Genomic DNA, 72,089 nt, shown 5'->3' on the forward strand with positions numbered 1-72,089 from the left:
TTTGAAGGGGTCCATACTTCTACTTGTTTTTCCTCCATATTAGTGTTCAGTCTAAGTCCCAAGCAAAAAGTCTGTACTTTTTATTGCATTATTTTATTAAGTATATTAAGTATATTAGTATATTATTAAGTATATATACTTATCCTTTCCAGAATACACACTGTTGTGAGTCTTCCTCAGAATTGTTTGCTCTCTCACATCAAAAGTTTTTGTTGTTGTTGTTTTTTTTTCAAAAGGAGAGCAAACTGAAATGTGTTTATGTGCCAGATTTTGAATATAGTAGCATTATTCAATTAGTCCACTTTAGAGGCTATGATTTAACTATGGAATAATATTTCCCCTCTCTCTAGCAGTTTTTAGTTTGGATGAAGGACTTTGAAATTTGAAATCAATTCCCAATATTTTATTGAAACTTAGGGAAAAAACTCAACCAGTGTCCACTGAAAACAATGAAATAATGAAATTGCTTGGGGATGTTGCGTACCTGGGATTATCTGAGCACTGTACTCTTCCATCTTCTCCACTTGTTTCTCTGTTCCTTGGGGAGGGTGCAGGGAAGACAAATGTTTTTGGTAGCTCCTTTGTGTCTAAGCACCATGTACTAAGAGAGGTGGTTTATTATTGCAGGCTGAAGTTGGCACATCACATGACTGCTGTCCCTAAATTTATGTCAGTAGAGCAGCTTAAAACTAAGAGTCTGAAGAGATTAGAATAAAACTAGACATAATCTATACTTTGGAATTGCATGGAAGTGCACAAATAGAAAAACAAAGATTAACCCTATAGCATATAATCAAATTGTCAGGCTGTTCCCTTCTGGTTCACATTTTCAGGATATGATGTAAATGAGCTTTTAAAATCAATTTGAATTTGTCAGCACTGTTAATGAAAATGTTAATGCTTTGTTAGCTGTTGACTAACGATAGTGCAGGTTTTCATGCCTTACTTCATAGTAGTACTGAATGTAAGAAATCATGATTTATAGCCTCCAAATGGAATAACTGAGTAAGCTTTTCTGATCAGAGAACTCCCTGAGCTTACCTCATAACTGTGCTGTTCTACACAAGGAGTGATATTGATGAATAGTTTTATGACTCATTTGGTAAGATCTATGAAGGCAGTTACTTCATAAGGTGACATTTTATCACAGTTGCTTTCGACCTGCTGCAGTTGACTCATTGATTGGAGTTAGTCAGGGGAAGCAAATGCTAGAGACTTAATAGGGAAACTGCTGATATTTGTATCTTTTTATTTTTTTAAGTAGACTATTTCTGACAATGTGCCAATGATTGCCTTATGTATGTATAATTATTCTGTCATTAGAAGAGGTTTAAAAATTTTTTTGTAGTAGCGAAGTCTGAGTTTAATATTAGCAGATGCTGTTTTTCTACTTCTTTTCCTTTTTCCAGGCCTACTTTGGCAATGCCTTCTGGATTTTTTGATTGAAGAAATTGAACTTTGAATCTATATACGCTCATGCATCATTTAGTTAGCTTGCAGAACTGGGCTCAATTAAAATTCAGAGCTGAGAAGATCTTTGTGAGGACCCTTCCTGGAGAAATAATACAGGTTTTAAATGCTATTTTGTGGATGGGGTTTAGGACTACTGGTAAGATGGGAACTTTACTTTAAAAATAAATAAAATATGAATGCAATACTTGATCACTGGAGAATTCTTTCGATCTGTGCTGGCTTTGTTTTTAACACATAGTGTTTCCATTTAAAACTGAGCATGTGTGTATGTATACAAGTGTCTCTCTCTGCATAGTGCCTTTCTCATTTGGAAGTTTACTTGTTCTATTTTGAAATAAGGCATTATAATGAGAGTTTCTAATGTGCAGCTTGTTTGTTCTGAAAATGCAATACCACAAAGTTTTAGATTGTCTGAATTTTTGCAGTGATATACAAAAAACAATTTGTCATAATTTGAGTTGTCTAATTATTCTTATTTAATATTAGCAGTGGTCTTGGATATCTGCGGAAAGAGAAACTTTAAGAAACAAAGTCTCTGCAGTTGCATTAATTTCTCCTACAAAGTCTCTTAAACTTGCATTTTCAGAAGAGGCCGTATCATTTATAAAGGTGCATTTCTCACTTCACCATCTAAAGCAGTGTCAGTGTACTTTATTTTCTCTTACCAAAGTATTTTCCAAGTGAATATAACTCACTAGGTATTTCTACAGACCACAAATTAAGGATAGTTGTTTTACTTCTGTGCTTATCCAAGACAACAAAGTTGGCAGGAGTTTCTTCTCTGGGATTGGAAATGGATGGATGAAACATTAACGCACTGAATCTAGATCAGTATTGTTGGATACAGTCCTGAACTGTTTCACTCTTGTTGGTGTGGAGATGTTAACTGGGATATGTTAGAGACAATAATGCAGTTTCACAAATTCATGGTTTCTTTAGGAGAAATCCTTTTTTAAAAACAGTGCAATGCAAGGAATGAATTAAGATTTTTCTGCACATCTTACTTATTAATTCACAAATTAATGTACTTCCTATTCTGAATAAATGCTGGATGTCAGATCTAAATCTGAGGCTTGTTTCTCAGTTCTTAAAATTAAAAATCAGTCATAAGGAGGGTCTAACTCTAGAAGATACCTCTGTATCCAACAGGTTCCAACAGACCTGCATTCACTTAAAAAAAGCGTTCATTAGTACAAATAAATATCCATCTCCAATTTGTATATTCAGAACCTTTATCTGGAATCTTTATTCAGAAGCACAACTGTTCATATCTCTATTACTGAAGGAATAAATTTTTAAAGGTATTAATAAAATGGGGAATTCTGTTCTTCATTTGTTCATCTTCTAAGCTCGTGATGTACTGAAGCAATGAAAAACAAAGCGAGGAGCTAAGTTCACAGTAAATTTATACTGAAAGTATTTGATTAAAGAACTGATTTGTCCTTTTCCCTGCTGAGTTTAGATATCAGTTAACAAAAAGCTGTGCAGAAGTAGCTGGTCATATATCAAAGAGTTGAGATCTGATAAGCCTTTGAACAGATAGTGTAAGCATATGGGAATAGAGATTGAAAGTAAAGATGCTCTTCTGTAACTAAAGCTGCCTTTTAAATCTTTGGTCAATGTTGTAAAATGGCTGTGGATAAACAAAAACTGTAGCTGGTAGCTTCAGGCAGTGTGTTTGCTGCACATTTTATGTCAAATTATGTTAAATACTCCTGAAGTACACTCCTAAATGGACATTAGTTGCAGAAAAAGCTTTGAAATTTTTTACTATAACTTTTACTAGTAGCCCCATCTGGCATACATATTATTGGCTTTGTGTTTTTTTTCTGTTTAGCGACTTTCTTTCCCTCCTGTTTCCAGCTGGGCTGGTGGGAGTGGAAATGGTAAAAGTTCTACAGAAGCTAGCAGGAGAATGAAGCTCTTAAAACTCACAGAATTGTATGTTATAAAGTTCTTTCACATAATCATCGGTTTTCTTTTGTCATCTTGTTACTACAACTAGGGGGAAGATATTTCCCAATGAGACATTAAATTTATGGAAAACAAGATTTGCTTTTATTCTACTTAACTGATTAGATTCTGAGTATTTGCATTTTCTCTTTTGCCAATGGCATTATTCTAGGGTATCAACAAAATAATTACTTCCACGGGAGAAACACAAAACAGTTACTAGATGCTGGTTTTTGCCATTTGATAACATTGACTCTTACTACTTATGCTTAACAGTATGCTGACAGCCACTTGCAGGAGGGCACTGTTAAGTAGTAATAACTTCAGCAGTTAATATGACAGTTCTTGATTATCATACAAAATCAATTACTCATGTGGGTGAAGCAAAATCATTCTAGTTATGGTAGTGGCAAACTGTGAAAGGGATCTTATTTGACATTTAAAGCACTAATGCAGTTAGGGCTTCCCAGCACCCTTTGAAATCGCAGGATAAGCGGAAGCGAAAGACTTAGAGTAGTGGAACATGCTGGAGATATTGGTAGAATGTAGGTGTGCAATTACATGCACATGCAGCCGGATGTGGCAGAAGCAGTGGGCTTCTGCCATTTTGTGCTAGCTGAGCATCTGGCCCTCCACATGAGGCCATTGCATTGTCAGGCTTTGCAGCAAGGAAGTGAAAGTCCAGCAGTGTACAAAATAAACTTCTGCATGGGCACAACAGGGTGTTTCCCCAGGCTGGAAAATGTAGAGAGATCTGTTTGACTGTTGTGCAAAACCCACATGTACGCAGCTGATTTTTTTTAAAGTTGTTTTTATGGAATGAGAGACTGTTGACCCATATATTTCTGCTATATTCTGAGTTGCCTGTGTTGGATATTATCAGAGTTAAAAACTTATGGCAATTAAATAAGAACATAAAACTGATGATCCAGAGACTAAAATGGGTCACATGCTGTATTGTGATAGTCAGCACAGCAGTAAAATGGAAAACGATGTTGAGGAGATGTCTCCTGATATAAAGCTAAAAACTAATTAGTTGTGATGATATCACAAGCAGGCAGAGAGAATTTATTCCCATATACTGTATTTCACTGGTTTGTAGTAGAGTGGATTTACAGTAGAAATTTTTTTGACCTACTGTAATTTTTAATTGGCAATTTAGATTGGCCACCCATGGAAAAAAGCTTGTATTTTCCAGTTTTCAACCCTGCAATTCTATCTGCACAAAAGATTATTAAAGATTGATATAGGAAAGCAGCTCTTTATCCTACTCTTAGAAGGGAATTTAAGCCTGCAAGATTGTCCTACTAACCATTAAACACAGAGAAGTCACAGTGCCAACAAATTAAATGGGGTGCTGAATTCACAGAATTCTGCGACTCTGTCCTTGTACCCGAAGCTCAAGGCCAGTACAAGAAAAGCAGACAGCATCAGATGTCAAGGCAGCAACTTTCCAGTGTATGTGGGTAACAGGTGTACTCCTAGCATGTGTAAATATGTCTGCAGACAGAGAACTAAGTACAGACATGATTAGCAAGGAAAGTTTCCTTGCATGTAAAGTACAATTTTTAGGCAAAGAAATAATATTAGAATGTTTATAAGTGGGTGTTAGGAATACTTCTGGCCTTGAACACTGGCAAGTTCTGCTGTGTGCAAACATCCTTACTCGAGGCAATGCTTTTTTCAAAATAAAGCCTCCCACTCTATCTTGTCAGCAGTCCCAGGCTTATGCAGTAAAAATGGTGATCTGAGGAAAATATATAGCCACAGATTCCATGTGATATTTTAATTATTTGTATTGAAAAGGATGCTGACTGGAATTGTAATTCTTTCTTACTGAATTATATAGGTGAGTGGTGCTACCCTGATTCAGTGTTAACTTATAAGCAGAAGAAATCTTTCAGGTGTCCAGTAAGTACAACATTTTTGACAGTATTTGAGTGTATATTAAAATGGAAATTTCCTGATGTACTGGTGGGGTTTTTGCTTTTCTTTTTAACCCAGAAAATTTCTACTTTGTTAAATGAAGAACAGCAAGAGGAAAGTACAACTAGAAATGAAACTCAAGAATGAGACTTTTCCCTGAATCTCAAAACAATGCTGATGTTGAAGTAGAGGGGATGGAAATATTTTTAATGACCTTATTTATAAAACAGGACAATAAAAGGAAAGTTCTGCACTATCTTTTGCTAGGAGTAAAGGATATTTCATATTTGTTCAGAAATAGGACTGTAGGTTTGGGGAATATTTATGCGAAGAATATCAGAGTCTAGCCCAAAATTATATTAAAACCTTATTTCCTATTCATTCTATTAGTGACTTTCTAACAACTTCCAACCCGTTTAAAATGAGGCCAAGAATATTTCTATGTAAAGAAGTTAAAGCAGCAATGTATGGGGCAGCTGCTTGCTCAGCTGCTGCTTCACTTATTTCCCTTCTGCTATGTTTTGGTCTTTGCTGACTCCTAGACATATCCTTCTCCCTGATTTTCTTGATACATTTTTTTTTACTTTCTTCTACGCTTCTCATTCTGCTTGCATTGTCCCTTTCCAATTGTTTTACCTACATCATCTGTTCAGGAAATCACAGAAATGTGTATGTTGCTCATTCTTGGAGGCTTTCTTGTATTGGGTAAATATGGTCCTTCTTCACATCTCCTCAATTTCCTATTTCCAGTCACCTGCTTTCTGTGTCTTAAATGCCTTCTCTTGCCAAATTCCTCTCAAAGGATCATGAAAACTGTTTTTTCAATGAGGAAGTTAGTTTTCTTCAAGTGATATTTAACAGGAGTTTAATCATCAAGTGAATAAATGCAGAAATTATGGCAATTTGCCCAATTGCTGGAATCTGTTTAGATTTGTCCTCGAGTTTGTTCTGGAATAATTCCTAATTCATTTGCCAGCTGGTCAGCAATACTCTCAATTGCAGTTTCTGCAGGTGCTGCTGGCATCTTAATTTACCTATTAAAATGTTCAGCTGCTTTAAGCCTTCTTCCCTTAGGATGTGTTACTCATTTTGCTAGAACGGTTACTTACAGAGGGCAATAGAGCCTCCACAGAGTCCATGGGAAGAATTATTTTATTTTCATATAACAGTTGGTCAGTCCCAGAAAGACATCAGGTGAATATTTTGCTCTAAACATTATTCTGATCTGATCTAATTCGGACTAATGTAAATATCTTATAAAGGATGATAGGGCTTTTGTTTCTTTTATTAGCTTCTATTGCCTTTGTTAAAAGAAGGGGGAAAATATATTCAAATTACTTGATCAGATTTATTCAAACTTCCACAATTCTATACAGTGAAACTCCAGAGTATCTCAAGCTGCTCACAAGTTGAAATGAAAACTGCAATTTGTGAACTGTCAAATTTAATACAAGATCTTTGTGCTAATAAGATTTGATTGACTTATACCATCAGCAGAGGAAGATGTTGATGAAGAACCATGAAGGAAATGAAGTTACTGTACTTAGTTTATAAGGCTCTGGATATACAAGGAAATTCAATAGCTGAATTTATGATAATGCAGTTAAATGGCCTCTGCTCTTCTGAGTGAGGGAGGACAAGAGAGGATTTCTAGAAAGGAGACTTTGTAGAGCTGTAAAGCCAGACTTCGTGGAGATTTTGAGAAAATGGATTGGAGCAAAAGAGCACAGTATTTATTCCATGTTTTTTTCCTGATATTTCGCTATTTTTCTTCGCTCTAATATGCAGTTTAATTTGCACAGCTACTTTTGGGTGTTGTTGATATAATTAGTGCAGTATAATGAGCATGTGTGAAGAATAGTAATATTAAGTACCATCAGAACAATGGAGACAGGCAACTTTTTAAAACTTTAATTGCTGCAGTATTTTCAAACAGTGCTTACTATAAATCCATGACTATTTCTGATGAAGTAAAGATCTTGCTGAATATGCTACTGCTGAAATAGCTTGCTTTTTTAGTACTAACTTGTTGCTACATTTCATCATTCCTTGATATGATGTTTTGTAGTTACTGTCCCTAAAACTGAGGTAAGATAGAGCTAGTGGAACTTGACTAACAGTGGCTGGTATACTTCAACAATTTTTTTAAATTTTTTTTGCATTCAGTAGTTGCCTCAGTAAGTAGCATTCCACATAACGCCTGCAGTTGCCAGATACTGTCACAAATAAACTTGGAGTTGTCCTGGCTGTGCATTTTTAACTAGTTCCATCTCCTGAAGAGAGTGAGTTTGGTCTACTGTAGAACAAAACCAGAGACACATTCAAAATGACCCAAAAGGTTGTGTATTAAGGATTTATGGTTTAGATAGAAAAATCTAGAGAAATAGAGAATAATGTGACAGTAACCGTATAATCAATGGGTATTAAGATGTTCCAATCACAAAATAAACAAGAGAGTTAGGCGAAGTAGATTATGATAACAAAAGAGAATAAATGGAAGGCTTACCCTTAGTTGGGCTCACCACAAAACACCAGAAGGAGGGATGTCCAGACAAGATCCTTCCTCTCTGGTAGCCAGCTCTTAAATAGGTCTAGGAGGGGGGGAGCCAGGCTCCACCCCTTCCGACAGCACAGGTGAATTGCCTTCACCTGTGCTCCTCTGGCTGGCTCATGGCTCGCCTCAGGTGATCAGTCAGAGGTTCAGGCCGTGACTCAGCAGTTCCCATACAGTAACATTTAAGTATCTATGTTACTTAAAACACTAGCTTTCCATTTCTTATTTCCTGTAATTTTAAGAATGGTCTATGTCTCTAGATTTTAGTGAATCGAACACAGAACCATAAGGTTTCCTTTCAGCAAAGGGAACTTCCAGACTCAGCTTGTGAAGAAACTCTTCAAATTTTCTTGGAGATCGTTCCTGGGGACTGAAATGCTTTTTCAGTTTTCAAGATGAGCATCACTGATGTATTTAGCTTATTTTTCCAGACTTATTTTCACTTCACAGAGTGAAGATATTAAGATAAAACAGCAATACTTACCTTGCTGAGTTGTGTTACAGTTAAGGGATAGGTTTATTAAACAAGAATGAGGAACTTATAACCAAAAACAACTCAAAACCTGCAAAAGTAGAGCAGTTTCTTGCCAACCTGACTTCCCCTAGTCCTCATAATAATTCCCTATATTTATGAGATTTCCACAAGTGATCTCCAGCCCTAGTGAAGGAAAACATATGTTGCATAATTCATTATGCCTCAAAGGCTTTTTACATATATTAACATTTGAAAAAAAAGATTTGTTAGCACTTAAGGCAAACGATTCTCAGTATAATTAAGAAAATGAATTGTGGCAGCAAAACTGCAAGACTGGAATAACTAAACAACAACCTCTTTCTTTCATCTCCTTTCAATACAAATCGCAAATGGCCTGGGTGAAGGTCAGCAGATCCTGACTGTTGGTCCTCTTTCAGTATGTTGTGAATGCTTCTTAAGACAGAGTTTTACCAGCTGAACTTGGTAGAAATGTCAGTAACAGGGATGGTGATGGGGAAACCACTACCAAAGACACATTCTTCTACAGCAGTTGGAAATTTCTAAGAGGTACAGCGGCATGAATACTCTTAGATCTTTCTTATATGAAATGTCTTCAGGCTGCTGGAAGTATGGATGGAGCCTGGAATCTAACAAGCATGCATTTAGCTATTACTGGAGCTAATACTGAGAACTTTGAGGAACAAATTCATTCATCTGTTCTATCTGCTTAGATCACCACAGTGAGCTATTTAAGTATCCAGGAGAAATGTAACACCTTGCTGTTTTCTGGATGTTCTAGTGATATGAAACTATCTGGGTTTATAATGAATTTTGGTATCTTAGCTTTTAGACGACTTTGAAGAAATTTGCACAAAAATTTCCAACTAGTTTTTGGTTCCCATTGGGAGAATTTAAACAGAAATGAACTATGTTGTTGATAGAAGTAGTTTAAAGTGAAATGGTACCTTCTTAACAAAGATGAATTAGCAAAGCAGCTCCCTTCTGCTAAATATGTTCTCCAGGAACAAATTCACATTACAGGGACCGACTTAAATTATTTGTTTTTAACAGTGAGATGTTATCAGGTGGTGTTTTAATTCAAAGGAAGATGTAGTCAACAATTAATGGAATACTTTCTTCTTTACTGACCCTTTCTTGATGATTTCATCTTTCCCCCTAATGTTTATTGTTGGTGTAGTAAAAAATGGGATTATTTATGTAATGAGAGACTGGATTTAGTAATATCTAGGAACCTGTCATTACTCATCTCTTTACAAAGTTCTCCTTTACTTGCTGGAGTCTGACAAAGATGACCTTTTTGCAGCATCTATAGAAAAAATGGAAGTGTGAACATTTCAAACATAATAGGTGACAAACTGCATTAAGAACTTATCTCTTGAACAACAGTAGTACAAATAGCTTGCCTACATCTAATCAATAATTCACTTACTGTGTATGAACTTCATAAATTGGAATCTGAAACTAATCTTACCAAGCTTATTGTTTCAATGACCGGGCTAACAGTGTTTTTATTGCAATTGCCATGTTTTAAATATTGTGTTTGTATGTTGTGATCAAGGCAGGAAACTGAACAGATTGCATGGAGAAGCCCTTCTCCATTTTAGGAGAACTGGGGGAAGAAAACTCTGGTAACTTCAAATATTGGGATTAATAACAATAGATGCATTCTGCGACTTAAATCTAGAGGGAATTGCAGCTGCTAGATTAATTCAGAACAGTATTTAAATAGTTATGAGAACAATCCATAACCCTGAACTTGTCTTTGAGGTTTGTTTTAAGAAAGATGACAATACCTGCAGGAGATGAATTATCAGACCAAAAGAAAACATGGTAATATTACTTCTGGCATCTAGACAACATGAACAGTGTCTGTTCAATGGTTATTGTTGTTGAGAGCGCATGGTACAGTAGAGCTGCTGGATAATATCATATTCCTCAGTTTGTCTGTGAATGTTAAAATTCTTCCACTTTTGTTGCAGACACTTTTTTAAAAAAGCATTATGTTTTCAAAATTATGCAGTTATGAACAAAAATTAGTGGTAGTACCAACTGTAGAAGAATTGAAGGCAGCTAACTGAATTGCTGAAGTTTGTATTCAACATCTAGGAGTGGTTAAGACCTTGCATTTAAACTCATGTATCAGACCTTAAATTTGAGTTTTCCAAACAATGCAGTGTTCTTTGGAGTACATGGAGAGGTGAAATTCTAACACATCATTGGTTAAAGAAATATTTTCTTTCCATCCCTGTGAAGATTCAGTTCTGAAAACAGTTAAATTACTGAAGACATTAGAAATAGAGTTCTCAGATTTGAATTTCTCTTCATTAAATGTGGCTGCTCATTTGCAGCTAATCATTAAAGTGAAGTATTTGAACAAAAAGGACACAGAACAACATGGGGATTTTGCATGTTGACTTGTATCAATTTGGCTCTTCCAGTGGAGGGCTTGATTAGAAAACCAGTTTACTCAAAAATAAGAGCAAATTCTGAATAACCCACAGGAAAGACATCAATCTTCATGTCAAAACATGCAGTATCTTTACCACGTGCTATTTTTTTCCCTTCCTGACACCCACAACAAATTAGGACTTAAACTTTCCCAAAAGCTGGAAAGGGCTTCTAGGATTTGCAGAAATTTTCATAGAAAACATTCTGTCCTTAAAAGGGTATAGAAGTGCTTTATTAAGATGGAATCATAACATAATGCCTTATGTGTCCTCAGGCATCACAAACTGCACTGCGCACTGGGGAGGGCAAGGTTAATAATGGGGTCAGAAATCTGTTCTAACTATGCAGAAAACTTGTGGAAGTAGTTCAAGCGTATGTGTTTGGAGAATCTTTCTTGTTTTCTAATTAGCATGTAAAATTAAAAGTAGCACGCTTACTCCTTGCATGTGATTTCTTTATAATTCCCTGTGTTTTAACATAAGACTTTCTTATAGTTATTAATGATAAGCAGTCTAAGTTCTGTAGTCTCTTAGGAAAGTTCAGCAATAATGTTATAAAACTAGTTACAGCCCAATCCTGTTATTGGCTACATCTGTTTTATTTCTCATGTTTCAAGATGTCTTCTGTGGCTCATTTGTGATTTTTTTTCTCATATATCTCAAAAAAATCAGTCATGTTTAATGAGACAAAATATGCATATTTTTTCATGAAAAATAGGTTATTACCTAGCAGATGGGCTTTTATTCCTAGAACCAAAAGTTCTTAATGAGATGTGGCCTAGGAATTGCTAAGATGCTAGCTGCAATCTATTTTCATGTAGTTTGTCTACCTATTGTTAACTATAGGTACTTATTTTACCAGGGAATCTTTTTTCTGAGTGCCTTTGATTGATAGCCTTCTTTTTTGGAGCACGTAAGCACTGGAAAAAGCAAAACTAGTGGTGCATTTGTCACTGCACTGGCATAAAAATGCAAGGAATGAATGCAATTGAATGCGATGTAAGTGTGGTAAAGTTGACCATGTTTAAACTGGCATACTCAGATCACTCCTAGGGAATAAGCTGGAAGGTCTTGCAGCCAGTACCTCTTGTTGGTTAAACAAAAACAACAAAGCACCCATACATCTGGGCTTTGTGTTATCACATACAGAACCATAAAGAGACGGCAGTAGGATTTGAAGAGAAAAATAAAAATAAAAGCTAAGAGAACTTGCTATCTAAATGTGAAATGAAATAAATTTCTAGCCATCTTCTGGGAAGTCTGGGCTGTGTGAATGCTGTAAAACAATGACCTGTGCCAGGAGGGACCATTTTTGTCCTTGTTATTAGAGTTGTTTTGTTGAACTCTGTTGTCACAGACATTTGTCTCAATTTTAAAAAAATAAATAAAAATCTGAGAGAGGGCTGTGAGATTCCTGTGTCATACAGTTAGCCTAGAGTGCAAATCTGCCAACGTGCTCAACTGTACATATCCAGTGACTTCCACTTCTGTTACTTTTATGCAGAATAGACAAGAAATTTGGTATTGCTTATGCTACATTACATTAGTTAATTCTTCAGAGCAAAATTTTTTTAGACAAGGTGTATATACATACTCATACTGACTTATTGATCTAAAATAGAAAAAATAGAAGAAAGCAGTTCTTGGTATACAGGCTAATCTGAAATAATCTTGTGAGAGACTTGTGGGTTTTCTGTTTGCGTTTCTCAGTGTTTCCATCTGCAAAATATTGGTGGGAGAGAGAGCAATTGTGTATCTGTATAACCAGTACTGAGAAAAAAGCTTCTGAATACGATTATCAAATTGTCCGCTCCTGTCTCTGCCCCATTCATGTAGTTCTGTAGTCTGGTATCTATGCTATCATCTTAGGGCATCTTATGTAAATATTGCCTAAGTGGATATCGCTTACTGATTCATAACACTAAATTACCTTTTATTCGTAAGAACAAAATAGGGCAATTTATAGCTTGCACTTTTCACTATTGAAATTTTGAGTGCTGGCAACACTGGTAGACCTTATTTTTATTGTTTTCTGGCTATTGGATGCAAAGGTCATAGCAGTGAAATTTAAAATCTTATTATAAAATATTAGAAACAAACTTCATTATCTGGCCCCGGGTTCTCCCCCTGGAGACTTAAATTTTAACAAATTCATACCATGTGCTTCCGTTCCAGACACAAATCCACTCATGTATCTTGGAGGAAGTATAGTTCAAGGTGAACAAATAAGCATTTGAGGATTTGCTTCTTACACAGCACTGCTCCAAACAAATTAGTTGGGATGGGTCAAGGAAAGAGAAGTCTCATGTAGGGAAGGTGCTTTCTTGTACTTGGTGTTCAGTTTTTTTTCTCACTTAAAAAAATAATAAAACAACAAACAGCACTAGAATTAAGCAAACCCACTTCCTTGTCCCCTGTTTGTGCTTTAAATAACTGTTTTCCCATTGCACTCATTCTGGTCAAAGTTTAAAACTGAACTTTGTACTGAAATGGTAGTTTCACTGAATCAATAAGCTTCTATCTACTTTTCATTTCCAGTTCTAAAGAAAGCTTATTTGCACTATTTGGTTTACTTTGAATGTTAAATATCAAATCAGCTTGACATACAAAGTATAATTTGAGCAATACTTCTATGTTTCTCAAAATGAATTCTGAATTGTTTTCTTTGAGCAAAGACTCAAGATAAATTATTCCAGGTTCATTGTTCCTTATTCATATTTGCCCTTTTTCTTCCTCAATTCTTAAGAAATGGGTTACCAAAATTATATAAAATAATAGAAATATTACAAAGTGTAAAATTTTGCATCTTAGGGCTTATATCATGGGACTGATGGATTTCTATACATTAATGTACATATTTCCTTCTGATAAGAACAACATTCCTTAACATTTTTCATTGTCAACGAGTGATAACCCACCCTAAAATAGATCTGTTTTAACTACAGTCCATCAGCATGAATCTCAATACAACTCCAACCCTCCCACAGGGCAGTTCTCCAGGAATTTCATGTTCCAGGCCCAGCTTGCCTATCCTATATGTGTTAATGTTAATTTTATTATTTTTATAGCATCCAAACATTAAGCTTCCTATCAAATAGTATCTTACAAAACAGTTTATGGGCTCTTTTTTGTTGTTTGTCTTTGTGGTCTTCCTGTTTCTTCTGTAATATATATATTGATATACAAAAGTGATGGTATCTCTGCATTTGAATAATGTGATACATGTGGTCCTTTGTTTCTTTCCTTTTCTCTGCTCATCTGTTCATAAATTATACCTTTTTCCAGAGTTATAATTCTTTCTAATATCTTTGCCATGGGGTTTTAACCAGTTTAATTCACCATTCTCCCTTTGCCTGCTTCCTAAATTCAGACCACTTAATTTTTTTCTTAATCCTCTTCCTCAAGATGTTCCTAGGAATCTCTACTGGAACTTTTTATGCTTGCTAAAGTTATCGATCCTGTATATAGAGAGGAAAGCAGCAGTTAATGCAATAGACTAAATGTTTTGTGATGAAACACATTGCAGTGTTGAAAACTTCTATGACTGCCATATTCAGTAAGGAAAAGTATTGGTGTGTAATCAAAATATGTGAAGAATTCTATCTTCTAATTTGGCTCTGGTGTGCTAATGTACTTGGAGAAGTTTAACCATCTTATTAACAAATTGATGTCTTCAGTCAAAGAATGGCATTCATTTTCACTAGGAGAGAAAATTCTTTTTGTTCAAAACAGTATGTACATAAATATAGAATCTTCATGTAAGCTCCTTTTCTTTATTTGGAGGATACTTGTGGTTTAAGGGGACTTCCTGGCTGTAATTAACATCATTAATATCTTTCTGGATATAGTAAGTAAAATAAACCATTAAATATTCTAGACCTTGGATATCTTTTTTGGATCTGTTCTACCATCCCTGCTTGGATAGGCTTAGCATAGCCCGGAAGCCTATGTCACTGCTTAGTTAGACAACTTGGCTGTCAGCTTCTGTGTTGATAATTGGTTCTAATATATTGCTTAACTAAACACTGAAATTACATGAATTTATCTGATTGTACAAGTTCTTGAGTTGCACCAAAAAAAGCATTTACTCCTTCCATCAAATGTTGTAGTCCTTTTGACTGGACCAAATTTCTTCATAGAGATTACATATTCTGATATAATTTATTTGAAAAGACACCTTTGAAGCCATAAATGCTACAAAATTCCAATGAATTCCAATGGTAGCTTAAATTCTGCATCATCTTGTTTCTCTAAACAGAGTAATGATGGTGATGAAAAACGGTCTAGTTCAATAGAATTGGATCAAGCTCATCAAATGTAAATTAATTTGATATAAATAGACTTCATTCAACTGTACTTATTTTTTTACTTCATTACATAAATAAAATACTTCTGCTGACTCAGGAGGTTACTGCTGTTTGTCTTTAAGCTATTTACACACCAAGATTTATATTGTTGATGAGGTTTACTCTTTTCAATGCTTCTCAGATCTAATTTCTTTAATGTACGAGAAAAAAATTAAGAACTCCTGACAGCAAAACTCACATCTAATATTCTGAGCAACCTAACAGTTCTCTTGTCTCATGAAGCTCATTTTTTTTCTATATTTAGTGACAGAAATTGAATGTTCTATGCTAAAAAGATATTCCCGATGTATTTGCATTAATAATCCAGTGATTTTTTTTAATAAATTCTATAAAATTTGGCTAAATGCTTTGTATAAATGTTTTAATGTCAGAAAACACAGAAAAGACACAAAGCCCTGGAACAGTGTTGATTGTACATGTAAATACACTTAGAAGAACTTTTTAAAATCAAGCTGCTGTTATGTGTTTAGTGTTGTTAGGAGTTCACCAGAGGAAAACAAATTTGTCTTCCTCCATAAGCACAATACTTGCATGACAATAGGATTTATTTGGGACACATCTGAAAGTGTATAAGCACATATTGCTCCTCTTGTTGAGCATAATCCTGAATAAAATAGGGTTTATGTACCATTTAGACATGTGCCTTTTATATGCTTTCCTAACTAAGAAAGCAGGTAAAACTTGACAACAGAAATGTGCTTAGATAACAAGGAAAAATTTTGGTGTATATTCATTTAATTCTTAAAAAAAGTGTTGGTTTTTTTTTTTTTTTTTACAAATACTCTGTGATTTCAGTTAATGGTAATTATAGCAAGATATTTGAAAATAAGTGCATGAAGTTCACCATTCTCATTGTGGGTAAGAATTAATGAAGTAGAATGGAATAAAATAAATGAGTGTTTTTTCCACAAATAATGCTGAGAGAGAAGGGTTCTCCAAGTCAGATTTTTGAAGAAACTCTGTTCAACATATCAGAATTTTAATATATCAACACATAAAGTGGAGACAAGAATACTTGTGTAACTTCCAAACCTAGCAAAACTTTTGGATGTACTGCATCTATTTAAATAATACTGTGCAGTCTCAGTGGACTCCTATGAACAAATGAGTGTTTTGCGAGGTTGGAGATCTACCAGTCTCAAAATGAGCTATGGAAACTCAGAGCTTATCTCTGAGGCTTTTTGTAGTCTATCTATCTGTTTTGAATGAAAAAAGAAGCATTTTTCAAAAGTACTTGAAAAACCAAGGAATTTGGTCTGCTTCAGTGCTTTTTGAAAATATTACCCTAAGAAATAAAAAAGGAAACAGCATTTTTATCTTGAGGTTCAGAATTGAGCAGCTGGTGTTCTGAATGTATGATGCACAAGTTCCTCCTTGTAGTTAAAAATGATCAACTTTCAGGAAATAATATGGAATTTTAATGAGGAATCAATTATATCTATAAGAAAACTGTTTTGATGAATGACACATTGTTTGCATGTACAATATTCAAGGCCTGCAAAAAATTTGAACATTGAGCCATTCATCTAGGAAGAAGCTAATCAAGCTGATATCTTTTGACTTCTTTATACGGTATTAGTGAAATATAACTTAGTAGGCAGTCAGTTCAGTAATGTTTGCAAGGCTCTTCAAGCATCGTACAAGGGTCTTAACGATAATGAAATCATGTCAAACTGCAAACCTAAACAGTTTAATCAAAGCAGCCATTCCTGCATTGTTCATGCAGTTAATGTCCATTGGACAGTGTTTCTTCATGAAAGTAGGAACATGTTGCTATTGAAACAACTTTAGCATGGGTGGATTATTGCTCTCGAGTTTTTCGAACGAGTAGGAAAGTTGAGGGCTGTTTTGCTATTTTTTTTTCCCCCTCATCTTTCTGGAGAACCAGATTAAATTTCTAACAGTTCGTCCCTAGAGGTCTCATTTACTCCTAAGAAATTTTAGCATTGCTTTTCAACTGAAAAAAAAAAAAAAAAAAAAAAAAAAAAAAGGCAACGTAAGCAAGATTTTAATGATTACCTGGTTATATTTAACATCCATAAAAATTCTCTTGTTTAGAGAGCTCAAAATAATTGAAAATATATTGTTTTTAAATTATGTATAGACTGCGGAAGGGGAGCAAAATCAGGTAAAAATTACTTCTTTAGAACAACTTCTATGAAGCAAGCCTACTATATAGCCCAGTTATCATATACAGCTTTATTGAACACTGCATTTTTCGTAATGGGTACACTGCATTCATGAAGTCCCTCATGCAAATGCAGTAATGATAAGGTTCTGAATTTCTGGAATCCAGTCACAAAAGAAGCTAATGCTGCCATAAAAGCAGAGTTATGTTTTAGCTGCTGATATGTCTGAAGATAGCACTGAGATAGAACAGCCACATTGAATGGTGGTGTGGTAATGTGAGATGCTGGAACAGTCTTCCCAAGCATGTTATTGCATGCATGCACTATTCATTAGAGACTTTACACATTAGGAGTATTTTGCTGTCCAGATCAATGAAATAGAAATACCCCATGTGATAAATCAACCACTGCTAGAGTTTGGTCACTATTGTTTGTCAGTACGGCATACAGTAAAGTTTGACAAGTTAGCAGGTGGCATTAAAGCAGTACGTGGGTAACTGTTAAATTTGGTGCCTGATGTGATAATATCAGCATGGCATGGCAATATGTCCCTTGAACACATCCTGTACCAACACTTAAAAAATGAATTCAGAAAGTTAGGAGGCTTGAATTAGTGGTGCAGTTTGCTGAGATGTGGAGGACACTAGGCTCTGTCCTGGCTCATGTCCTGTGGAAGGTTGCACAGCTCATGTCAGTGTCTTTTTGAACTTCCTTGTAGCTGCTGCCTTTTATTAACGACCAGGATGATGGTGCATCTGCCACAGCAGATGGAGTGACATAACAGTTTTTGTGGAGCATCTGAAGCTTTTGCACTGAGTTTGAGTGCTCTGTTCTGCTGCTGGACTGGCTCTCCTAATTTTCTAAGAGAGAGCAGAGAAAAGGTGTTGAGGTGCAGAGCAGTGACCAGTAGTGAGGGCTGACTACAATTATTCTGTTGTGTACACAGCAGAGGCTTGAAGTCCTCTGCGTCTGAAGTGTGAGTTAACAGTGAGTAGCCTTGCAGATTCTGAAAGATATCCCTAAAGTGAATGCCTAATTAAGGAAAACAAAGCTTCTAAAAGAGGACAGTAATAGAGAAGCCTCCAGGGTAGCCTGTAACTGAGCAGAGAAGGCATCTGCTCAAGTAACAATCATAACCTTTCAGGTTATCTCCTCTTTTTCCATTTAAATCAGGAAGCTTTTTTGTAACTACTCTCTTCTTTTCAGCTATGGAAAAAGCCTGCATTACCTCATTCTCGGCAGTTGCTTGTTGGTCTGGATGAACTAGTTTAAAAAGTTACTAGAACATTCAATTTCTAACTATGTATCCATGCAAAAAGCTCTAATGTCAAAGAGGTTATCAGCTAACTCCTGCCTTTCTTGATGGTGGAATTTGTTTTTTTGTTGGCTGTTTGGGATTTGGGGTGGGTTTTTTTGGATACACTCCCTACTTTTTTGGAATTTACATGTAAATAATGCATTGCATGATCTTTTATCTCATAGATGTATGCACAGCACCATATAATAAAATAACGTATTATGATGAAATAGCATCTCTATGAGCATTTCCCATGCACTCATGCATCCTGCCCTGCAAAATCATTTCCAAAAAGCTTTTCTTTTCTTGATGGCCTATTGGTCTTACGAAGCCAAAATACCTGAAGTTACCTTGCTAAGTGAGAATATCTGCATTTTGTGGGTGCTAAAAATATTTTTGTGTGAAACCAAGTGATTTCTAAGGAATCATTTTAAACATACTTGACATTCATATCTGATTCAAAACAACTGATTCATCACAGTTATTGAAGTCCTTTTTATCATTCAAATTTAATGACATTTTCAATGACTTGAATGCTCTTGATTCACAGTTATCTCATAACTGTTATATATTTACGTCCACCTTAGTATCTGAAGGCCTGGCTTGTGTTTTTTTTTAATAGTTTCTGAAGTATTTCATAGTGGTCATTGCATGTCTGTAAATCCTTTAGTTCTGAAAAAATGGACATTTCTTATTTGAAAAAAGTAGGAGGGAAGGATGGGGGGGGAGAGAAGGAGGAAAAAACAGAAAAAGAATGCTCAGTTACAAAGGCAAAAAAAATCTGTTCTTGATGCTCCTATTTTTTTCATGCACCCAGAATTTCTTGGTGTAGACCTCAGGAATGTTGCAGTGGGGATGGCTTTCCTTCTGTTCTGCCAGCTTAGTTGGGCACTGCTGTTACTAAGATTTAAAATGAGAGGCTTCTGTTTCTGATGTTAAAGAGCCTTCAAGAGCTCTTCAGGCACAGTTTAGCTCAGGGATAAACTTGAGACAAAGCGACTAAGACAGTCTGTTCCTGAGGAAAGTTAAATATTTTTTTCTGGCTAATTTATGTGACACCTAAAGGGAAGCTGTAAAAGGGAAACATTCTTTAACATTGGATCTGCCTACAACTACCAAAATAGAAAGGGACAGTAACTTATTATTTTGTTCTGTGCTATTCAGGTACAGATATGTGCTTTCATATATATTTAGTTTTCCTTGTGTGGGACAGCAGCCTATGGGAACATGGCTTCTGTGAATTTTCTTTTTTTCTTTATTTTAAAAGGAAAGTATAAGTAGCCAAGCCTGGGAACATACGTTGAGAGATTTCATTTCACATTAGGAACAGAAATTAAATCTTCTATGAATGTTATTTAGAAATCATGCACGTATCATAAAAATCATGTGGAAAGGGGTTGAAATACCTTTACTGTAAAAGTCAGAAATAAAGAATTAATTCTTTTATTTAATTCACCTGAAATCTACAAGAAAATCCTGATTTGCTTCTTGTCTGGTTCACCATTCACTAAAATCAAAGCAAAAGTTCCTTGCCCTGGAAAAGGAGGGAATTAGGTTTTGGGAGTTCTATCTATTAGCATTAATCAAAGTGTTAAGGATTTAACAGCCCCATTGATGTGTACACTAGTCATTCAGTCCTGAAGTCTCATTTCTTAGAAATGAGAAATAGTATTATTGATATCTTATGTTGGAAGAAAGAAACATTTTCTTGTGAGCTTTTGCTGTTAAAAAAACAACAAACATTATATATATATATACACACACACACGTATTCAGGTGTTCTCTTTCTATTTATTTCTCCACTGTTCCCTCACACTGATCGTATTAGTACAGCAAACACAGAGATGTGATTTATACTTTTTCCCTTTATAAGTTCTCCTAAATTAAATCTAAGCTGATAGCAAGGAGAAAACAAATTTAGAGAATGTGAATTAAGGTCATTTCCATCATGGAATCCTGAAATGAACGTTTTGTGTCACAAGGTGCTATTGGTGTTAGACTCATTTCTGTTTAGGAAGGAATACATAAATGATTTAAAAACAGCACAGTTTTCAATACATTCCCTTTTTAATAAATCCTCTTTCAGTAGCAACATCAGCATGTATATCAGTGCTGGGGTAGCTGGGTTGGTTCCTATGTTTCCAAATTTATCCAAAGAGAGAAACCAAGCCAGTTTTGTGCTGTAGATGTGTTATAAAAGCATTCAAATGAACTGTTCTCATTGAAGATTTATGTGCTGGAAGGTGGAAGAGCTCAGCAAAGAGGAAGAATTTGGTTCAGAAGTCTACTTGTCATCCATGGAATGGCTAAATAATGACTGCCACGGGGTATCTGTAATAGGAATCTGTTTATAAGGAAATTAGTGGAAATGAAACCTCTATTTGTTACCAAAGCAGGCATTTCCCACTTGGACACCTCAACTGGAGAAAAGGGAACATGTAAAATTGTTCGTGAAAGACACATAGTAATTCACCTGAATGTGTCAACCACTCTTGCTTTTAGAAACAGTTTTCCCAGGCAGCATTCTCTGCCCATGAATTTTTCTGATCTATCAGGGCTTTTTTTTCCCCCCACACATCAGAAACACTTTATTTTTGTCGTTGGCGAAGAAACAATCTTGTTTTGTAAAAGAACAAGAAATGGAAAAGGAGATTAGAAGAATCTAAAGAGCATTCTTACTTTAGCTTGGAGGCCAGAGTGGAATAAAAAGTTAATTGTGAGCCACCATGATGCCATTTATAATTAGATCTGACAAAACAGGAAGCCCAAATGAATTTTTCCTCTCTATATGTTGACAGTAATTGTTGGGTTTTGATTTTGCTAGGCTGGTTTTTGTCTTTATTTAAGGAGGCTAATTCATTTTTATGCTGTTTTCAATTTAGTGAGCATTCTGCATTTAAGTGCTAAAATAGCTGTTCACTGCCTGTAAAACAAGAGCAGCAAAGGCCAGGGTTAATGCTATATAGATTGCACTGGGTTAGCTCTGAGCAGGGCAAGGGTATACTGTAGAATGTCTAAATATTGCATCTGTCAGCAGACTAGAGCACACCAAGGGAGAAAAAGAGAATGTTTACAGGGTCAGTGAAGACTTGTCATGTCAGATCCTCTCCAGGTCATGAAGTCATGGAATTGTGCAAGAAATACAGCAGAAATTACTGAACAATATATTGGTGGCAGACAAGAATGAAGTGTATAACACCTCATATTTTCTGTATTTCAAAATTTTCAGGATAATCTTTTTCTCTTTATCTGTGGTTTTTTTTTTTTTTTTTTTTTTTTTTTTTTTGTGTTGTTTACTTGTTTTGTCATTAAACCAAAACTCATTTTCACTTTTGTATCCTGGATAAATGTTCCTTGAAGAAAAAATTTGACTCCTGTGTAAGTACTCCCTGGATACTGTGACAAAGTATTGGGATTGCAAATCTGGGTTCTATGTGAGGAATATGATGAAAAAAGTGTGCTTGCTGAATGAGCGTGCCCCTCATTTTTATAATACTGAGGCAAGGACTTGTGCTACAGTATTACTGCTGCAATTTTTAGACATATTGTAATTAATCTCATTTCCATGAATGGCTAAGTACTTCCAGAAATATTGCTTCCCCACTTAATCAGTGTAAATCCACCATGCCAATAATGACAGACAGATATATATATAATCTCTCTCATGGATGATTCAGCTTTAGGAAATTCAGCCTAATTCTACAGAGAAGAATCCTTCTGGACTGTAAAATGATAAAGGATCACAGCTGGATGCTTAGAGAAATATCTGAAGTGAATCTCTACCCCTATCAATCTTGAAGTGTGATCTGGAAACTGTTTTGTTGACTTTTAAAAAATGCACTGTCTTAAGGAATACTGAAAGCTTCAGTCACTCTGATGACATGTGATCAGACACAGGATCGAAGCGATGTGTAATTTTATGTTCTATGCTATTCCTCATCCCTCAGCCACTCAAGAAATTTTGCTCAGCTGGAAAAGAACATTCTTGGAAATAACTTCCTGGGAGAGCATATTTCCAGCTTTTATGCAAGGCGAAAGAACTGTAGAAATTAGAAAATGGTTTCATAAGAAAACTTATTCAACTTTTTTGAACCTTCAGAAGCAATCATATTTGTCTCTTATCTAGTTTTGGAGGCAGATTCAGTCATCCCTAAAGAGGTATAAACAGAAGAATGACCGAGTTACAGCAAAAAATCAGTTGAATGTGGTCTTACTTATGCTGCTCTGAAGTACAAATATTCAGTTAAAAGGAAAAATAATGAAGCTTTTATTAAACAAAAGAGCACCAGCAGTGAATATTAGTGAAGCCCACGGACAAGCGTAAATCTTGTATCAAAAATGATGCAGATTTTTGTGCATATATTATAAATTATATTTTATTTTCAATGTGTATCCATTAGCATTAATTGGCAAGAACAAGAAGATGGATCCATTTGCACTTCTACCCAGTATCAGCTACAGAATTCATTACATTCAGGCCCTCTCTGGCTCTTTTGATTCCTTCTGAAATGAATCCAAATATTCATCATTGAAGGACATTAGGGAATAAATTATTTTCCATTTCTAGAATGTCCACATAAAGATCAGTGTAATTTCATTTGGTAGTATAATTTGTTCAACAAAGTTTGCCATCTATTTTACTGTAGTTTTGTTGATTGTGGAAGACTTTTGCTGCAAAATCAGTGCTGCAAATATTGGTTGGTAATGATTGATCGTGCAATATTACTTCTCTGCATTAACTTGTACACTGTAAGTGAGAGGAGTATTTCTGAGCTGATGTGTTTCTTAGTGAGCTGTCTGATAGCAAGATATTGGGAACTGCTTCTCTTAGCAGCCAGCATAACACAAGCTCAATCTGTATAAAATCTCTCTAAGGCATTGCTTGGGAAGCTGTGCAATTTTCTATGATCTTCACAGTAAATAGTGAAAAACAACTTCATTATCTGACTACATCATGTGAAAAACATGTTTTTGAAAGTGTTGATAAATACCAAGACGACTTACTTGTGTTTTTGTGACCTATTGTTAGATTTTTCTGCTCCAAGATGGAAATTCAATTCCAGAAAACATTTAAATATCTGTGGAGCCTCTTTGCTTGCCTACGTTGGATCCTAAATATAAAATACAGTTTATTTGAACATAACAAACTGTGAGCAATAGTATAAATTATGTGCATCTTCTGCCCCCACAGCAGCACTCACAATATTAACACACTACCCATTTCTAGACGTACATATTCAGGTAACAGCATAGATATTCTCAGAACTTACCTGCAAAAAGAGAAGAAAATAATAAAGGGCTGATTTTAAAATCAGCGGACTACTAATGGAAAACTAAGATACTTTCGTCCTCATAGCAATCAGAGCTGGTGAATTTAATGCAAGCGGTTTGCTTAAGAAATTTCATAAAATGTCATTTAAAAATTGCATTACTGGCTTTCCATCCATTCCAGGCATATAATTGCTGTAGGAATCTACAATAACTTTCCTTATAAAATACAGGATGTTCATAGCCTAGATATTTTTCAGTAAAGGAGAAATCCTGAAAGTAAAATTCTTCCTGATATTGAAGAAAGAATTTGTAGTTAACTACTTTCAAAAATGTTAGGAGGTTAATAGGCAGAATGGAAGACTCTAATTATGCAGTAACTTGACTGAAGCATGAGTTAACTGGAGAATTAACAGAAGTAATAATTACAAAATGTTATTTAAAACTTAAAGTGAGATAATGAATTTAAAACACTTAGTGTTTAGAAAATACCGCACTATTCTTGCTAGTAATTCTGGCTATGGTTGCATCCATTTCTGAGTTGCTCAAGTGTATTTACCCAGTCCTCCTCTTAAAAGACTACACATTACTAGTGCAAAGGAAAGAGTTGGAATGAGCGATGATAAGGCAAAGACAGGGCTGGTTGAGTTCTGCAGTAGCAGAATATCCTTGCAGGATATGAATCTTCACAGGAGTTTCTCCATAATGGGGAGAGAACAACAATGTGGGTGTTGGAACATCTGATATTTCAGGTCTGTTGGCACTTTTTTGTCCAGTGCTGCTGCAAAGTTGTCAGGATTGTTTTGGTATGTCAAGCTAATGCTACAAATTCTCATCTTGAACGTGTTCAATAGGTAGGGCAGTCTCGCAAACGTAGGAACTCTCTTACCAGGGAATGTCTGTGGAGTTGAAAGAGTTGAAACGTATTTTGTTTTCATCTCCAGGTGTGCTACAGATGCACATCATCTCTTCAACAGAACAAGCAAATCAGATGTTAGTGTGCTTAATACAGAACTTGGACCAAAGAAATTACTTGGTTGCTTCTCACAGAGCATAATGAGCATAATGTCATAGAGCAAGGTTTCTGCGGACTGTAGACTTGACTTTCCTTTGTGCCTGCTAGAAAACATGATATGTGAAATGTTCGGTCTTAGGAAATGATGCAGGTTAATGTGCAATGATTGTCGAGTGTTTTCTTTACTACGTCAAGAGTTCTTATAGTTGCTTCTGGAGTGTAATGTGGACTTTGATGAGATAAGAGTTTATTTGCAGTGAACAGATAAAAGCCAAATAACCAGTGCTATAGTTTTTCTTGTTAATGTTATGTGTAATTATTGCTGTAGGAGGGCAACATAATGGAGCAAATACATTGGGGGAAGACACTTTTGAATACAAGATATCATTTCAAGCATGATGTGAACCTGAATCCTTCTTCCTAAGCCCCGTGGTAAGAGTAAGCGTTATAACGCTATTTGAACTTCAAAACATTTCAGTGATGCTGTTATTGAAAGAAAAATTTAGGAAGCGGATGTTATTTTAATCTCTAGATAGGACATGCATCAGAAGTATGTGTTATGTCATGTCTTTCTGCTGTCATAAAAATTAAGTGCACCAGAGGAGATGAGTTTGGATCATTCTTCAGGGACTAAGCCTGATGTTTTGAACATTTGAAAACTAGATTAGTAACACCATATGCTACATGTGTAGATGTAATATATATATATATGTGTATATATATATATATAAAAAGAGCAACATAAGATAACTTTAGACTCTGAAAGCTGGGTGAGCCTGGGCAACTTCCTATAGGAACAAAACATTAAAAAATAAAGTGTTAACTGGAGATTCAGACTTACCCATAGACATCCTTAGATTTATAGCTGAAATTAGCCCCTACATTTACTGCATACTTCTTCTCTAAATGCCTCTCAAAATAACTGTCAGCAAGCTGGAAATGTGTGCAGAAAAGTAATACTCCTCTTTTTATTTTTCCCCTTTTTTTTCCTATAGGATAGAGAATGTTTATTTTATTTTATTTTATTTTATTTTATTTTATTTTATTTTATTTTATTTTATTTTATTTTATTTCTCTTATGATGCCATTCTGGTTTTCTCATAGGTAATTGAAGCCTTCTTATTTTTTTTTTTTTCTGATGCTGTTCTTCACTTATCTATTCGTGTCATCCTGCCATATTTGAGAGCACTTTAGCATTGATCCCTGAATTAAACTGCTGTCTACAAAGAAAAAAATAAATATATTAATTGACAGGAATTTTTTGTCTCTCTCGTTGTTTCATTCACATCTATAAAGAGATTGCCTTCTACCAGTTGTGCTTTTTTGGTGTAGAATGCAAAACTTTCATTCATTTAAAGAAAATATTTTCCATCTCAGCTGTGAATAATGACTTCTTTAAATGCAGGGAAGTCAACAGTGTCATGAAATTCATGGAAATACAATTGCTTAGTGTTTATTGCATTCCTTGCTAAGCCTATGGCAGTAACACAAATTAGGTAACGTTCATAATCCACCAAGAGGTGAAGTTCAACACATTTATTTCTATTCTGAAACTTAAAGAGCTTTTTAAAATAGTGATTCATTGGAATGGTAAAAATAAATAGTGCATCTGCCCAAGACAAATGCTCTTAAGCAGAAATGTTTGCTAATGAAAAGATGCTCAGCTTTAATAAAATATCAGATTAGCTTATTTATTTTCTTACATAGCTGAGAGAGGCAAGTATTCTGACTTAAGAAAATGCAGATATTATAACATAATAGATATTATAACTTAATGGTTTGACCTATTATTGAAGCAACAATCAAACTGCTTGTATTCATGATGCTTGTTCCGTCACCTCAATCATGGTGGACATGTGAACATTTTCTTTAATCCTCCTGGGGAAAAAAATATATGTATTAGGAGAACTGTTCAGTGTCTGAATAGAATAAAAATAACTTACGTAAGAGAATGTTGGCCAGTTTGAATGCAGATAACAAAAGATTCCAAATTGCCTTGAGTCCTTAATGTTGACTCACGAGGAGGTATGAATATACTTGAGATGATCTTGACCTCCATTATTTTAAGATTTTATTTTTACAGTTGCATAGCAAAGGTCAGGATGTTTATGCCAATTATTTATCTTGCTAATATAATATTAAATATAATACCAAATAGAGGACTGCAGTAGGCTATTGATAAATAAATATATGGGAGAACCCCAGTTTTGCCAAAAATAAGCAAAGAACTGTAACAGAAATTGAAAAACTGTTTACGTGTCTTAGTAATGACGAACCTGAATCACGGTAAGTAATAGAGCTGCTACTACCCTCAGTGCTATATAATAACAGCTGCAAGTAACAAAAAGGCATGATCTGTAATGGGGCATATTCTTTGTCAGCGAGGAATAAAACAGTGGGAGGTGCAGTACTGTCAGATAATCAACGGGGTTGCACCTACTCACATCATTTGTATTTTCATAATTGCACTTTGCAGCTGGAAACTTGGTAAAATGCAGGAACTACTTCTCTAACATTTAGGAAAGAAATGCTGCATCCGAAAAGATTTTCTCAGGCTGCTTCTCATCAGGAGCCTAAAATCCAGTGCTTTTCAACTTTCCATGAGAATGTGAAATTGATGTGGATTGGCACATTACAGATGCTCTTTAAAACTGCAGATTTGAAATCAGTAGGTGTCTTTCTACAGTTTGGGATCCATCTGTTGCTATCTCAAATGAAGATCTGGGGACAGACTATTGCTATTTTTCTTTTTTATAAGAAATAGCATTGCAGTTGACATGTTGTAGTTGCAGACTTAAAAATATTTCCAACAAAAGGGAACAGAGCAATTTAGATTTTAGGCTACTTAATATCAGGGTATAGAGAAAATGATTAAAAACTGAGAGACTATTTAAATGACATCTCAAATTCTTTAAATGATGACTGTGCTAAAAGGGCAAATAGAAATTGAAAATGGAATCTAGATGTTAGCTTTTATCTTATTTTTTCTCTTCAAAAATGATGGATTTCTTTCTATTTTAAATCCCTGCTGGCAAAACAAGGCAGCTTTCCTAGCTGGAGATGCTACCAAAGGAAAAAAATATGTATCCCAAAGCTGTGAATGGAAAAAAAAAAATCCAATATTCCGTAAAAATTTAAGTATTTTATCAAGATGTTCTTAGAAAAATGCTTAAATTCCAAGTGATGCAGACCCTGGGCAATGAATATTTAGTGTCAACAAATTATGCAAGATTCATACATTGTATTTTTTTTTATTTTTTGCCATTCAATAATTTTTTTAAAAAAAAAAGGTTACTATGGCAACCTTGATAGGATCTGGTATACAGTTTAGATACAAGAGTCAAATTCAGACCTGGTATCTCTCTATGGATGAAAGCATCTTGTGCATCAAGATTATTCCAAAGAAAAAGCATTATCCAGTAAATAAAGTCAACCCACTGAACCCACTGCCTTTAATGTCACCCTCTTCACTGCTATGGTTGGATTGCAGTAAGGAAAAAAAATGACATGGACCCAGAATTGTTTTCCTTTTATGCCCCCAGATTAAGAATCAGAAGTGTTTTTGTCGTGTAGTAGCAATGAAAGCATCCTTTAAGCCATAGTTCTGGGTTTTCTGACATCTATAGAATTATCACATATTCACCCATGTCTGTGTGTAATCCATGCTTTTCCATGGACAGTCAAAAATGTACAATTACTAAAGACTTATCTAAATCCTCTTGAATCAGAGGCAAGCCCAAGACCAGCATATGGGATTTCCAGGCATTTGGTCTCATACATTATGAGCTCATTTAATATATCACAATGTTTTAATTACTGTGGATCTACTTATTGCTATTATACTTAAATGAAACATTTATTTTCTTTTGCAAAACAAGAATTACACAAGAACAAGATGTACTGCTAACCACATCCCTTCTCTTTAATACAGCTGTCATATGATTCGTGTTTCAAATTCCTTATTAGAAAGGAGAACATCATAACCTCTTTAAGATCTTATTAACTGATTTTACTTTCTTTAAATTTGCATTGTGTTTTGTTAAGCAAGCAAAACCTAAAACCTTCCTGTGCACTGTGATTGATGACCTTTCTCATGGACTCTATGAACAGAAACAACTGAAAAATATTGGAGCAATTAAGAAGTTCCTGCACAGGCTATACACTTATCAAAATGACTTGGACAGGCATTCAGCTGGATCATTGCCCCTTATACCTTAACTACTGTCAAATCAGGTCTAATGGCACCTATGAAGACTATTTTAGGCACATTAGCAAAATGCCACTGTGAACTTTGAGCAGCAATTATAGGCATAAAATATATTGGCCTTGCAGTGATTTAGAGTGAACTTCTCAACAGCACCTGTCCAGACATGAATATCTTACCATTTACTATTTTTCCTCGCATCTACAGGTATTAGCTGCTAACTTAGCATTTGCTTTCTTTCCAGACAGAAAACAGACTTACTTAAGCGTGAAAGCAAAACTTATCAGTGACACAGAGCATTTGTGTGGAAGGTATACCTTCAAAATGCCAGTTATTTATGTAAGTAATGGAATGGAAAGAATTTTAGGCCAGATGGCATCAAAATGAACAGGCCTGTTGGATATTAATACACCTGCTGCTCTGAAGTTGTATTTTAAGGTGTTTTTTGTTTTTTGTTTTTTTGAAACTCAAGAATAGAAGAGTCCTTAGATATTGAGTCTTGCCCTCTGCTATTGATGGCACTGCTATCTGCAGTCTCTTTCCTGTCTTTGCCGTAATCTTTTCTAGCAGTGAGGTTCCTGTTTCATTAGAGGGCTGAAACAAGTTGACTGGAAGGGACTTCTGGAGCTCATTTGGTTGAGGCTTGCTGGGAGCAGGGCCTGCTAGATCAGGCTGTTTAGGTTCTTATCCATCAAGCTTTATATATCTCCACAGATGAATGTGTTTTCAGTTGAAATCTGGAAATGTTGGTACTAAAACTGCCCTTTAGCTTGGACTGGACATCTTGCTCTCCAGTGCTGATGCTCTAATTTCATTTTTGACATAATCATGCTCTATCTCAGCCTGCATTTATTTAAAGAGAGTATTCTCTTTCCAATTTGTCTCTATACGTATTTTAGTTTTCTCATTTGTGGACATCCAATTGGCTTCTAGGTGATACATAATGTGTTCTAAAATGAGTTTCTTTCTATGTTGTATTCTTGAGCCATGTCTCTCATCTCACAGAACAGTGCAGAACTTTAATTTTTTCTCAGTCCGAATGTGTTTTCTTGATAATATTTCTGTGATATTTTGAGGATGAAAGCTGGATCAATGGCTTTTCAGGTACTCCCTTCAGATACTACAGCAGAGGAAACCATATAACACACTGAGCCAAACATCTGAGTGATAATTATAATGGGACACAGGACATTTTTAGCCTAAAAAGAACTAAGTGGTAGGCTTTAAGTATAAAAAGATGTCCAGAAAGTTTGGTACCATCAAATGGATGCCAATAATTAATTTATTTTTTTTTAAATTTGTTTCGTTTTCTTTTTCTTGTGTAGGAATCTTCTCCAAGAATATGCTGAAGCCTGAAGTGGTAGGAAAGAGAAATTAACTCCAGGGTATAAAAAGCAGTCTAGAAAGCTCTTAGCTACAAAGTTATTAGCAGACTGAGGAGGTTATCGTGAATCATCTTGTTTACTCAGCTACAGTGTTGAACCATGATAGGGAAGGGTAAAATTTCTTGTAGAGAACGGCAAGTCCTGAATTTGAATTGGTGCTCACTGAAGTGAAGGGGGAGAAAAGTGAGGTGCAAATAGAACTAGCTGTTCCCTGCTGCTACCACTACACATGTACTCAACACACCATGCTGTTAAGCATTTGGTAACTTTCTATGCAACGCATACATTCTCCTTGTTCTTAGCTTACTCTTTCCATGCTTTGCTTATGCTTTCTCTACAGGACTACAACCACAGTTTTTACTTTGACTGATGATGACCTCTTGGTAACTCTGTCTAGGCTGAAGGTAGAACATCTTCATCTGCTAAATGAAGGAGCTTTCTTTCCACATGAGAGACTGTGTTGCCTTGCTGAATGCATACAATATAAATCAAAGCATGTGCCATTATTAATAAATAAGGCATTGGGTAGGCTTTGTCTGAAAGCCTTGTTGAATGTACTGATTACTATCCTATGGCTTTTGAAAAATGCATAATTGCCTTTGGGGTCTTGAAACATGGAATAATTAGAGCACAAGTTTGAGAGAGAGTTTGAACTACAGAGAGACTATTTGCAACAAGTGATTAATTTTAGGGTTAACTCTTTTTCTTCTTTTCCAAACCTATCTGAATTTGCCACACAAGTGTATCAGGATACAAGGCTGAATTATTGATTTTTTTTTTTTTTTTTTTTTGGTAGGTTTCAAAATTGGGTAATGCTAGTTATGCAAAATTAATGCTATTTGATTCTGATGCACTTCAGTTTTCTGATATTGATATTTAGGATTAACGTGGACAAAGTGGTCAGAAAATGTATTGAATGCTATTGACAGGAAATAGAGTTCATCAATATTATATTGGAATGTAACCTCAGTTGTCTTAGTAGAATCAAGCATTGGGTAGTTCCTGATATGCCTGTAGTTTTGTTTGCTTTCATATCCAGATCTGTATTCTGTAGGATCAATTGTTTACAGCTGTGAAAAAGACAGTAGAGGAAGTCTAAAGCTATCTTCCACTTTTTTTTTTCCAATCATGTCTGTACACTGCTCTGGATATGAGGGGAAAAAAACCTACCCAAACAAAAATAAATCATTTATAGGGCAAAGCATGATCAGTAGATAAGGATTTCCAAAAGTGCCATGCAAAATCTATAGTGAGAGCAGCTACTCAGCTCCTTTTTTATAATTTGATTGATATCCTCCTGACATCTTAATCTATCACAATTACACGAATAAGTGCATTGTCTTGCCTATGGAACAGATAGGAAAAAGACTTAACACTTACCAATCGTGATAAAGAGGAAACCATGTTAGTAGAGAGTAAAATTGTTTTCTATTATACCACTAAGTAAGAAATAAGTACGGTCTTGGAGTGTAACAGAAATCTTTAATTAAAGATGTCACTGGCACTATAATCTATTGTTTTGGTAGCCTTTATACTGACTTTTAAATATGTTGCAATCTTATTTTATTTTTTTCCAGTTTCCAGGATCTCAGACTAGAAATCTTTTAGCCAAGTGTACTTGTTCTTTTGAATTTCATCTTACAAGAATGAATGTTACAATTTGCAATTCAGAACTCTTTATATCTTAGTAACCACGCATAAAAATTAATTCAAGCAAAGTGTAATTTAGAATAATAATAACATGCTTTCCAAATGTTTCCTACATTAATCATGATGAAGACGGTTACTATAGCACCACTGCTGGATCTTACTGAAAACAAAGCAATTCAGTTTTGTACATGCTCTCTTGAGAGACTGTTACTGTTTGTTTAAAAGAAGTGAAGGATGCAAGTATGAGACAGTAAGAGAACCTTCCGTTTTCTGTTGAGTGAATTCAGTGCTTAGTAACATTTTGATACAAAAGCAATAGACCAGTGTTTGTTTTCAGGGGAAGGTTCTGAACTTTGCTATTTGTCAATGGATTTTTCTATACCTTATGTACATATGAAAGTGAAAAAGAATGAAGTGCGTGTACTAAGTTTTCTGCCAAAATAAATATTAGGCCCATTATAAGTAGTTCACCCAACTTATTAACTGTGGGGTAAATAAACCCGTTTAAGTTTACTTGCCTCTGTATACCAAAGCATTTTGCTGACACGAGGCTGAATGCACCATCCAGACTTTCAATTAAATGTCACCAAGGATCTTGTTAAAAGGGTTGATTCCAAAAAAACCCCACAGGAATCATAGGCCAGGTTTTCTGGTAAATGTGGTTGTAGCTCTGTCCTACACTTTCAAAATGGGATTCCTAATGTGTAAAACAAGGTTGCCAGTATAGCTCATAGATATCAGTGTTTAATAACACTGCATGGATATGGCCACTGCACTATCTGTATAGGAGCAAGCATACATACTCTATTAAACGAGTATCTCTGTGGGAGAAAATCTTAATGAGTTGCTTGAGAACCACATTTGTAATGCAATTGTTATGCCATTGGTTCTCCCAATTTAGAGAAAATCTCCTTTGATGTATCTTAGTTTTGCATTCTTCTATCAATCGATCTGTTTGCCAGTTCACTGTACCTCCATGCCTTAATTTTGTTTTCCTACTGGGTGTTAAATTGATGCAACCATTTGCTTTGGGCCATCGTTTAGTTCTGCCTGTCATTTACACTACTTCTGAGTTAAGAGACAAAAGAAATCCCTTGGTCTTTAGTCTTCTGAAAGAGCTCAGGATAAGTTGGGAGCACTAAGGGGCCAGGTGGGGAGCTTCCCTGTGTTGGGAAAGAGTTGAGGAGCCACATGGAACCAGATTTTGGTCAGTGGATGGGACATGGCAAGTGGGAAGAGAAGAGCTTCAGGCAAGGTGTTTGCTTGGTCAGCAGCCAGAAATGTCTCACTTTCATTTTGGTTAGCTTCTAGCATAAGAGCAGATGGATAGAAATGTCTTCATCACTTTCAAAGCTTTTCTTATTAGATAATGTGCGTTTTATATTTAAATTTATGCACTAGGTGTCTCTGGTGAAAATGTGAGTCTTCAGCTGAGCTTATAGTGCTTTAGTGCTTTCTTAACTTCAGTATGTGAAGAGCATTCAAAAAATCCAGATAAAAAAAGGATCAGATGGAGGCTCCTAATTCATAGGAAAAGTATATCACTGTGTGGAAATTCATGACAGAATTTTAAGAGAATGGTTGGGAAACTGCTTCATTTTGAAGCATGAACTTCAGATTTATTTCCAGATCAAGATTTGTACAACTTCAGGCATCTCATCGTACGTAAAGAATTTTTTCATGTAAACTCTAAGAGTGGCTCTGTACTGCATCCTGTTTTGGTCCTTAGCTATTTCCTAGGACTCACAGAGTTTTTATTTTCCTTCTGGCTACAGTCAATCTGGTTCTTTTCTTTGAAACTTTTTTTTGTAATACTGCAATTCACACCGGTATGAAATATGGAATACTCATGTGACATAGAAGAGGCGATTGTAGATAAAGAGAAAATGGATAAACTGCAAAATAACACTTAAGTATTTTTCCGAGATTTCTAAATAAATTGCTTTCTAATTCACAAATAGTGCAATACATATTTAAGTTGTCATAAAGAATAATTACTGAGTATGAAACTCAGAATTCTTAATAGTGAAGAAGCATATAAGGAGTTAAGGAAAGACTGAACAACAGAAAGACAACATCTAGCACTTAACTGCTTTCCTTCATAAATCACTTGTTATTGAATACAAAACAATGGGACAGCACTTCAGAAGCAAAATCAATTATTTAAGGAAAACAACTTTCAAAAACACACCTACCATAAATTCTAATGCAAACAGTGGATATAAAGTCTATCTCAGACTCTTGATCTCTTTTTTTTTTTTTTTCTGTCATCAATCAGAAATAAGGATCAACGTATCTGGATAGGCTGAAGATATGCTATTTGCACAAACTTGATGTTGCTTCCCTTAGTAGTAAAGTTTTCACTAGATTCCTGGGATGTAAAGGTCCCAAAGTACTGAGCTGCTAAGAGATTTACTGCCACTAACATAAACTGGAAAAAAGCCTCTCCAAGTATGTGAACTCTCTTAGTATGCGACCAAATCAAGCTACTACCGCTCTCCAAAGATGAGATTCCTTGCGTACACCAAAATCCTACAAAATTAGAGGCCTATATGTTATTGGCCTGATTCATTTCTGTTTTAAAGTAATCTTAGAGTTCAGCTTGTCCTGAAAATTGTTGTAATTATGCAGAAGGCACAGGGATTCATTCGGCACTGCTTGAAAATAACTTTTTTGAAATAAGGGTTTAGTATAAGCTTCATTGGAATTGGAAGCATGATTGTGCTTTCATCTGCAAAATAAATCAGAAATGGGAAAAGACTGCTTATGTGAGGGTTCCTTGGGAAATACAGAGAGGCAGAACCAAAATGTCCACAACAAAACACTAGAGCAAGTATTCCACATAATATCAAAATCAGTTTTCAAAACTAAATATTTGACCATCCACAAGAATATTTTGCCACCTCAACATTGTTTTGTTGATGGTAATTATTTTATGTCCTTCAGACTGGACACATTTTGCTTTCTAGCATCGAAAATATTCTGCCCTTACTACAGAAATCTATTTCCAGGCATAGGCAAGGCGTAATGTCTTTGAAAGGTTTCAGAAAGATAGGAATTTGGGTGTATGAGAAGAGTGAAATATTCTCTGCTGTATTTCAATGAATCAGCTCATTTAGCAGCTGATGATTCCTGGCACAATGCTCTTTTCTTTTTTTTTTTTTCCCTTATTTTCCTCCCATGCTAACCTACTCTTGGTCTCAATGGTTGTTTTATTCAAATAAGGACTAGAGCACTGAACCCCTATCAACAGCCCCGGGTTAGTGCTGGCTTCCTGTTTGATTCATCAGCATGTGTTTGTTATCACAGTACATTGTTCCTACTTTCTCATTTCAACATCCTTGATAGGACTTTCAGTCTCTGGTGTAAGAGCTCTTACAGTTTTCATTGCAGGGAGGCAGAAAATTTTGAAACTACTATTGCTTCTCCAGCAGCTTTTTCGTAGTCAATATTCAGTGGGTGGGGTAGCAAAGGTGTCTTCCAGACCCCATCAAGTGCACAAGGATGTGGAAATTATAGTGGGAACCATCTGTGTTATTGCTATTGTAGGAACAGTGAGCCTGTTCACTACTGCAAGCCTGATAATGCTCCATGGCAACAGAAGGATGATTATAAGAAATGCAGGTCAAGGGATATCAGAGATATACAGAAATGAAAGGAATTCCCCATTCTGAAAACAGAATTCTGTTTACATCTAGAAGATTCCTAAAAGGCATAGCTTCTGTGCAGGACCTATTTTCAAGGCAGAATTTCTGAGAAGTAGTAATTGGTGTAAAATTCAAATCAACTGACTGTTGATTATGCTGCCACTTAATAAAGAACTCTTGCGGGGTTGCAGGACATCGCAGAATTTTGTTATAGTAAAAGTGAGAACAAAGACAATCTTTTTATTGTGGTGCCATTTGAGTCTGAAGATGGAGACACACCCCTGTACTGCAGATGGTTCTTCTCTATTTCTTTAATTGCTGCAGTTTAAAAATTATGATATCATGTAGACGTGTAAAACTTGGAATGTTTGGGAAGCATCACTGATGTACAGTTGTATTGAAACGTGATGTAAATTTTCCATTTAAGGAGGCATTTAAAAACTTTTAATAGTAGTATACGGATTGCCTTTAAGCTTCATGTGAGATGGAAAATTTCCTCCTCAAAAATGCCATGTTTTCATGTCTCATAAATCAACTGCAGTAATTTCTGCTTCCTATTAACTAAAGTGAGCATTGGAGGTGCAATTTCTTTAAGATGTGAAAGGCTGTTTCAAACGGGAAAAGCCTGCCTGTTCAAGAACAAAAACAGTTTACAGTATCTAATGAAATGACTAATGTAATTCTTGTAGAAAATGGATTTCTAGATGCCTATTCCACAAAAGGTAAAGAGAAACATTAAAAATACATTTGCCACTGATAGGTTGAATTCATTTTAGCTGGCATAAATAGGACAGACGAGCTATTCAAATGTCTGATGAGTACTATATAATGAAATATTTATCACCTTCTCATGGTCACTGCATGAGAGGCCAATAATTTGTTTTCTCTCATCACTGGTATTTTGTGGCACTTGTAATAAATTATACATTGTAAGCTTACATTCTTCACCCTTTTTCTATTTACCTATCTAGTCAGAGATCTCATTCATCAAAATGCAGCTGGTTCTGGCACAAAAGTGAAACTATAAATTAATGTATTCTAAAGAATCATGGAATTTATAATGCATGATGGTACTGGGGCAACACAGAGAGTAACATACTCAGCAGGTGACCTTTAATGTTATAGAGTGGGAAATGGGAAAAGCAAAATTTTTATAAAGGTATAAATAAGTACAGACAGATGTTAGCCTCAGTCATGCTGTCTGGTGATCTTGATTTAGGATAACACCTCTGGACAAGGAAAGCTGTTTGGGTTATTGTCTATAACAGAGCCTAATCCAATGCCATGGATTTAGTTCTTATGAGTGATGAATTCCCTAAAGCATTCCTTCATGACAGAGACACATAAATTATCTTTTATTTGAATTGCATTAATGCCGTGAATTTAGTGCAATGAAATATTAGGATGAAATGAAAAAAACTACCCCCACATGGCAGTCTTGGCAATATTTAGATGTAAAGTCTACAGTATTGAAGGTGAGATTATATTTCGAAAAAAAGAAAATTTGACTCTTGTAGTGCCTTGAAATAAGAAGAAAATTAGAATGCTTTAGATCTCGAGCATAATTTTTCTTAAATTTAGTGGGTAAACAAACCTCTTGTTTTCCGTTGCCTGTTTAGCAAAGGTCTTTGGTTTTCTAATTCTCAGGAATGACTGCTCAAGACACAATTGGATTATGTTCCTGTGAAGGAAACAGTAATGTTGTATCATAACTGTGTCATTATATCTTGGAAGTGGAGGTTTTTGTCTTAGATTTATTCTGCTTCCAATCATAATTCCCCTTGCCTCACTTATCCATGAGACTAAATCACTCAGTGTTGAGGGGGCTGGCAAAGTTTATAATTAACTACTCAAAAAGAAAAGTCTTTAGTGGTCTATGATTTCTGAAAAGTCCATGAACCTGTGAATTAATTTCCAATGGCAAAACCATTTTTCAAATGACCTCCTACTTGGGGAATACAGGAAAAATACACCTAGAAACTTTCTCAGCCAATCCAGTTCAGTTATTATAGAAATGTTTATAGTAGAGTCCAGTATTATATTCCACTAAATTCCACAATTCCATCTGTGGAATTTGTTTCCCAAAGATATTGTTTTTACTGATAAATTAAGCATCAGTGTTCCTGTAAGTAAGGGCTTCAATTAAGTGCTTTGTCTCAGAGAACAAGACTGTGAGTTTTGGAAATATATTTTGGAAATCTCCAAATTTTGAATGTCCCATTACGCTTTTGGTGACTAAATCCAGCATTTTTGCAAGTGGCCAGAAGCCTACTTTTGGTTCCAGGTTTTCCATCAACCTTCTGAACATGTGACAAAAAAATTAGTGTGTGTTAGGTCTGGAAGCAGCAGCATACTTATGTCTTGCTTCTTTGACGCTGTTAGGGATTCTATTATAAAGGGCTTCTGTATCTTCTGCGCAAGCCCCAGGCTGTCAACTTGATATCCAGATGAAATCTGTGAATTCCTCAGAACTCTGAGATATCAACTGTGTTGTTGAAGTAGAACCACACAGAGAGCGTTGTTTCTACGTTTTATTTCTAAGAAGATGTGTTATAGTGATATTAAAAACAAATTGCTCGATGCAACACTTTTGTATAAAATTCCAGAGGGAAGAAAGCTTTCAGATTTGCAGTACCTGATCTACTGGCGTCCTCTTCAACTTGTTATTGGCCAGTCAACCCAATGGTCTTGCTGGTGTAATTTGTCATTTTATAACAGCATGTGTGTGCGTTTTTTCCTTGTAATCATTCCCATCATTTCCATTGAATAAATGTTTGATTCCTTTTCCCAAAAAGCACTGCAAAAATCAAGGTATACCAAGAATTTTCTGTAATAACTGTATGGAAAGTTCTTGTCAATGCTAATTCAGTAGGATAATGAGAATTTCATTCAGATTTAAAAATAAATATATCTATATTTATGAAAAGAGTAGTAGAAAAAACTATATAAGTAAAAGCTGTTACTTCTGCATCAGGATCTCATTGTGCTTAGTAAAATACTTCTGTGTAAATGCATGTGTTCATGCAACATTTTATTAATGCATAATTCAGTATGCTTTTAATAACATTTAAGGAGTTAGAGAAATGATTTGTTGAAAATTATACAGCAAGCAGCCTTTTTACTTTAATTGCTTTTGTTTGCATATACGCATGCAAACAAATACATACAGGCATAACTGCTATGTGTTTGTTATTCCAGTAGGCAGTTTATGTTGTCAGCTGTTTTATAAGTGCTCCGTCTGCAGTTCATGGTAGGCTGAGATTATGCAGCAAAGAAAAGAGGAGCTCCAACTGTCAATGAATTTCAACACTGACTTGTTGCCTCTTGTGCTTTCAGAAACCTCTTCCTGTCATTTTATTTTTTTCGTAGTCATTTTCTTAAAGCTTCTGACTGCATTATAATTCACCTCACCCTTAAGTGAAAAATCAATGGGTAATCAGAATAATTTATGGAGTAAGTGATGAAAATTTTTGGAAAGTGTAGGAAAAGGCAAAATTTGGGGCTCAGGTGAAATAGTAAGATTATTTGGTACAAAAACGGGCTCATGAATCATTTTCTGTCATGCAACTTTGATTTTGTCTATTATTATAAGTAGGTTAATATTGTAATCAACAATAGAACTTTACATTAGCTTTAGTTTCAGCTGGGATTTAATTGTTTTCTTCAGAGTGTCTGTTATGATGCAATGTTTTGGTCCTGGGAGAAAAAGCAGTCTTGATAACACAGTGATGTTTATAGTGTTTGCTAAGTTGTGCTATACAGGGCCAAAGCCATTCTCAGTGAGGGGCCAAAGATGCAGAGTGGGAACAGAATTAGGACAGCTGACTTAAACTGGCCAAAGCGATATTCCACATTATATGACATAATGTGGAAGGAATTTTGAAGGGGTGGATGTTCATTTTTCTCTCCTCTGTTACTCAGGGGGCGAGCTGAGCATCGATCACTGACTGAGTAGGGAGCAAATGTTGGTGAATCACTTGTTTTATACATTCATGTGTATACATATGTATAGTCAAAACTATCATCCTTTTCTCTGTCTTAGTAAATAGTTTTATCTCAATCCTCAAGTTCTTTTTTCTTTTCCCCCACTGGGAAAGGGGGGAGCAAGAAAATGACTGTGCAGTTCTCACTCAGCTGCCTAGTTAAACTGCAACCGCACTGCTTAAATAGAGCATAGTATGCTTTTTGTTTTTCTTGAGATACAGCAATAGTAGAGCACTAGAGTTTGCTGTGCAATGGTGTTGATAAATTATTTAGTGGTGGAAAGGAGTTGGCTACTTGAAATTTCTTATTCATCCAAGGAGAATTACCAAACTGGCTGATTTTTTTTTTTTTTATCTCAGGCCATGCAAACTGAACTGCTTCACACACGAACATCTGGTTTTCCTAATGCTTGTCACTGATCTATGGGCTCTCTGATCTCTTGCAAGTACTGTTCTGCAGTTAAAGATGTTCTAATACCTGTCCTCCAAATCAGTACTTTCTGTGGTGGTTGAGGACAAATCTGTTAACCACTACTAGTTTATTTAGCTTCATGGTTGCCACTATGTGCCAGAAGTATTAGAGGACATGATGATACTTTTATTGATTAAAAACTAGATGTAGTCATAACCAAAGATTCGTAGAAGAGAGATTATTTTGTCAGTGATTGCCTGGAAGATAGTTGTATTCCCAGTGTTTACTTCTGTATTAAGGAGAAAAATATACTGCTACCATCAAGTGGAATGAAAGACGATTTTCTAAAATACCATTCGGACTGTCTACTAATGAATTCATACTCTTTCAGTTTGTTGATCACAATGTTTAAATACCAGGCTTGGCTATATGAATCTAACAAAAAGAGCAACAGAAAGCCCAAGAATGTATTTATACGTCAGGAGAAAGACACAGTGATATTTAGGGGGTACATCAGAGAGCATCTAATAAAATATCAGACCATACATTTGTGATATTTCATCTAGAATGGTAATGTACTATTTTCATATAGAATGAATATTAACTTGTTAAAAATTATTCTTCTGTTCTGCAGTTTAAAAATTGCCAGACTCAGTTTTCTATTTCTTTAATGTCTCTTATGAGCAGGTGTATGTGATGAATGCTAAAATACTATGTCTGAATGAACCTCTCCAGCAAGTCATTTCCAAGAACAATTATTATCATGTTGTTTGCATTAAAAACGTATTAAAACTTAAATAGTTCAAAAGCTTAAACAAGCGTGAAGCAAAGCCTATTATGGTACTGTTTACCAACACATTTATAATTACAAAATAAATTAAGCATGAAATGGAACATTTCTTATTTTCTGCAATAAGAGAATGAAATATTTGATGTTTCTTTACAGATTGTTCTGGACAAAATTTAAAAGTGAATAATTCGGAAGGTTGTCATGGTATTTTAGCAAACCTAAACATATCTCTTTGAAAACACCCGGGTCCATTTTCCTACAAGATAATCAGAACACCCAAGGAAGGGAGATAGGGAATTCCAGAACTCAGCTTTCCAACAAGAATAAGTGTAATGCATAACATAATTAATTTCATAAATACAAAATGCCAGTCTTTTCTTTCTCATAAGTACCTTCATTTAAAGTTACAGTACTTATAAAATTGTGAAACAGCTTAAACAGTGTACAGATTATGCTCTTGCTATATGTTCTTTTTGCAGGAGAAAGCTATCTATAGGTAAAGGACCACAAAGATGTTCTGCGCCAGTTGAATTCTTGGAGCTGTATTTTTCCTCTCTCTCCTAAGTATATGCCTTTGAAAAATTATTTGGATCATTCGGATCATGCCCTACTAATAAGAAATTTCCCCCTGTTCTGTGTGGTTTAGGATGAGGCCTTTTTAGATCTGCTTTGTCTTTACATCAGTAGTCTGCAACAAATATTTATGAAGCTCATCTGGCTTTCTTTGTCTTATCTTCAGTCTTTCCATAATTACTGAGGAAAAACTCAGTGAAACGTCACTATAAAACAAAGGGCCTTGTGGGAAACAATTTAAAAGAAGCCACACCTGGACACTGAAATGTGTACAAGCACTGAATGTGCTGAGGAAAGTCATTCCTACTTGCCTCATGTCTCAGCCTCCTCTTCAGCACTACGTACTGCGTATCTTCCCTTCAGCAGGTTTGTTTTGCCCTTTATACTTCTGTGTTTGAAGAGGTGATTTAATAAACAGACCTTCCAAATTGGTCCTCAGAAGGGATTAAGGATTTCATTTATAGGATAGTTTTAAAAAAAGTACACCCACACTGGTACCTTGAGCCTTCTGTTGAAGAGAGGTGACCTTCCAGGCATTCAGGCTATAGAATGCCTTCAGAAAGCTGCCTCTTCAAGTAGAACAAAAAATTTTCTTGTATTCATGGCTAGTGCCTGCATTGTTCACACCCATGAAGAGCAGATATCTTCATTTAGCACTTACATAGTATAAATAGCTGCTCTATACATCCAACGGTATCAGATCTCAATAGCTGACTGCACCCAGAAGTTTCCTGAAGGCCAAATTCCTGACTTGCCAAATAGGGAATGATCTCTGCACCCTATGTACCACACAAGGCTGTTAGCAGCAGAGTCATTTATGTAATTAATGCCTGAGTTAATCTCAAAGAATGGATAGCAGGAAAGGCAGAGATCTCAGTGTGAGCTTTGTATTTGTAAATAGCTTACCTGTGTGCTGCAAATTAAGAATTTTTTCTTCTCATTTTTCAACAAATCCAGCACATATGCTTCATGCAGAGGAAGTTTGGCTATTTTCCCTGTTTCTGACATCTGATTTTTCATTCCAAATTCTCACATTCTAATTCAGGAATATAATGAATATTCAAGGATATCTTCTGCTAAACTGTTGAGTTTGGGGAGCCTTCCTAGGGTTGTAGGTGTCTTGTTTATGGTTGTTTTTTGTTGTTTTTTTTTTCCTATTGTTTTGTTTTGCTCTAGTGGAATCAAATTTACAATAAATATCCCCAGATTCCATGTAAAGCCTGTTCTAAAAGTTAATTTAGGTTACCAAGAGTCTTGCTCAATCTTTTGTTCCATCTTCTGCCAAACTTTGTTCGTGCAGTAATGTTTTTGTCTGTGTAAGTGTCTAAGTATTTGCCTTCATAACTAGTGGAAACTTTCAAATAAGGAATTTTGAACAGTGGCCAGCGGTGCCAGCATTGACAGATCAATGTGAAGTACTAAAGCAGGATTTACTCTGGGCTTTCTTGTATGCTGTTCTTGTGTTTGACAAAAGCTCCCTGTAAACATCTAGAAAGATGCATTCCTCTTCTCCTCTGCTGACTTTCAAGCTCTCTTTGCTACAAGAAATACAATAGCAAGGCTGCTGCAGTATTGAGTCTTCTGCCTTCACTAATGCCATGGCTTTGTTTCTTTGTACTCTATTGTTGATTTGTATCCATTTTTTTTGGTTTTGTACTTTGACTGGAAGCTCCTTGGCCTGGGATTCTCTCTGTTATGTATCCACACGGCACCCAACACAATGGGGCCCAGATCTATTACAGCAGTAGTGATAATGTCGATAGGAATAGTGAGTCTGTAGAGCAAAAATGGCTATTGTAAGACCTCTGTCTTTGTTGTCTTTTTGAAGGCATTTGGATTAGGTAGCTAGTTATCAGAGTTACTTAAGTAGACCTGGCCAGTCTTCGAAGGTTAGTAACTTCTCTTCTTTAAAAAGTAGATTTTATTGTTAGGATTCATTCCCATACATGGTCATCTTGAGTGCAAGGGGAGAACAGAGCATTGTAAATAAAGCAGATTTTAGTATAAATTATTCAGCTTTTTTTTTCTTTTCATTGAGTAAGATTCCCTGCAGAATATGATGGTTCAATGAACTACTTCTGTTTATTTATTGAATTCTCAAACTATATGTAGCACTCTTATAAGGTATATTTTGCTTTAACAAGAAAGTAAAAATGTACATGTTTGAATTGTTTTCTTTCAACAAATATAAACAGTGCATTGAACAGGTGATTAGTATGCACTGGAAGCCTTAGTGCTGAAGCTAATTAATTCAAAAGATTTTGTGACATAAGCCTATAACACGTACAACTTGACTGTTCTATATCTTTCTGATTTTTTTAGTGGATTAAGTACAGTTAAGCTTTATGTGTGAATAGTCACTGGCTTTATAATTGAAATATTGACTTTATTAACAAGATTTGCAAGGATAAAGGTTACTCATATACAAAAGCGTTTGTAGGATCTGGCTTCCATTTTCTGGAGGTGTGACTTCACTAGGAAACGAAGAAAGGCCTTCTGCTTTGCTTATACATTGTTTTCTATAGTGGCACTACCTGAAATTGCTGAGTGGACAGGTAACAGATTTTCTATTTTAATTGTCATTTCTTCCCAGGCAGAATAATATCTGTTTTCTTTCCTTCTCATGCAATTTAGAAACTCTATACGTGATCTCACAATGATTCAACTACATGACTTTGAGATGACAGAATGAACAAAAAAGTATAGGAGATACTACTCAATGGAGGTCTCTGACACATTCTGGATGCAAAACAATGAAGTTTTATTTTACATTTTAAAAATATGGCTGCCTTATTAATGAGGGCAAAAATTAAAGCATCCCTTCTATAATAATATTTCACTCAAAAAAGATTAATGAAATATTAATCCTTTGAAGCTCTTCCAGGATGTTTATCTGAAAATTAAATTTGAGTTTGGTCGCTCAGAGGTAGTCAAGTGTGCAATTTAGAGTGAACGCAGTAAAATTTGCAGCATCTGATGCATGGACTCAGGTGTGAATGATCCAAATCATTTGTTACAAGTTCTCACATCACTTATATGCCTTCACAGGTTTTCTTTTTCTAGCTTTCCCATCCACCCCTACAACTTTCCCATCCACCTTTATATGTCAACAGAGCATTCTACAAAAGAACTCTTCAACCATTCATGCAGGCACTTATCCAATCAGAGCCGTGAGACGTCCTTTCTTCTTCTAGAGGTGCCCTTGGTTCTTATGCTGTTTATCTTGCTCCACAGCTTCTGCTCTGAATAGTTTTTCTTGTATTCCCACAAAATTCATAGTTGTGAATTTCCTTTTTGGTACATTTGATTACTAAATCAAACATCTGCATGCCAAGCTGCTGGGTGTGGGGTCAGAACAAGACATTTTTTCCTCTATAACAGCTTTAATACATAAGCATTGAAAAAATGAAGGCTGACAGTGATTCTGAAAATCAGGTTTATGTACAGTGATATGTTCTTCCCCTGCAGTAACAGGTAATTATTCAACATCTAATAAATTCAACAATGAAACTCTGACAGTGAGAATCAGGAAAACAGAAAATGGCTATAAAAGATTTTGACCAGCAATTGTAATTTTTGTGAGAACTGCCACTGATACATTAAATAACATACACTCTTCAACTTCAGCTCAAAGGATTACAGAATTGGAATTTCTGCTTGTGCAGTGCTGACCATAGGCTTGATTTTGTGAAGGTGTAGTTCCTAAGGTCTGATTTGCTTGTCTTCCACTACCTTAGATACAAAAGCGTTTGAGGAAAACCCCATTTCCCCATAGATGCTGGACTACTTAGCTGCAAAGGGAGGAAGTTAAGATTCACTTTAGGGTTTAAATATGTTGTGGTTTAAGCCACCATGCAGCTGAACACCACACAGCCTTTCATTTGCTGATCCCACTCAGTGGGATGGGTGAGAGATTGGGGGGTGCAAAGGTTGCCTCCTTAGTATTACCTTTCCCTTTCCTCTTCTTGCATCTCTCTTTTCACTGCCATGATCTACAGTCAGTAATTTTTTCATTTCCTTTCTAACTGCAGCATTATTTCTCCCTTGATATTCCTATTCCCTGCAACCTTGTATGTATATTTAATATTATTTAAGCAACTAGAAGATTTAAAACATTTAATTTTACGCACGGTTAACTCTGTAACACATCTTGGAGGCTGTTTTTCTTTTCCTTTTTCTTACTCAGTAGCTTTTGTTAAGCACATTTATTACAGCTTTTCTTTGATTAGAACAGATTCAACAGATTAGTCTAGATAGAAGCAGGTAGGCTGAAAGGATGGTAGGTTTTGTAGTCAAGGTACTAGGATCATAGTCAGGAAATTAAGTTCATTTTCTGGCCTTGTCACTGGCCTTGTGTGTGTCCTTAAACTAAGTCATTTAACCTTCTGTGCTTCCATATTCAGGAAACAGAATTATACTGATCTTTCCCTACTTACTGCTTTCTTTTCCTGTGTTACCTATCCATGCGTTGAATGGAAATAGGATGCATGTACACAATATGTTCATGATATATATAATGGTTCAGGTGGAAAAAAAAAGAATTAATCATCCATCTCTGGAAGCATTCAAGGCCGAGTCGGGTAGGACTTTGAACAAGCTGATCCTAATGGGAGGTGTTCCTGCCCATGGTAGGTGGTGTGGGTCTAGGTGGTTTTTCAGGTCCCTTCCAACTCAAATCCCTTTATGACTGTTACACATTCAGTAGTGTCAATACTAAATTTACTATTTCCACATTTTCTATCAAAATAGGTTATAATTCTGAGATATCATATTCATAATAAGCACAGAAACTAATATTGCTTGAAACTTTCATAATGATGTGGGAAGTTACTTGATCACCAAGACTAAATGCAAATATAGAGCAGATCTGGTCTAAGTATCACTATCTCTGCAGGATGAGTTGGACTTGCTTTGACATGGCTGTTGTAGATAGATGTTTCCAACGTCATGTGAACTTGTGCTCTTTGATTCTTGGATGTCAATAAAAGATCCGTGCAATACTATGCATGCTTCACTGCTAACCAGTCATAACAAATATCCAACTGGTCAGTTGTTCTTTGAATGACTGCGTCTGCTGCCTTTAACATGTATTTATGTATTTAACATGTTATTTAACATGGATTTAGTTAGATACAGAATTTTAATGAAAAAATAGAAATATGATTCAATTAAGGAAGGGAAAATACAAAATGGGAATCTCTGAAACCATACTTAATGAAAATGTGAGAAAGAGCCACATCTTAGCCTGAAAACACGCAAAACATGATATTTTATTTTCTTCTCCTTCAGTACTTGCTGCTTTCTCAGCCAAGGGAAGCACACGTAATGCTGTTGTGTGGCAGTTAATTCACCAGGTTGTTTTTTTTCACAACTATTAACATAAGTGGTGTACTTACAGTTGCATTACACTTTCAGTTTGTGTTTCCAGTGGGGAACTCCAAGTCATCTTCTAGCAACTAACTTGAGACTTTGTGCCAGACGGTAGGGAAGAAGAAAGGTGCTTTGTTTGAAAAATTAAACCTAAGTTTCTCATTTAACAACTAAATAACAGCATGGAAGTACAGAGTAAAAGAGTGCAATATACTGAAAAGTATACAAGTAAGCAGTTCATTGAGTCAGATGCAAATGTTTACAATAAACGTTTTTAACTTTAAATTATTCATTTCTTACTTTACTACAGATGTATGCTTTTGGGGATAGTCTGCTGAGCTAAATCATTTTGAACTTGATTACAAAGAGAGTAACTGAATATTTCTGACTGAATGTATGTGTGGTGCTATTGCTATGATTATAGGTATGGCATGACTAGAATTTAAGTTACTACTCCTCCCAAGACTTACATCCTCCACTTATTTCCCATTATATTCAAGCCATCTGTTTTTTTCATGTTAAGAATGTAAAATATTAGCTGAAATCATAAATGGAACTGCACGAATATATGAAAAGCAGCCACCTAATGTTATTTTAAGAATTCTGTAGCACTTATTAAACTCTCTGTTGAATCTCTTCATTATGCTGATGGCATAATTTAAAGTGACAGAAATGAGGGAACGTGACCTTAAGTGTCATGACATGAGTTGTCACAAAAAAGGAAATTTGAGCTTAATTCAGCCAAATGGCTTAATAGGAAATTGTGGTACATAAATTGAGATTTACCTTTTGCTGCACTTTTTCTTCTGAATGAGACAAATTGAATGAACTAGAAGAGGGAGCTATTGTTCTAATTTTGATCTTCATATGACATAATTGCATGTTAGTACCAGTTTTCAGGAAGAAATGTTCACAGTATGACTGCTTGCAAAAGAAGAGAGGTAGATCCAATGATCATCAAGGTGTTGTCCAGAAAAATATCCACTGGTTCTAAATAAAGCAGCAGCTACATTTTTGTAACTCATCTCATGAGATGCAAACCAGCAATCAGCTGAAACAAAAAAGTAGGAACAGAGCATGTCTTCTCTGCTTCAAAAGATCGTATGTTATCATCATAAAAACTTGTTTTCAAAATGAAAATACGCTTGTTCAAATTTAAAATGTTAATTTTTTTGTTCAGTTTACTACAGTTTGGACTGTATTTATATGTGTTTCAGGGAGCATGGCATGTTATCAACTGACAATGATGACATCCTTTTCTGTTATTGTGTTAATGAACATTGGCTAAGAAGTGTGTAATCCATGTCAAAGTCTAGACTAGTTGAATGTGAGCGTTTTAGGTTATCTTCTAGATGTAAAAAGCAGTGCAAACATACTCTGTGTTGAAATAAAACACTACATCACGGCGAGTCAGTTGTTTTTCTTCAAGAATTTGAATTTTCCATGTTATTGAGTCTTTCGGAGTTGGCCATCTGCCAAAGCTTTTAGGAATTCTTTGATCAGCAGACTTTTTCTCCTAGTCTAGAAGGCCATTTTTTATTAGTAAGTTTTTTAGTATTTAAGTTGAATGAGAATCAAATGTTCTACCATACCAGGAAGGTCACTAATGGTGTGGTATCTGTGGGTTCACTACATATGCTGTGGGCAGCATGGCCACACGCTTATTATTCAGCTGGTAGTTAAAGAAAGGGAATTCATTAATGAGCATTTTTTTCCCACAGTCTGTGGTATACAAATCTAGCAAATACAGCAGATATGTGCCAATTTATGAAAGCAGTAGTCATTCTAGTGCATTTACTGGCAAAAAAAAAATTAAAAATATATATATATATACACACACACGAGAAGCATCCTTTATCTTAACTGACATAAGCTGAAGTTTAAATTGACATGGAACTTAATTTATAAAATAAATATACCTATTTTACCATACACTCTTCCCTCAAGGATTGTAACGTGGAATACAAAAGAGGATTCTAAGTAGAACTGTTTATTAATTACTAGCTTTCTTATGGAAAAATCCTTTAAGAATAAAATATAAAATGGTTCTATGGAGATGCAGGTACTGAAAGAAACTGCAGGTAAAATTTTAAAAATTTCCAGAAAGAAAATACTCATTAAAAATAAAATATCATGTATGAAGAGAACTAATTGATAAGACAAAACATCCTATATAATAATTCTTGCTTTGCAAGTTATTAACAGCACCTTTTTTCAATAGATAAAATATTGAGTAATAAACTGAAATAGGAAAATTGCTGCTACGTTCATTTAAAGAAGTGTAAAATGAAGAAAAAAAAAACAAGAGGCAAAGAGAAGCCTTTCTAAATGACCATGTAAAGCTTCTGGATCACAGTCAGAGAGCCTGAACTCAGTTTGGAAGTGTTTTTGCTGCAAGTTAGTGTGACTTCTTCCATGACTACCATGGTTTCAAAAGGCACTGTTGACTGAAAATAAGAAGACCTGGAATAGCTGGTGTACAGTGTCAGTTCTGTACTGACTTCAAAGAAGCTTTGGTGATGAGGCAATTTTGTACACTTGGAACTTGGTTCACAGCAGGGTTTCTCCTAGAAGGTGTCCTTTCCTCTTGCTTTGAGGTTACCAAGTCTGCTCCTGATGGACTTCTAAATAATACACCTTTCGGTAGTTAACTGTAACAGTTTTGTGTTAAGACATACTAGAAAGACAAAATAAAATAAGACAGTAGATTAAAAAGTTCTTGGTCCCCTTCACTGAAAAGTGAATTTTTCTGTTCTTGATTCTGTCACTTAATATTATATTATATATTATAGTAGGATATTATAGTAGAAATCATGCAAGTACAGTTCTGTAAGAGACTTTTTCTGTGCACATCTGATTTTTCTGCTTTAAAAGTAAGGACACTACAAGAAGAATTTGCAAGAACATTCAAACAAATTTGAATCTATTTCTTTAACTGGGAAGATGACCCCTTTCAGTAGCGTGTGTGATACTTACTGGTATATTATGGAAGCAGGATCAAATCTTAAAAAAAGAAAAAAAAAAAGAAAAAGGAAAAGAATACATGGTTTATTTCAAAATCATATTACTTGCCATAGAAAATCAGTTATTGCACAGTGCTACCACTCTTGCTACAGTCCCAGGATTAATTCATGCATCAATATTTTATTCCTCAGCCCCTTATTTCAGAATGATCCATCATTTTCTTAAGCAAGCTATTACTTTTAAAGGATTTTATTGTTGAATGTTGTTGAATGTTGTTTTTTTGTTTTTGTTTTTGGTTTTTTTGTTTTTTTGTGGTTTTTTTTTTTTTGTTGTTGTTGTTCTAATTATTCTAGCACACTGGTGAGAAAAGTAAATTGCCAATGTAAACACTGGCTAGTTTGTATGGTATTTGACTATGGCTGGATGTTCAAATTTCTATATCATTTCTTTAAGAGCAGTGCCAAGAGCTAATGACTGTGATTTGATCACACATTAGTAGGGCTCTTTTTATTGAAAGGATTCATCATGCATAGAAATTATTTGTGCTTTAGCTAGAGGCCATATTCTATGCTCTCAATATTCAGCGTGAAACATGCTGTCTTCATTTCTACTCACTTACCCATGAAACAAATGACAGAAGGATGGGACAAATGCAGCCTATTTGTCATTGTCCCCCTGTGTCTTCCCTCCCCACAGATCAATAGAAGAATGAAGATAATAAAGAACACTCTTATTAACTAAAAAACAAAAGAAAAACAGAGGAGAGTGATGCTTTTGCTTGACATTATTTTTCAGAAAATCTGGCAACAATAAACTCCACAAAGTTTACCAACACACTCTTTTAGAAGACTGTTATGTACTGGTTAGCACTTATTATTAACAGGGAACAGCTACACTGCTTTCCAAGAGCTGAGAAATCCTACCGTAACGTCGTACTTTTTGAGGAGGAAAGCTTCTTATGAGAAACCAGCATACATTGGCATGTCCCTCACCATTCCCACTGCTGTTAGCAGATACGAAGAGCGAGTAGGAGCATTTCTTGCTCTTCACAAAAGTACGATGCATAGATCATGAACGAAGTGGCAGTTAGAGAAAATAAATTCATTAAATACTTAACAACTTTTGTGTGTAGGTGCAAGGTCCCACTACCTTATGTCATGATGATACCTTGATCATAACTTGATATATATACATAGATTTTGTGCTGTTGTAAATGTTGCTGCTGAAAGCAAAACAAAATCCTTAGACCTTTGAAAGGCCGATCTTTTTTTTTTACTTTAAATTAAACCCCAGCAGAATAATAGATATTGCACATATTTACTTTAATCCCAGTAGCAGAATATATTCTGTTTGTGTGTATGAATAGTTTTCCACATAAGAGTCTCTAGTAGTCATTGATCACTTTCTGTGTTTGATTTTGAATGTCAAGAGTTTCTATTTGAATTTTATTGATAGGTGAGCATCTATTTTAGTTGAATCCAGTCAGTTATGACTAGGAAATAAGTTGTCTTTGTGATCAAGAAAGAATGATCAGAAGATAGGAGGCTTAGTTAAGTATGTATGTTATGGGTGAAGTAGAATCTGTATTTTTATGCTGTGATTTGAAGTGACTTGGTGTCATTTTCCCATTCTAATTTCATCTGAAGTAAAATTATTTCCCTATGTTGAATTTTGAAAATATTCCCTCTAAGCAAGCATGTTTGGGTTTATTACTCTTTTTTTGACTTCAGTGAGTGTATTCTCTGCCAAAGCAAGCCCTTGCTTATATCTTCTAAAATAAGTAATTACTTACTATCCAAATTAATCTTGTTACCACTTTATCACTTTTATTTTTTTCCCTTAGAAATGTTTGGGTTAATGTTTTCTTCTTGGTCCTGAATTCATACTTCTCTGGAGAGCTCTCTTGTATGTTACTCCACATCATGTATTCTCTGGACTCTGCAACTTCTGGCATGAGCTTTGGAATAACAACACAAATTACACAGAAAGGAAATCTTTTCCAGCACTGCCATTTGGCACCCACTGTAGAACATGTGTGTGTGTGCGTGTGCTCTCAGGTTTTCCAGCCACATGGAGGAGAGAAACTAAGTGTAACTCAAATAGTAAGAGATGAGAATCTCATGGTGTTGCTGCTGCTGTTTTGTACTTTCATCATCTTACCTAAGCGCTGTAGTCAAATATTCTCTTTTCCTCTCCCACAAGCCTTCATTCTCAGGAGAAGGAAAAGACCCCAGATGCTTATGAATGAGATGGAATAAACCAAGAGACAATATTTCTTAAGATGCAATACAGCACTGTCAATGTTCAGCTGTCCAATTCAAGCTGTCATTGTTTTTGTGTGTTCATTACAGCGCTGGAGATCTTAAAGATGGCTGTAAAGAAAAAACAACAAGTGTGTTTGCAGATGTTACTAATCCTTTCGTTTAGGTGAACGGCACAGAAGGAAAAAAAGTTCTGTGAAAATTTAGCATTTGAGTCATGAAGGCTTTGCTGCAGATTATATAGGTCTGGCAAAGCCTGCAAGATGTATTTTAGTAGTTGGCTCAGTAAAGTCTTTTCACTCCTATGTACTTCCTGGAATTAAAAATAAAATTGTATTTATATATTTATATATATATAGTTCATCTTTGGTGAAAAATAAATTGTGTACCAAATTATTTTTAGCTTATTTAGTTACTAAGACCTTTAATTAGAAGTTACTTACGCTGTGTATTTTATTCACCCTTTGGTCTTTAGATGCAGGGATTTCTTTCCTGGTTCTTTCTTCCTTCCAGATTCCATATTTTGTTTTTCCATCATTCATTCTATGCCTTTGCAAGAATATATGAATGACCAAAAATTCCAGCATCAAATAAAGTGGAGAAAAAAAAGCAAATAGAAAATAAATCTGGATACTGATTGCTCTAGTGTATACAAGCAATATTTTTAAAAGATATTTTTATAAGAACATGGGAGAGAAAACTACCTGAAACTTGGAGATATTGTTTCCTGTGTAACTGTATTTTTTACAGCTGAATTGATTGCTTTGAATATTTATAGGGCTGTTCTTCAGGAAAAAGGAATATTCCTAAGTTAACATTTGTGGTTTCTTCAGCTTCGGTAGAACAGAAGTATGTACTTGCTTGGCCCATTAAGCAAAGCCCCACGGAGTTTGCGCTTATTCAGTTGCTTGTTAAGCAGGGACATATTTTGCTGGAGGGACTTAAGATTTTCCTTTTCTGGAGGAGCAAAAGCCCATTATCATCAGTAGGTTCTGTTTTCACCTTGTGAAAAATGAAACATGCAACACAGCAGGGAGGGAGAGAGACTGATGTTTAAAGGATAAATTCTATTTATGGAGCCATTTTCACAAGCCAAATCTGCAAGCATTAGCACACAAACTCATCCTGGGCATTGTCTTGAAATGTTATCAGGGATGCAAAAGAATAGTGCTCGAAAGAGTACCAAATATTTGTTGAAATGAATCTATCTACTGCAGCTTCCTGTCTTTCCTTAAAAATTGTGATGGGAAATTAAAAGGTAAGTGAAATGCTGTTGTATTAAATATAGCAAATTATATATTACAAAACAAATATTGTGCTAAAAGAAAATTAAAAAATTAAAAAATAAATATTGTATTAAAATACTAAATAATTAAAATACTGCATTAAAATATTACAGAAACATTGTATTAAATATAGCAGATCTCTATGTTACAAATACTGCTCCATTGTATCATAACTAATTTGAGATTATGCTTATACTTCAGTGAGAATTGTGATTACACCTTGAGTAGGGATACCTTGGCTAGCTTTTCTCTCTCAACTCTGGAGTTGCTGTGACAGCATGGATTTCAGAATGGACTGCCCAAGGATTTTGGGGAGACATCCTGATTATGAACTTAGAGAACAAGTTGCCAGTTAGGGCTGTGCTATTGCAGTTTCACGATTTCTAGTATTGTAAGTATGTTAGAGATAATTCAGATGTGTTTATCTGTATGGCACTGTGCCTCTATAGCAGCACACTGTATCCTAAATTGAATGGTAGCTGGGGGTATGGAGATGATGGTTATCATTCAGCGTATCTCCTCTATAAAGATATTCAGGAGGTGTCTCTTCCCTTATGAGCTATTCATCTAATTCTTTCCTGAGGCTGTGAGTCATAGCACATCAGATTTGGGTTTAAAATTCAGAACCAACTGTGCTAATATCATATAGTGTCTTTCTGGCAAACACTGCAAATTCTCAGAACACACATCTGCAATACTAAAGATGCCATAGACTTAGTTTACAAAGTTGAGTTTACAAGCAAGCTCCCACTACATACAAAAAGTGCCTCCCAGAAACCACAAGCCAGTTACTGAGATAGTAGCCTGTTCTGTCGGAACATGGACTAAAAGCCTTGATGCTCAGCAGGTTCATCTGACTTTTCAGCAACTACATGATTCTCTTCAGGTTCCAAAACCACCCTCAGAATGACCCGCATCGCGATTTCTCCAGGGCATCACAAAGTGCCTTTTCCATTAAATACCTTACCATGTGTAATCCATATTATAATAAAAGAATTCTCATGAATTAGATAGCTATGTTCAGATACAGAGCTCCTCAGAGAAAAAATCTGGAGGAAGATGTTCAAAATTAACAATCTGCAGTCTTTATTGCTGGAGAATCCCTGCTTAAATTGCACGTAGTGAGCACAGAAGTCATGTTGAACAGAAGGGAGAAAATGCCCATATCCCACTGCTGGGTGGTGAAGATCACAGCAGTCATGTAGATATGGAAGAGCTGTAGTGGCATTTTGAACCTCTGCTCCTGATACACCTGTGGAGTATCCCAACTTCAGGCAACTGTTTCACCACTGCTCGAGCTATGAGATGTGAAATTAAGATCAATAATATTGGAGGGAAGATGGTAAAATTTGAGGCAATGCATTATCACCGTGTTACTCACTGCAGTGGATAAACGTTCATTGCCAAACAAAACAAACAAACAAACAAAAAACAAAAACAACAAAAAACAATTGAGAATGAGGCCACTAATTATCAGAAATTCACATAAATATCTTCCGTGTTCTGGAAGGCAGCATCTTACTGCACTGAATAGAAAGAGAAGGCCCTGACATGATGCTGGGAGCGTTTAGCAGGTTGGCTGCTGCAGTAACCCTGGGTTACTGATGAACTATTTCCTCTTTAACTCTGAAACAGGTTAAAGTTTTGTCAGTTGTAAGATGAATCAGGCTTATGCATATACACCCATAAATTCTATGTATGACTTGTTTAAATTAGTACTTTTTTTTTTCAAGTTCCAAATTAAATTACTGCTTTTTTAAGTTCTAATTTTATTGATGCTGAGAAAAGAAAGATACACATTCTATGTCATAACAACAGGATAACCATATGCCATTCAATCATTTGACTTACATTATGAAAACAACATCAGGGTTTTTTGAAAACTGTCATTTTGGGATGTCTAAGCTAACATTTAAGTCATTCTAGTCATATAATGAAATTCCTGAGCCTGGAGTACTTCATCAATGGCACTTCAAACTCAAGAATTTTAAAAATATGCAGATTTGTTTGAAGGAAAAAAAAAAAAATGACTGGAAAAGAAAGTTCTGAGGAGATTTTGAAATTTTATTTTGCCCTGTTTGCAGATTTGAACAGAAGTACTCTGAGAATTTCTCTTTTATTATATATGTTGGGTGGGTGCATGTATTTAGGGACATGTACGTTTATATAAGTACTTGGACAGGTGTCATACTGTAACACATGCCCAAAGTAGAAACAGTTTTTTTTAGTTAAAATCCACTGATGCATGTCTTCCCTTTCACATATGAAACAGCATTATGAATGGAATGAATCCAATCATTGTATAGGTTCAGGCCAATAACTAATCCATTTTTATCCCTGTCCATGACTTTCAGATACAAACATCATCTGTTTAGCTGGTGAATTGAGCAGCTGTTTAACTGATGTCTTTAAATAACAGTGGTGAGTTATTTCCCGGATAGTTGATTCACTGCAAGACAAAGGAAATATCCCACTCTTACCTACAGAGCATATTGTTAAGTAGCAGACATTTATCAATTTTTTGTACCAAACTCCCTTAGACCTTGTACATCACACACATCCTGGTTTCCTTCCTAGATGTATCTCCCTCCTGTCTTCCTTAGCTTCCTTCGATCTGAACAGGACTGTGCCCCAGGCTCCAGGAGTAGTGCAGGCAGGGACTTCAATGTAGCACATGTGAGGCAGGTGGAATGCAATTCTGGTCTTTCCATAGAAGTTAAATACTGCAATTATTGTTTTTGCCACCTTATGGAAAGTTACGAGAAGACTTAAGGATATAACTATGCTTTTTCCTAATGAAGATCTGTTAAAGTGGAATATTTTCCCTATTATCTTGTTTACAAAAGCTCAGTTCATTTAACCAGAGAAAAATCTTCTAGAATCAATGCTGTAGGTGACGTAGACATACATGTAAGCCTGTTAATATACAGTGACAAAGGAAAAGGCAGGTACAATAGTATCTTAGGAGAATTTAAATCCTGGCTCTGTCTTTCTACCTGTATGTAACATTACCATAGTTGCTTATTTTTTGTCTCTCTCAATTCCACGCCAGAAAAATAGAGGTAATACACAATTTACAGGCAGGTTTAGAATAGATAGACTGCAGGATTGAGACAACAGGAGAAGGGACCCACGCAAATAGCACAGACAGATATATACATCATCATTATGGATTTTTCCTTCATGCCCAAGCAAGGTGGCTCTTTACATGTATAATCCCCATGATAAAAATCATCCTAGTGAATTAGACACTTATGTGCTGTGTGGAGAAATGCTTCTTATGTGAGAAATCTCCACCTAAGTAAGAATGCTCTGGAGAATCTTGAGGTACAAATAAAAAATGTTTATGTCAACTGCTGTGAATCTTTTAAGCAAGAGAAATGTTACTTTTTTCACATTGCCTCAGTCTTTTTCCTCATTTAACTGCCAAAAAATTCTCTGATCACAACAGTACTGTTGTCTAGCTTGACCTGCTGTGCTGATTGTAAGTGCTGAAATATGTCTTAAGGTGGAATGAGCTTTTTAAAGTCAGGTTATGGGCCTTAAGATGGCAGTTGCTGCTCCCTGGCACAATTAGAGTAATGAAATGAAAGCCAATTTAATGGTTACAATAAAAGAAATAAAATAGCAAGGCCTGGCCAGAATCATTTTTATTCAAGCTTTTATTAAGAAAAATGGAACAGAATCATAAAAGTGGTACCAGGCTGGAGATCATAGTGTGTTTTTTTTTATCGTGATAAAGATTGGGTATGTTTTTGAAAAGAAAGTTTTATATAAATCTTTTTGCAATTTATAATCAACACCAGAAATGTATTTCAGAGCCCTCTGCCATGAGTAGGCTCACATTTATCTGAGCTGTATTTTGGCAATAAAGCAGTAATACGTAGAGATACACTCTTGAAAATACCTTAACGGACTACTTGTCTCTCTTATTACCTTTGATCTGTAGAAAGAGGTATTTAAGGATGATGGCCTGGGAAACAAACAATCACAGAAGTACTCTTTGTGTTTTTTCTCCTGTAGGAGAGGCTGTGGGATTATCTGTGTGTGCTAAACCTTGGAGAGCAGAGCTGCATCCCCATTTCCAGCCTCTGCGATCCATACTGCCAAGTGTCAAAGCTGGTGAAGTTTTGCCATGTTGCCTTGTCCACCTGGTGATGTACTTTGTAGGAATCCTGACAGGCAGGAATACCCTTGAAAATGGCTGATCATGTGTGGAATTATCATGTGAGTGAAAAATGCGTCTCATTCCCATTACTGTCAAACACGTGCTATTAGGAGCTTTCAGTTCATTGTTATTCCGGGGCTGAGGCTAGAGTAAGCAGGTGCAGAAAAACTCTGGATTCTTTATTTGTATTTTAAAGTCTTTCCCTTCTTAACATCAAATGACTAGAGATAAAGGAAATACAGAAGGGTGTTTTGTTTTGTTTTGTTTTTGTTTTATTCATAGTCTGCAGCATAGTCAGTATCTTAACAAAATCAATAACCCTTGAGTTACAATATTGTCTTGGAAAACAAACAGATAAATAATACCTGATAAGCTTGGGCTCTAATAACTGCTTTCCAATCTGAATTTTCTTAATAATCAAGACGGTCACATTTTTTTACACAGATAAAGTGAGTAGCCATCCTTCGGAATTAAAGATATGCCCATATCCATTACCAGTTTTGCTAGATAATAAAAAGCATTTGAGACAGGATGTGAGTTTCCACAAGGCCCTCTCCCAAATACATTTTGCTGTCTTCCAGATATTCGTAAAAAAAGTTGGAAATAAATAAAAGCTGTGAGGTGAATTATTCCAAGACAAAATGTAATTTAGATGTGACTCTATTGCAGTTTTATTGAGAGTGGCTCTCATAAATGAGAAAAAAATGAATCTACTGTAAAATATATTAATGTCTAAACTTCTTTCTGAAGTCAGAGGAAAAAATACCCCACTGCCTTCCAAAATAGTGAGTCAGTTTTTCTTCTTTTATACATTTGTCTTCTTTGATAACATCCTCTTACAAATTGTTTATTTTGGCCTAGATATTGTGCTAATAGCATACAGTCTACTAAATTGATTAATTTTGACAGAAGACAGATAACTAACAGAATATTACATTAATACTCTGTAATTTCTGATTTATTTCACATTTTGGACTAGAATCCTAACTAGCCATGAACAAACCTTAGTTCTAAAGGTAATGAATAAAAAAGCTACAAGAGCAGAGGTGACTCAAGGAGGCAGCTGTCTTCTGTGATGGAAACATCTTTTAATATAGCAACTCTGTCCTAGAAACAGGTGACTGTAGAAAAAATGACAATGTCCCCGTGAGAGTTGTTAACGGAGGCTTCTTTTAAGTGTACAAGGAAATCCAGCCACACTGCTTAGCACAGCAGTCTAAAGTTCATGCAGATGAGGAGACCTTTCCTAGTGTGTCATGTACAAAACAATGTCTTTTAAAATAAAGTGTTAATTAAAATTGACATTTCTTGCAGTGTCAGTGCTAGAAAGTGCTATCATTCATAATGCAAATTCATTATGGACCAGATTTATCTGCTGAATGCTTATTTTATATTCATCAAAATGACAATTAAGAATTTTAAGCAGCTCAAAGCACTTCAGACATCTCAATATGATTTCCTGTACAGAACACCTAAAACTTAAAATGATTAATGTAGTCTAAGCTGCAAGTTAAAACAGTTGAGTAAATCGATTCCACTCACAGAAAAGCCATATCCCACTTTTCCTATCATCTTCTAGGAAGCAGTGGTATTTTGACTTGTCCTTCCATCCTCACAATCATCCCCTTCAGCTATTTGCAGTATTTTGGTGCCTTTTCCGTGCTGCCTTCATGGTCTCTATAACCATCTCCAAATTGTTTACTTCTCTGAAGCTCTCCTGGCAGGAATTAGGCTATCGATGTGCTGAGACCATGGACTAAATTGCTGAGCAAAGCTGTGCCGCAGTTCCTTGAACTGTCCCTGTTTTCTTTCTGTTGTTTGACATCTTCAGTTGTAAACCCTTCTGGTCAAGGACTGTGATTTATTTTCTTTGCACGGTGTGTTAGGGCCATAGACCATAAGCGAGGCAATTCTTTTTTCACAGTAATGCAAGTAATAAATGTCTGAGGCTGGACTAAGCCATGCAGATCAAAACCTTTTGAATCAGTGTTCCACATGGCCATAAGCAAATCTCCATAAATAAACAAGTTTTAACTTGTGAAATGTATTCTAGTATATACAGAAACATATAGTCTTGCAACCTGCATGCTTACAGAAAAATGTAACTATTTCACATCATGCCCAGACATCTCCTATTTAAATGTGTAGTCTGAAATCCAGCTGGGCACTTGAACTTTGACTTGAACAAAGTCAAAGCTAAACAGCCTAATTTCAAACAGTCTTCTAGTTCTTGTTTTTTAACATGCGGGCTTTGCACCCTTCAAAGGATGGATTTTGCCAGCACTCCACTGGGACAATCATTAAAAATAAACTGAATTAATTTGCAATTATTTTATTCCTGTATAAGACACTTTATCTGATCCTCGTAGTTATATAAATTGCAGTAACTGTGATCTCAGTTCTAGTTAATGAAATGAGAGTTCTTTCCACTCTTTCAGTTGGGTTTTGGACTGGATCCTCAGCAGATGACATGCTGGTTTTGTCCAGTTTTGTCAATTAATTAGTTACCTGATTTAAGTTGTATCATCACGAGGTGAGGTTTTGCAACTCATCATCATCTGGCTGCTTTCAAACCTCTTCCTGAACTTTGAACAACCGTTATTGAAAATGTGAGTCATGATAGCATATTAAATATTAAAACCAGTTTAAGATTTAATCCCAATTTATAGTGCAGCTTTGTCTAATTTACTGCATATTACACAATTTCCTTTACAGATAACTTTTAGCATGCTATATAAATAATAAATCAGGCTCTCATGATTCTCAATTGTTCTAATATGGTTTTATATTAAACTTACATTTGCCGTCATTTAAATATTGCTAGAGCAATTTATTTTATTTTTTTTTCTGTTTTACTTATTCAGCCTGCACATTTAATTCTTTCATAATGCTATAGGTTCTATCCAGAAAAATATCGGTGTTCAAGCATTATAAGTTCTTTGTTAACATTTCTTTTTAAGCAGAATAGAAATAACCTTAGCATGACTAAATGACAAACCAAAACCATAGGTTCAGTAGTTCATAAATTTCATCCTTAATCAGTGACTGTAATCCTGGTGACACTGAGTTCTCTATTCTGCTTATGCGATCAACTGAGAATATTAAGTCCTCATCTTCTCAATACTTATCCAGGTCTTTTATGTTTAGCATTAAGCATTTGCACCTAGGGAGGTTACTTTGCCTCAGTTTAAAAGTTAAATACGCTAATCTAATTTAAAAATTGGAAATGGTAGCTATGACCAGCAAAATATGATCAGCAATGGCTCTTTTCTCTGGAAGGTGCTCTCCATGATGTGCATATGACATGATTTTTCTGTAAATGTGCTTTTGTCTCACAACTGAAAGAAGGTTTTGCTGTAGAAAGTGTGAGTGGGAAAGAGAAGAGGAAGGAAATAGAGGAAGCCAAAGGAAAAAAATATTGAGGAAACAGAAATATTTGAAGAAGTATTTTCTCATCTGATACAATTCTTAGCAGTGTACTCAAATGAGGATGGGATGGTTTTATATCCTGGGCTGTCTTGTTCATTCTGTTATCTTCCCCCTCCCTCCCCTCCCCCCTTTTACTAAAAAGAAATAGATCTAATGTGAATAATGTCTGGTAGGTTAAATTGCTGCCTCAAGCTGACTTTGTCATAGAACAGCATGACCTGGAGCGGACATTAAAGATCACAGAATGCCTGGGGTTGGAAGGGACCTCAAGGATCATGAATCTCCAACCCCCTGCCACATGCAGGACCACTAACCTCCCCATAACCTCCCCATTTAATACTAGACCAGGCTGCCCAGGGCCCCATCCAACCTGGCCTTGAACACCTCCAGGGACGGGGCATCCACATCCCCTGTGGGCAGCCTGTTCCAGAACCTCAGCACTCTCATAGTAAAGAACTTCCCCCTGACATCCAACCTAAATCTTCCCTTCCTCAACTTAAAACCATTTCCCCTTGTCCTGTTTTTGTATTATTTCTGCATACATGCAGAATGTTGATATTTATTTCATATTGTGTGTGTTAAGTGAGGGTTTTTTTTTTTTTTTTATGTTTAGACTGCATGATTTCATTGGTTATTACTCCCAAGCACTTTTTTCCAAAGGTATGAAGGAATGTGTTTGCAAAGCCTGTGCTACAGAGAGAAAATTCTATATTCTGTATTAAAATTCTATATTCTTTTTCTTTTTCTTTTTCTTTTTTTTTTTTTTTAAGTTTGGTTCCTATGTGTTGATGAATGACATGAATGTCATGTCTTCAATGACAATGAATGTCATTTCTTCAATGATGAAGAAATTAGAAATTATTTAAATAACGTTAATTCTTGTATGATATGAGCAGGGACACAAATATAAGGAAGAAAAGCCCACTAAAGAGAGAGTTTTGATTTTGAGAATGTCTTACGGAAGACAGAAAGAAATGGCTGTTTTTAGGGCAAGAGAAGTCATTAAAACTTGCTTTTCTTCAAAATCAATTGAAACAAATTCTGAAAGCAAAAGAAAGAAGTGGTACATTATACAGAGAGGGTAGAGCCTCTGGGTATCCTGGAGAACAAAACTTGAGACATAAAAGAAGCCAACAAGAAATAATGATGTGTTTAAGGATCAACATCTCAGTATTTTTTATTCCTTTGCACTGAGCAGGTGGTTTTGACATTACATACATAAATATTTTATTTAAAGAACTCCTTCAACCTAAGTGTAAATTTGGAGAGAGAGGGGAAGATGTTAAATATTGAATACTGTCTATTCTAAACTTTCTTATAAGCAAATGAGTATCTATAAACCTGTTCTCTATACTTCAGGCATTCATGTATAGAGCTTATGTTTGGGATGCAGCGTGCTTATAGTATCAAGGCCTTGTGCCTTGCCTCTGCAATAGATTTGCTTGATGTTGATTTGGAATCACGAAGTTTAACAATCTCCTTTACTGAACAAAAGTGATATAGTCACTGTGAGCAGCAGCTTCTCGCCTTAAAGGACAGCATATAATTCACAGAAAACTCTGCAATGGCTGGAAAGGGTTAAAGACTTCTGAAAATCCAACCTAAATCATAACTAGCTTTTGTTGTTTGTTTTTAGTTTTTAACTTGATCTTTCTAGTCAGTACCTGCAAAAATGATAAGCTTATTTTCTGCAAACAAAGACTTACTGGATACATTAGACTCATGGGCTGGTCCACGAGAGGTTCCTTCTCTTATCTGTTTTATAGTACAAGGTAGCAGAAATGCTGAGTCACAGCCTGCAGCAGGGATGGAGCACCTGGTGGGAAGGCAGGGCCTACCCAGGGGAGCTCAGCTGTATGCAGTGCACATGAGTGATCAGAAGGGCTGGAGCCAGGACTCACCCCTTCCCACACCTCATTTAAGGGTTGGCAGTGGGGATGAAGGCATTTTGCTGGAGCTCTCTGTGTACCTGAGGCCTTCTGAAGGTGAGCAGGTTTTTTTTCCTATGTTTTTCTGTTTGTGGTTGCTGCATTTGAGCAAGTCTTTGGTTGCTGAGGCCTGGGATCTTGTTCCTCTGCAGTTGTTGCTGCACTTGTAGTTTAGGTCCTTGCTGCTTTGCAGTCGTTGCTGCACTTTCCATGCATTACATAAAATTACTTATCACTTGAGATGACTTGTGTGAAGCAGAGAAATAATCTTATTCCAAAAACGACATGCAGTAGTTGGCAAGAGAAAGGAAACAGGCAGCATTTCTTCAGTGTGGCGCTTGGGGGTGCTGCTGTAGCCAGCTCTTGGGAGAGGCTTTGGGCTGTTTGATACAGAAGGCAGAGAGAGCATCCTGGGCACACAGCAGCCATGCGAAGATGATGCATGAGCCACAGTTTCTTCTGTAAACCTTTTCTTTGAGCTGTTATTATACTTGCTCATTTTAAATTCTATTAAAATGGGAAAAGCATTGTTCTTTACTCTTGTCCATTTCTCTTAGCATGGGGGAGAATTAAGTACTTATGCCTAATTTGACACCATGCTCCTTCACTGTGTGTTCCCTATTGACACTGCTAGAAAGAAGTGGGGAATGGAGGTGTTGTACCATAACTGATGCCTCAGGATACAAGGAAGGGGGGAGGAAGAAATAAGCAAGAGACAAGGAGCCTGAGCTTTTTGAGGGTCTCAAGACTGATAGGCAAATCCAAAGGCCATTCTGTAGGTTGGGGGCAGGTGTAGGAGACTGTTGACTGTACAACAAAGGAGCCTGTTGTCTCTGATGTATTTATTAATCTTCTAAATATATATATGAAATTTATAAGCAAATGACAAGTGTATTTGAAGCTTGGTTTGGAGTAATTGAAAGAACAGTAAGTCTGCACAACAGCCTGTGACAATTTAATTTTCTAGCCATGGGGAGATTACATCGTTAACATTTAAATCATAATGATATAAGTCTTCTCATGTCTGTATCTCATTCAGAAGAACTCAAGTACAAAAAGCAGTGTAGATGTTACAGAAGTATGTCGAAGAAGAGATTATAGTTAAATATTGTATTAAGTGAAAACAAGAATTGCTAGTTTTAGTGCTGGGTAATTGATGATTTAACCAGTAAATATAACTGTGTGGAATTTAAGGATATTTTAGAATCTGTGTGATGAAATATCCAATGAGGTTTACTTTAGCAAGCAGTGAGTATTTTGCTGCTGTTGTTCTTACTACAGAATCTTCAATGTAAGCAAGTTTTATGTTGTGAATTACATCATAGCAAAGGCATTACATGCATACAGTGGCAGATGGTTGAAGTATTCTATTATTATGAATCAGTCCAATAAGTACAGTCAGATTAGGAACAACAATTCACAGGCAGAAGCAGTTGCCTTTTCTTTGTATTGGGCAATGCAGCAGAGCAAAGGTTTTCTGTACTGATTGCAGTCTTGCCAAAGAAACTTCTATTTTTTCTGTTTGTCTCTGTGATGTCTAATTACAATTCTGATTCTTTAACAGGAAGCGCACCCTTCTGAGTTATATCTAAAATGAATGCCAACATATGGCACTCAGGGGTGTAAGAATTCCCCTGGGAGCTACTGCTCCATGTTTTAATAAGATCTTGAGCTTCTGCAACTGTAACCTCCATAGTATGTCTGTGAATAGGTCACAGAGTTCAGCCTTCTCTCAGTGCTTCTGTGTGGCACTTCAGAAAGTGGCAGTGGCAGCAGTGCTAGCTTTAGGATGCACAGCATCACAGCAAAGCCCTGGCCACCTCTGGTCATTACAATTCTTACTGAAACTTTTTTGTTGTTGTTACAGAAGCAGTGTGCTGGCAGATTTACAGATTTTGGGTCAATTATCTTTAGCAAAATTTTCCTTGGGTAGGATATTTACTAATTGTTTTATAATGTGGAGACTTTGGTTTGCAGTGGAGGTGACTGCATGAATGCCTAAGATAAGTGATGAGTGATAAAGTTAGAATGAATGGAATGTGCCACCTCCCTGTACACATCTTTGGATTTCAGACTCTGTAATTGTCCCAGTAGTATCTGTCTTTCATGAAAAAATATTGCAAGGCTAAGCTAACATCTGGGGAGATGCAACTTTGCTATTTACAATCAAGGTTTTAGTTTTGACATTTATGAGAATCTTTTCTTTCTTTCTTTCTTTTTTTTTTTTTTTTTTCAATGGTTTGAGTAGAAAACAGACTCATATTACCTTTAAAAGTGAAAAGATTTTTGTAGCTGGATTGATTACAAATTTGAGCACAATTCTCTCTAAGGTCCCTTTATCTTCCCTTTTGCTAAGAAGCTTCTCTGTAACACAGAGGTTCAACTGTTTATTATTAAAATCTAATATTTAAACTATTCCTTAATATTACATAACCACTGTTAATCTTTCTGTGCACACCTAAAATATCGGTGGACTTGTCACGTTTTCTCTAGATATTTCATGCTCGATTCATCACTCTCTCTAAAAATTCTGCAAATTGATCAATAAATTTTATGCACCACAGTTGGAGCTAACTGCCACAGTATCACAAGGTGAAACTGTGCTTTTGTATCAGCATAAAATGGATGACTGTTGTCCAGGTTTGTCTGAAGTCAACTTAGTTTGCCAAATCTTAGTGGCAGGAGAAGTGGTCAGATCTTCTAACAAAGTTAAGCTTCAGTGATGAATTCCAGAAAAAACAGTGTGTTTAACTTCTGGATATTTATGTTACTGTCTTCCAACTCTAGATGAACCAGAAGCAACCTTAGGATTAGATTCAAGGCTAGCAGGAGAAGCGCTATATTACTGATTGTATCTGTACTTATAACTTCTATGCCACGTGGAAAGAACCAGGGCATCAGATTCAATGTGTGTCAAGAGAAATGAAATATGTTTGACAGAACAGCTCTGTCTTTCCCTTCTGGGGCCCAGTTAAGTGTCTCTATAAAGTCTATGTGCTTTATATGTATATGTATATCTCTATGTATCCTTGTGTGTGCGCATATATATGAATATCTGATTGCTATATTCAGAGGAATAATCATTTTAAGATTTTATGGTAGTCAGCATAATACTAGGGTATGTATTATTGAAATGTAATCCTCCAGGTTTATTCTACTAAATATTTTCTTTTTTTCCCTCATAATTTTCTGCTCCTGCTATGCTATTTTATTCCTACACAAATCTTCCTGCTCAGTGGCATTCTAGCATTAGGCCAGGAATTTGATCTGTTCCCAGTGGGACACATCCAAAAACATTGCTCAATTTTTAAGGTAACCATAAGAGGCATCCTACCCACATGGAACTGAACATGAACACACCTGTAAATGCTTTCAAGCAGCCACCCACAGTGCAAGTTCCTCTGATCCTTCTGAAACAAACTTTGTTCAAGGTTTTCTCCAAGACTCGACACTGATCGAATGCATTATTTGCGATGCAGAGCAAGCATGTTTACATCACAGTGCCCACAGGAAATTTAAACTTCAGGGAGATTTTCTTCAATGTATTTACTATATTATTTTCAGATTTAAAAGTATATGCTGGCATATATATTGTTAATATGGACAAGCTGCAGTCTTATTTAAAAACATTGATTTGCACTGAGGTTTTTTTTTTTTTAATTTCCCTTCATAATTAAAGGATCAACCTGAAGATTGTGGGCTTGTCAGAACACGGTGTTCCCTGACAATCCCAGTCATTCAGAAAGCTGTGGGATGCAAAACTGTGTAACAGCATTGTTAGGGATTCCCTTCAGCTTTATTTAAACTTATCGCTTCTGCATGTTATGGTGCATGCACTAATCAAGCCCCTTCATTTAGTTTATCCTCTTTCCTGTCTCTTTCTCAATGACTATAATTAAGGTATTCTTCTGAAATTAATTTGCAGTCACATAACAGCCAACGGAGCATCTGTAGTGTGTGTCCAGAGTTCTGATTCATGTAAATTTTGGAGATGCTTGCACTAATTGTTTTCATTCATAATTAAACTCTTTACTGTGTTACGCACAGTAGTACAAATAATCTCCAGTATACATCATACCTATATCTTTAAATAAGAATATGCATCTTGGGGAAAAAACAAAAACATGGGAGAATTTCTGATAATAAAGATGTTCCTAAGAAGTTCTGGTTAGAAGTTAAGCATTTTTATTTTCTTAATGTAATGAAGTTCTGAAAGGGATGATGTAACATGGTTACTAACTAGGGTCATAGATGCAATTAGATGGGACTGGATGTGATGACACAATTAGCTGATGACTTGATGATACCAATTCGGAAGTACCAAAAGTGCCCCAGGATCTCCATTACCCTGAGTTCCTAAGCACTAGTAAATTGAGGTGCAGACATCGAGCAGCAGTAACTCCTGACCTTATGGACATAAAACGTGTGGACACAATGGTCCCCTTTAGCTCTAAACCTACATCTAGTGTCTTCTATTTTTACTTCATGTCTATAGTACAGAACTTGCAAATAATTTATGCAGTAGTATTTGCATATTAGAGCCACTTTGTGTAATTGCTCAGAGCATAGTCAAAGTCCATTTTTGTTATATTTTTACCAAATAACAATCAAAGTTCCTTACCTTGTTTTGATGAAAATCCTTTTGAAATGCTTTCAGACAACTCTCACAGTGGTACAAAAGGGATTAGAGTGGAAACTATCACGCTAGGCTAAGATCCTAAAAGAATCAATGCATTATCATCTCTCTGTGGAAGAATGCAGATACAGACAGAAAAGTCTGGGATTCGTTGTATCTCTGTTCCTTGTTTCTACTACAATCAAAGAAAAGGAGCTGAATCTGAAAATAAGTCTGTCAATACTGTTTAGAAAATATGTCCAATGGCCTGATGTGCTCATCATCTGTTCCTTACTGACACAGGCATGAAAGGGTGAGATCTGTGTGCCATTCGTGGCATGATGTGAATGCAGCATGTGTGTTGGTCTGTCAGCCAGGAAAGAATTGCTCCCAAAACTACGTGGCAGGATGGTGACACTGAAATGGTGGATAAAAGCCCCATACTGCATTAATATTATACAGTTCTGCTAACTCATACAGGCCTGTGTAACTGTTGCCTACATTTTCAGAGCAATGCCTGGCTTTTAGAGGTTTTTATCTGCCCTGAATTAATTTTTCAGGCAAAGAGCACATTTCAGCCAGCTGTTTAATAGTTCCAGTTTTGGCATACACTTGCTGACAGATCTTGAGTGAAACTAGTTCAAAGCATTAATATGACTCCAAAAAGACAACTGAATTATTACACAGAGTAGCTGGCTATGGAGTCAGTCCTCATCTCTAGCTGAGGGAGTAAAAAAAATTTTAAAAGGAAAACCTGAATCTAAACTGCCTTTATGACTCCCAGGCTGTGGGACAGCTGGTAGCCTGTTTAGCCTACGGTATAAATTAAAACAGCCTTATGGTTGCTGTCATTTGCAGCAGCTCAATCGAGGGTGGCTGGAGCATAGCAGGATGTCAGAAGATTCCCCAAATGGTCCTTACGAGCCATAGACCAAAGCAGGATTGGCACAGGGCTGATGTGGCTGACTGTCAGCCGCTCAGATTTCCTGATCAAACACTGAAACAGATGCCCAGAGAGGCCATCAAGTCCCCATGCTTGGAGATGCACAGAGCCTGACTGGGCATGAGCCCTGATAGCTGCTCCCACTTGAGCAGGCTGGGATGAGATGACCTACAAGGTGCCTGCCAGCCTCAGCCTCTGGGTGTGTTTGTGTAATCCTCAGCTGTTCTTCCATGTGATAGGGAGTATCTGAGGGTTTGGTCTATTTTATTCAATTGATTTTAAAGTGATTGATACAATATTCTTGCCTCCAAACTGGAGAGATGTGAATTTAATGAATGGGCCAACTAATAGCATATAGACTTATTGCTTACTCATGGAGGTAATAATGAAATGTAGGTCCTACTAGCTGATGTATGAGGCAGAATGTTTGCAGGCAGGACCAGCAAGGTACAAGGAAAGAAATTAGATGTTTTCTATTTTTTAATTGTTTTTTGTTTGCTTGTTTTTCCATTCTGCCTCTAGGACTCCTCTAGAGATTTCTCCTGAAAACTTTTCTTGTTTCGTACTGGGCTAATAATTTGTAGAGCATTGCTTCAGTGTGAGCGAGAAGGCAAAAAGCAAAGAAAAATCATTTTTTATTAATCTTATTTTTCAACTTTATACATTTTTCTTATCAAGTATTCACAATTTGCTTAAAGTGAAGAACAGTATGATAAATTCATTTTTGTTTTGTTTTCTTTATAGCACTGCGCTTGCCCTGCAGTGAGAATCAGCATCTCTGGATCAGTTGTAAGCTGCAGCTACATTCATTTGAATTTTACCATTGATCTGTTCTACCCTACGATTCACTTTTGTGGCGCTTAATTTCTAACACACTGCTTATATGCTCCACAGGGGTGTATTGTTCCTTGTGTTTTTCTCCTGCCCACTTTAATCCTTTACTAATGAATAGGTTCAGAGCAAAACACTGACTGCATGGATCGATATTTTAAGTAGTAATTTTGCAAGCAGACAAATGCTTTGTTTCTGAATGGTAAACTGATGAAATTCTAGTTTGCAGAGACAGAATAGAATCCCATTTACTACGAATTAAAGGATATGGGCCAATACACCTGTACTGCTTGAATAAAATATGGATTACTGGGAATATATAAAAGCCAGTATTTTTAAAAATGTCTTATCTTACTGTACAGAAAGACATGAAGCTGAGGTCCTTAACTATTTTCAAATGTTAAAATCATTAATGCACTGTCATACTTCTCTTCCAAACATACTGCTGAGCTGTAGTGAGGAATGTGCACAGAGGCAGTGCTGTGCCTTCCCAGGCACCTGCATGCAGAGAGAGGATACAGCTGGCTTGTAGTGTGAGTGCTCTGATGGGCAGTTCCCTTTTTGCCACGGAAAAATCCACTGAGAACTGAATCATAGGAATATTAATTCCATATGCTGAGGAGGCTCAGTAGCAATGCTACCAGCTTGCAGTCTTAATATTCTCCTACAGAGAATACAGTAGTCAGTGACTGAGATGCAACGTGTACAGAAGTAAACATCTTCATCCTGCAGACCTACCAGGGCTGCTTGTTGAATGCTTTGTGTGATGGAGGTCAGAGCTGTTTGTGAGTTGTGGGATGCCGCTGAGAAAGCGTCTTCCCTGTCATTTGGAATGGGCTGGGGGTAGCAGCCATTGTCTTCTCAGGTTTTCTCTTTGTCCAAGTAAGACTTTAATGGTCGCACAAATGATGAGCATAGGATATAGAGCAAGAATGGTACTTGCTTTGGGAAAGTTGCACTGATGGACGTTAGGTTTAAAACCAATACAGTTATGTAGCTAGCTGGAAAAAACATGATTTGTGTTCCACCTGTGTCTCAGAAAATGTTAATTTTATTCAATGGCTCGTAGTTGTACTGCCTGTGTGCTAGCTTTTAATGGAGTTGTGGCCTCTGTACCATGAGCTGTCCTCAGCTTGAGTGCTGGGATTCCCTTGGGCAATCAAATGCCATCTCAGGATAAAATACTATCTTACTTTCACAAAGGAGCTTGAGGAATATCTAAAGTTTTCTTTTACTGTGGAAGAAAAATTGGAAAACAAAAGCTCAGATCTCTCTTCTTCCAAAAAAAAAAAAAAAAAAAAAAGTAGTATATATTTTTAAAAAGTGGTCTGACCTCTCATTAGTGTATATTCTGCAAGAACACTCTGTTCTTTTTGCAGGACACAGGTGTTGTTTTTCTATCATGGTTAGAGGCAAAACTCAGATGTGGAGGGGGTTTGAGAGCTGTTTTGAAGCTGACTCATAAATGCAAATGAATAATAACACAGTTAATGTTAAAGAAGAAACAAACATAAATATTGTACAAAGTGAGATCTGCGGCATTGGAGTGTATACATCAGGCTATCAAGACATCATGTAGTTGTTTCATTGATTCCAACTTCTTTTCATCCTGTGAGCAGCTGTCCCTTTATTTCTAAAAGCTATTTTAATGTGACAAGGGTGTTTTTAGTTTAATCTGCTACAATACTTCTTTTGTCTTCTTGTCATATTTTTCAGCTTTAAAATATTAATCCAAGCTAACAAAGAGAATTTTTGATGTATTCAAAAATCCTGAAAGCAATGTATAATTTAAAAATAAAAACACTTTATTAGGTTATGTTCATATTCAGATCCAGAGATGTTTGGCGTGATTTGGGCTCCTGCTTGGAGATGTTTTTAAAGAAATAAATATTTATTGGGCCTTAACTGTTTCCCTAAGTACAGCCATTTACTACAGTGTGCTAAATGCCCTTTCTATGCCTAGACTATAGAGATGCTGGATTTTTGCGTTCCCATGGTAATTGTTCAAGCTCTTGGCACTATCAGTATATTCTGTTCAGTCCTGATGCAATCCCTGGATTGTGTTCCCCCAACCTGAGGTACATGTGGCAATGCAGCTTTAACTGAAACACTCTTCAGTCCCAAATTCAGCAATTTAGCACCAATTACATTTACAGTTGCTAAACAGAAAGGAATGTACTGATTAGTGTGATTTTTTTTTTTATTATTATTTATTTTATTTTATTTTTTTTTTTTAGCAGAACTGGGCTAAAAGCTCACTGAGGCGATTTGTACTTCTGGATCATTGCAGGGAAGGTGTGAAATAATCTCAAGTTTCAAAAACTTTAGGATATCACCACTCTCATGAGTGTTATTTACCTGCGTAGTTTCATAGGAAGTGCATTGCATAAAAGGCATGCATAAAAGCCATCCGGCTTCTAAAAAACAGTTGAAAATTAATCATTCAGGCCATCTGATATGACACATCTGAGGAAATTGTATCTAGCTGGAAAGTGATTTACCAGCCAGAATAATGATTATGACTTCATTTGAAAATTCAGAGTAATCAATTGCCCTTCAGATACACATGCAGCCTTTTTGTAAATTTGTCTCTTGGTATTCAGGGATAATAGTATTTCACAGTGAAAGGATTTCAAAAACAAATCATAATGCCATTTGCTTATTTGCAGCATGACTGCAATTAAAAACTACAGGGAAGGAAGTTCTCTGAAACATTGTACATTAC

This window comes from Tetrao urogallus, assembly GCF_951394365.1.
Source record: "Tetrao urogallus genome assembly, chromosome: 16".
In the NCBI taxonomy this organism is placed as follows: domain Eukaryota; kingdom Metazoa; phylum Chordata; class Aves; order Galliformes; family Phasianidae; genus Tetrao; species Tetrao urogallus.